Raw genomic sequence first — 69,162 nt, forward strand, 5'->3', positions numbered from 1 at the left:
GACTAGATGAGTGGCCTGAACTAACCTAGGTTCTAAAAGAAATAATAAAAGAACACCAAAAAATAAACCCAATTCTATTATTTGGCTTGAATAAAATAGAACTATGCCAATTTTGCGAAACTAGAAAAGAAAAGAAAATTCAATAATCAGTTTTTGGCTAATTTATGAACCATTAATTGAATTTTGATATATGGTCTAGCCATATTGTTCATCAACAGAAACAGAATAATATGGGTGATAGAAGAAGTACAATCATTAATCTAATAGGAAAAATGACAGCAAAATAGGATTTATTACCTCCGAGATTTCTTTAGAAACACTGGTTTCATGAGGCACGATTAGAAATCTCTTGAATTAGATGTCTCACATTGAAAATTGAAACTTAACGGCCTACAGGTTGATAAGCTGTAGAAAAAATTGAGCCTAAGTTTGTTGTTTCTTTGACATCAATTATTGTTAGGATGTTGATCTTTCTTGGCAAGCAAATTGTATTTTTCTTTGCTGGGTAAATGGTATTTTATTGAGTTCCAACTGTCAAAATTTATTTTATATATCAGTTTCCACCCTTATGATCACTTCTTTGGCATGCTGCTTGCATGTTTTGCATAGGGCATATATTCCTGATGAAACCAAACAATTGCATTTCCCCTTTTTCTTTTTTTGTGCTAAGTTCCTTATCTTTCTTTTGAAATCATAGTTTACAGAGTCCTTGTTTTTTTGTGGCTATGTGGTGCCAAATTCCAATGCCGTTGTTTCATTTGTCAGTGAGAAAATTCAATGGGTTCAATGTGAAGACTGCTTCAAATTGCGTAAATTGCCCGCCGATGCGCTTCTTCCTTCTAGGTGGACATGTTCTGATAATTCATGGGACCCAGAAAGGTATGTCTTACATCTTTTTTCTGCTTTTGTATCCTGAAGTGTGTATCTTTTCTGTTTTGAGTACATTTTCCCTCATTTAATCTGTTGTTATTGTTGTGTGCCTACTCAATTGATGCAAACATGCAGTTAAGAACCTGTGAGCCTTGTCAAAAAAATAAAAAAATTTTCATTTGTGCATTCATGATATTGGATTGGTGGTCTGACTGCACTTTTTCAGGATTATAATCTGTTGTTGTATTAACTTCAGGTTGGATATGATGTAATGAAGTCTGAACTCCTTGAAAGTTTCCAATGTGTATTGGGTTATTGAAAATTTACGAGAAAGATATAATTTTGATGTTTGAGTTTGTGTTATTTTATTTTACGGCTTGTATACTGTCCTGCATGAACCTAGGCACCCTTCCTTTAAGCAGTTTTTTTTTTTTTTTTGGTTCTCTCTCTCTCTCTCTCTCTCTTTTGGCAACGCATTTATTTTTGGTTTTTGGTTTCTTTACTTAATTGTGTCTACTTTGTTTGCTTTCAGTGTTGGTTAGAGTTTGTTAAACATTTTAATTAACTAAAGGGGAGAGAGAGGGAGGGAGAGAGGAGAAGAGGGGGGGGGGGGGGGGGGGGGGGGGTTTGACCATAAACACCAAATTAAAACCCATTTGAATTTTTTTTTTTAATAATTATTTAAGATGCCTAACAAATTCTAGCTGCTACCAACACACATTAACAAAGCAAATTACACGCAATTAGGTAGAAAAACCTACACATAATCTAATGACACCTAGTCAACCTATTCCCTACACCCCTCCCCAATCTGTGGACATACACAATTAAAAAGAGAAGTTAAAAAGGAGAAATTTGACTGCAGGAAAGATACTTATATAAGCTCTAGAAAATATGGATGAATCGTGAATTGAAGTATGTCATTGGTATTGATATTGTTAAAAATTGTTACCAGATCCTCGTGTTCAGCTGCTCAAGAACTAACAGCGGAAGAGCTTGAAGATCTTATACCCCAGTCTGTTTCAGGTATGAATTACTTGGAAAAATACTGGATTTGTCTTTTTATACCCCTCATCCAGCCTTGTATGACTCACAGGAGTCGGACTTGGTTAATTGTGACGCAAGGTACTGGAGTACCAAGTTAAGGTTCTTCAGTTTTGCTAGTTTTATAAGTTTTATTTTGAGTAATGGTGTCTGTATGTCATACTAAATTATCAATTTGCAATTGGTTCTCATTGTGATTGGACAGTTGCTTCTAAGAAAATGAAGGCTGCTAAACTTGACTCAGAAAATTTGGAAGCCATGGAGGGGCTTGATACCCTTGCTAATTTAGCTATCATGGGAGAGGGTGAGTCACTCCAATCATCATCCCAGGCGACCACAAAGCACCCCAGACATAGACCTGGTTGCTCATGTATTGTTTGCATCCAGCCCCCAAGTGGGAAGGGCCCCAAACACAAACAATCTTGCACCTGTAATGTCTGCTTGACGGTAAAACGCCGCTTCCGTACATTGATGATGCGGCGTGAGAAAAAACAATCAGAGAAGGAAGCAGAGACTACACGCAAAAAGCAGCAAGTATCACTACCTGATAAGTTTGATAATGAGTCCAATTTAACTAGCAACACAGGAAATAGTCCAAATCAGAAAAGAGAGTTCCATGATGGTTCTGATGATGAGCCAAGTAGGATGAAATCGTCTACTTCACCTTTTAAAGGTCAAATTGACCTGAATATCCAGCCAGAGCGGGAGGATGAACTGTCACCTGGTTCTGATTCTGGTGGCATAATTAAGTTTGTCCAAGATAATCCAGCGAGGTATCTCAGACAGCAGAGGTTATCAAGTTCTGGTGGCAGTGAAAACTCATCTGGCAATTTGTCTCAGCGAGATGGAGGTGATGCAATTGGAGACAAACTCAACAATGGCATCAACCTTGGCAGGAATCTTCACGATGCCAGTGACGACCATCCTTCAAGTATATCAATGAAGGCATCGGCATCGACCACTGCAACTGGATAATACAGTTAATTCTTTTTATCATATGCTAATATTGATCATCAACAACTTTGGGCCATCGAAGCTGGGTTGTAGATCTGTCCGCATTGGTATTACTCATCTTCTGGTCTGTACATAAAAAGGAAGAGGCTGTGAAGAGGGCAACATGGTTGACAAACAATAGTATGCTATGGTATGGTCCCACTCTAAAGTGATGTAATTTGTAGAGGTCGTATTAAGTAGGGAAATGTTGAATATGCAACTGAAAGTGAGTAGCAGGTTGAAGCTATTTTACTTTATTTTCAGGAGCTCACCTTGCTGCCTCCGTGTAGTTGACATTGAGGATGTAACAAATTTCTATTTTCTCGGCTCAGTAAAGTAGAAATTGCTTCAGATTTTCTTCTTGCGTTGCAAAAGTCGAATACTAATTTAGGTAATTGGTGGAATCCGAACTGCCTGTGTACAACAAAATCCAGATTGTTTTCTTATATATTTGAGACATAAGTATGACCCATTTTTGTTCAATCATGAGTTTATTTAGATGAAAGTTGGATTACTTTGTAGCATTGTTTGGTATAGGATACAGGAAAAACAGGGAGAGAAAGTAGAGGTGGATTGAATCCATTTTAGTATTGTATTTGCAATAAATAGATTGCGATATGCACAATTAACCTTTCTTAATATTAGAAGGTATTTTATAGTTAATATTATCGTAAGTCTGGTCCATGGCGGGTTCATGGTGAGGGGTTGAGGGCAAGCTTTTTGACTTGAAGCCATTCATAAGTAATATGACCACAAAATCCGGATGCCTCCACATGGAGAGGGACATAGGACCAAGTCAACGTAACATGATGACTGAATCTATATTTGAAAAATATAATATTAATAAATAAAAAAAAAAGATGCCACGTGTTAATTAAGGAGCAAGACGAGTTATAAGCAAATTTAAACGGATAATTTGGCTGGTCATAATCCCAAAGCAAGCCGTAGCCTCTCATACTTTTCCATCCCAACCAAAATTAAGGAAACTTCGTCTTTCGTCCATTTGTAGCTTACACTTCCTGCCTTTGTCACCTTCTGTCTCTTCCTCCTCCTCCCTCATTAGACAGAAGGTGATGAAGAGCATCTGCAATGTGAAGCCCCAAAGCCCCCAACACACCTTCAATACAAGAAGAAAAACCAAATACCTTCTCTAATTTTCTTAAATAACCATATATAACTGGCCAGCTTTGTGCATATATATATATATATATATACACACACACATGGTTTTCTTCATCTAATTTGATTTTGTTTGGATTTTGGAATTTCATTAGATTTAAATTTTTTTTTTAAGATAAACCCATTTTGCAGCCGAGGCAGTTAAAGATCTGTTGTATCTGTGTATTTATCTATCTGTATAGTATTACTATTTTTATTCAGCCAAGATGAACGATTTATTCTCCAGCTCGTTTAAGAAATATACGGACCTGAAACAGCAGGCCCAGATGGACGACATGGAAGCAGGGAAAGAGAGTGCTAATCTGGACAAATTCTTCGAAGATGTGGAGAATGTGAAGGATGAGATGAGAGCCGTGGAGAAGCTTTACAGGAGGTTACAGGAATCCAATGAAGAAAGCAAGATCGTCCACAATGCAAAAACAATGAAAGAGCTTCGTTCCAAGATGGATTCGGACGTCGAACAGGTCCTTAAAAGGGTAAAGATGATCAAAGGGAAGCTCGAAGCCTTAGAACGTTCCAATGCAGCTCAGAGAAACCTTCCTGGTTGTGGTCCTGGTTCATCTGCAGATCGAACCAGGACTTCGGTTGTAGGTGGTTTGGGGAAGAAACTGAGAGATATGATGAATGACTTTCAGGGCTTACGAGCAAGGATGAACACTGAGTACAAAGAAACAGTGGAGCGAAGGTATTTCACCATTACAGGAGAGAAAGCAAGCGAGGAGACCATTGAGAATTTGATATCGAGCGGGGAAAGTGAGAGTTTCTTGCAAAAGGCCATTCAGGAACAGGGTAGGGGACAAATATTGGATACCATTTCTGAGATTCAAGAAAGACATGACGCTGTGAAGGAGATAGAAAAGAACCTGATTGAGCTTCATCAGCTTTTCTTGGACATGGCGGCTTTGGTTGAAGCTCAGGGTCACCAGCTCAATGACATAGAGAGCCATGTGGCGCATGCTAGTTCTTTTGTGAGACGTGGAACTGATAACCTTCAGGAGGCAAGGGAGTACCAGAAGGGCTCCAGGAAATGGACGTGCATCGCCATAGTACTTGGTATAGTGCTTGTCGTTGTCCTCCTTTTTCCACTCTTAACGGCAGTTTTGCCTCATTTTTTGTAGGGAAAGAAGAGAAAACACTTTTGTTTATGGGGTTTCCACCAAAAAAGATACTGATCATAGTTAGAAACTTACACAGCAAATTATTCAAAAGGAAATTAATTAAGCAAGTTTTTCTTTCTCTCGCTTTTTCTCTCTGATGGGACAGAAAAAGTCATGATCTTGAGCACACTTCAAAAATGGAGGTTGTCTGCAATTTTTCCATTTGGCTAATCACATAAAAGCTTCATATATGGCAGTCCTTCAGAAAATTTTTGTTTTTGGAGCCTCCATGATTTTCTTGTGTGCAAGAGATCATAATAGCATACAAAAGTAAATTTGAACAGTATTTTGTATTAGCAATTTTGTTCTCAGTATTTTTGAGTGAAATTGCAACTGAATACTGCTTCTTCTTTCTTATTTTGTAACCTCTTTCAAAATATACAAAATTTAATTGAATGGTACTGTATTCTTCTGCTCATCTTTAGACCAAGTCTTTGGTTATTTTGTTTGCTTGTATTTTTTTTTTTTTTTCTCTTTTTGGGTAAACTGCCCGTACCATATTCATAGGTGAATCAGAAAGTTAAACTATCAGAACTAATATCGGTCTGCTTGCATAGGCCATTAAGACACTGCAGTCACTGCTTGCGCCCCTAAGGACCCCTAAAAACAATTTTATGTGCATATATTTTTAAGATAATTCTTTTTTATTAAATACAGAAGAATTATAAATAAAAAATTTCTGAGTTCCATATTAATTTCAATCAATTATCATGCCAACGATTGTGTAATTTTTTTATTTTTTATTTTGTTAATATCTCTAATCAAGGTTCACATGTCTAATTATGATACATTTGGTAGGTAGATTATTAGATGTAAAAATAAAATATTTATTAATAATGCTAGAGGCACAAAAAAAAAATAAAAATAAAAAAATTACCAAATGACGTGGTAAAATGATGTGACATTATATTATTGATTTGATCAATGCTATTTGTCACAACTGGTGAATGATTTATCAATGGAGCCTAAATGCCAAATGACAATTTAAATGGTACTATTAAACTTTTAGGGTTTTAAAATAAAAAAATAAAAAAATTAAATATTCTAATTAAAATTTGCCACATAGGATGGTGATTGCTACTAACGGTGATAAATAGCATATTATTACTAATGGTGATAAATAGCAGGACTCTATTGCTTTAGGTATTTAGTTATTTTTATCCCTTAAAATGTTCATTCATCCATATTTAGGTTATATATAATTGTCAATCAATAAAAAATGATACATCATCTTTTCTACTTCATTTGGTAAATTATTTAGTGAACTTTTTGGTGCTTGTAGCACTATTGGATATTTATTCGTAGAATTCTCTACTTCTAGATAGTACATTTTTTTTTATTAAAAAAGTAGATATTCTTCTAATTTTATAAATAAAATAAATATATTCTGTATTAAAAAGTATTATTTGTTACCATTGATAAATGATCATAGTAAATCCATACAAAATGATAATTTAAATGGTTAATATTAAAAGATTCGCTTTAGAATCTTGGTCTAAAAAATAATAGAATTGAATGCCTTAATTTAGATTTGCCACATAAATTGATAATCATTATTAGTAATGATAAATAACAAAACTCTATTATATATGAGAAATTTCATTAATGGTCATTTTTAAAGGGTAAAATTGGCAAATGATCTCCATTGAAAATGCATGCCTTTTCAAGTGAAACGAGATACCTATTCAAATTTCAGGTAGTTAATAATATTTTGATTCATAATAATAAATATCCAACATTCTATACGACATTCTTAGTCGTCAGTTAGCACCTCAATGGAAGAAATGCTAGAATATTGTCATTGCAATTCACCAAAACAAGGATGTCTCATTGCCATTTTGGCACTTTACACCAATTAGTTTTGTTATGATTTCTTTTCATTCAAATTCTAAATAGGAAAACATGCTAATCATGTTGGAGTGAGGCTGCAGGGTTGAGCATCATATAGCTAACTGTATATTTAATACATGATTACTTTTGTTGTGGGCTTAGGCCCAAGATTACTTAAGCCCAAAAACTTCTCTTTAACAAAATACTTTCATAAACTAATGGTATGTTTGGATAAAGATAAAGTTAGTGGGAATCTAATTCTCTTGGAAAAGTGATTACTTTATTTTGTTTAGATATTTATTGTGAGGAAAAATGTTAATTCTCTTGGAAAAGTGATTATTTTCTTTTATTTGGATATTTATTGTGAGATGGAAAAGTGTAGAGCCAGGAAATTAGATTCTCACAAATGTAGGAAAATATGTGGGAAAGTTAGAGACTCTGGAAGTTGAACCTGGAAGTTGGAGACTCTTCCAGAATGTTATTGCCAACTTATCAAACTCTTCTAGATCAGCTATGCCAGCTCATCTCTTTTGTTAGTGGTTTTGACAGGTCATCAATCCATGTGATGCTTATTCTAGCCAATCATATTATGCAAATAGTTTGTTGTTAGATACCTATATAAATAGCGGTTTCTTCTATGTGTTTCAGATATAAAAAAAATACTCTCATAAAACTTTCCTTTAGGTTCTTGAACTTTCTCTTTGTTTTTCTTTGAGCCCAAACAATCTTCTTCTTAATTTTCTTCTTGATTCTCTTGCTTGTTCTTGAGTTTTTCTTTCTCAAAATTTTGTCTCTGGGTAAAATAGGGAGTTTTTCACTACATCCAGATAGTACAAATAGAGCCATATTTCATCCAAACAAGGTACCTGAAAAAATTACATTTTGTAATAGGAAAAAACATTCTTTTCCATATTCCAGTGACTAACTTGATTGTCGAAAAGGTAACAACCAGTCAACCTCCACCCATGGTGAAATAATATTTTGCCATTTTTGTAGGGAATTCAAAGGTCAAATGCGGTAAATGAATGTTGGAAGCCTAGGAGAGACATTTGGAGTTGTTTTTAACTATTGTTCAACTACACCTAAACTCACAACTACATGATTAAAGCCCCAAGTCACACACCAATAGGTGATGAAACCATTTCTAAGCTTCACAATTAGACATAACATGTGATCACCAAGAGATGACGAATTGCATCCATGTCATAGGATAAAGAAATCTATCCAGTCCATGAGCAGCTGGACTGCATGTCAACTGATATAATTATAGATGCATGCCTTTCACACAAATTGTAGCGGCATGACCAATCCCATATGGTCAAAAATGCATAAAGGCCCAACCTCTCCTCCGTCACCACCGAGGCGTCCCGATAACCTTACTATGAATGATAAACAGGATGTCAACCCACACAGTAATGCATCTGAACATATCATTTTTGGTGACCCAACTCGACAGCATGTCCTTCCATCTTGGCCAATCACCAATAAAGATATTATGCTAGACCATACATCTCCTTTCACAACAGCACTCCTCCAAGCTCCACCACCGCCTAAATTCAAGCTCCCACAACTGAAGCCCTACGATGGTACAACGGACCCAATGGATCACCTTCTTAACTATTAAGAATGCATGACCATGCATGTTGAAGCATATTTGACATAATGCAAAGCTTTTTCACTCACTCTCATAGGACTTGCCATACATTGGCATAGAAGGCTACCCATCAGACAAATTTCTGAGAAAGAAAATTTAAGAACAAAGCAAGAAATGCAAGAAAATTAAGAAGAAAGTTATTTGGACTAAACAAAAAATCAGAGAGAAAATTTGAGGACTTGGAGGAATTTTTATGAGAGCATTTTTTTTTATATGAAACATGTAGAAAAAACTGATATTTATACCGGTATCTAATATCTAACAGCTTGCACGCTATGATTGTCTAGAATAAGCATCACATGGATTGATGACTTGTCATAACTACCAGAGATATTGGCAGCCAAGCACCCTAAACTTTATCGAGGTTGACACATTGCACCCTAAAACTTTTTTTTTTGGTATTTTGTACCCCAAACTTCCATTTTACTTGCATCGTTAGTTCTTCTGTTAAAAATACATAACGGAATGATCAGATGCCTCACACGTGCTCATCAACCAAGTGTAGATTAGGTAATTTCACAACTTTTAGGCTTTGTTTGGAACTCAGAAAATGTGGAGGAAAAAATTTGAGGGGAAAAAATGGGAGAAAAAAAGCTTCGATCCATTGCTAAAATAGAGTTTTGCTTTCCTAAAATATCAGTTAGAGAGAGGAGATAGATAGAGAGAGTATGCAAAAAAAGATAAAAGTAAAAAGAACAGAGACAGAGAAAGAGGAGAGAGAGAGAGAGACAGATAGAAAGACTTACAAAGAAAAAGAGAGTACGTAAAAAAAAAAAAGAGGATAGAGAAAGAGAAGAGAAAGAGATAGGCAGAGAGAGTACACCAAAAAAAAGAAAGACGAGAGAGAGAGAGAGAGAGAGAGAGATAGAGAGAATTACAGAGAAAGAGAGAGTACATAAAAAAAAAGAGGACAGAGAGAGAGAGAGAGGGAGAGAGAGAGAGAGAGAGAGAGAGAGAGAACTTCATTCCCTTATAGCTTTGAGATTGTTAGTGTTACTAAGAGTGGTGGTTTGGAAGAAGAAGAAGAAAAAGAAAAAGAAGGGGTTTTGGGTATAAAATAACACGTGGAGAGTGAAAAATGTGAGGAATGAAAGAGAACAAACATGCATATGGAAGGAAGAAGAAGAAGAAGAAGAAGGAGAAGGGATTTTAATAAAGAAATTGCTCGAATGAAACCCTAATTTCTAAATTGAGAACTGTGATATCACATGATCTATCCTCATTTAATGGGTACGTGCAAGGTACCTGATCTTCTGTTATGTATTTTTAACAGAAGAACTAATGGTGCAAGTAAAAAAAGAAGTTTGGGGTGCATAATGCTAGAAAAAAAAAGTTTAGGGTGCAATATGTGAACCCCGATAAAGTTTGAGGTACTTGGTTGCCAATATCTCTATTCACCAACAGAATAGATGAGTTGGCACCAACATTCTGGAAGAATCTCCACCCCTCCCCCCCAACACACACACACACACATAAACAAAAGTTCATTGGAATGAGAAACAATTTTTGTTTGATAAAAAAGGAGCTTAAGCTTTTGCAAAGTAATTTGGAACTTGAACTATCCTTAATTATGATTTAAGAAATGGAAAACGAGTTGATCCTAAAGGTTTGGTAAAGATATCTTCAGTTTTTTCTACTATAGGAACATACCCAATTTCAAGCAATCCTCTCAAAACTTTTTCTGTAATATAATGAACATCTATCTCTATCTGTTTAGTTCTAAAATGATAAACATGATTATAAGCAAGAGTTGTTGCTCCCAAATTGTTTGACCAAAGAATTGTTGTTTGTAAATTCAATTGTATTTCTTTAGATAACTTAGATAGCCAACTTAGCCAGTTGAAATATTAGCCAAAGCACAATATTTTGCTTGAGCTTCAAGATACTAGATTTGGACCAAGAAAGACACAGAAACCACTACATAATCTTTTGTCATCTGGACAACTTGCCTAATCACTATCTGTGAATTCGTGAAAAACAAGCCTTTGCTGATCAAGAATTTTTAGATGAAGACCATAATGAATAGTTCATTCAGATACAATAGCAACCTTTTACATGCTTCCCAGTGATGTATTTTGGAAAAATGAACAAACTGATGCAACTTATTCACAAAGAAAGTGATTTCAAGTCGTGTAATAGTAAGATATTGTAAAGCACCTACTTGACTTCTATATTCTTCAGGATTGGATCAGTAAGTATATCACCTTCATGACAAGAAATTTGTTTGCCAGCATTCATTGAAATGAGTAACTCTTGGTAGCATGCATCTTGGTTTTTCATAACAAGTCTTTGATATACTTTGTTTGAGACATATATATATATTTATATATATATATATATATTCCAAAAGCATTTCATTGGACTTCAATCCCTAAGAAATAGTGTAATTTACCAAGATCTTAAAAAAAAAAAATCTTTATTTAAGCTGCAAATTAGTTCTGCAATATAGTCAATGCTAGAACCTGTAATGATTATATCATCAACATAACCAACAACATAATATGCACATTGAAGTCTTCAAAATGAAAAGTGATGAGTCAACAACAGAACTAATGAAGACTATTTGAAGCAAAATAGTCTTTAGTTTATCAAACCAAGCTCGAAGAACTTGTTTTAGTCCATAAAGTGCCTTGTATAACCACCACACATGTGTAGGATAAAGAAGATTGATATAACCATATGGTTGTCCCATATAAACATCCTCAAGTAATCTCCATTCAAGAATGCATTGTTGAAATCAATTTACTTGACAAGCAATTACATGCAAAAGCTAAAGTAAGAATTACTCGTACTGTTGTAGGTTTTACCACTGGGCTAAATGTTTCAAAGAAATCAAAATCAGGCTTTTGATAAAACCCCTTTGCAACTAGACTAGATTTATGCTTTTGTGTAGATCCATCTGCATTGTATTTTACTCTAAATACCCACTTGTTCCAAACAACATTCATTTTAGGTGTTGCAATTCTTAGGCTCCAAGTTTTATTCCTTTATAAAGCTTCATACTCACTATCCATAACAGCTTTCCATACTCTACTAAAGCTATCTTGATGTTGAGTGAAGAAAGTTTTAGCTTTATAGATTCCACTTTTGGATTGTGTCTGCGTAGGATGAATATTTTGATGAGTTGGCAAATTATTATGTAATCTAATACAAGGCAAAGAAACAAATGGGTTTGGAGAGTCAAACTGACATTGGTGTAGTAAGAACTGAATTTTCAGCAATTGAAACCATTGAGGTTGAATTAGATTCAAGAGGTAATTTTTCACCAACTTCCATAGTAGGCACTTTGTTGACTTCTTCAACATGAATATCAATTTGAGATAAGATTATATTCTCAACTGAACTAAATTTATTATTTATCATTTTTGCTGCATGTAAGGAATTTTTAACAATTTCATCATTATATGTAGTATTATAAGGAGGAATAAATTTTGATTTTGATTGAACAATATAAAGAGGATCACTTGATCACTTTAAATTTTTAGTTGGAGTTAGTTTAGATGTAGCACCAATTTTAGCTAATGAAGAGAAGCCATGTTCAAAAGGAAACTCTTTTTCATTAAATTAAACACTTGTGGCAATTTACATTCTTCATTTGGCATCCAAACATTTATGTCCTTTATGCTCAAGGTTATATCCAATAAAAGTACATTTAGTTGTGTGAATTGAAGCTTTTAAGAATGATATGGCCTAAGATAAGCATAAAACCCACAGTCAAATACCTTGAGGAAAGAATAATACAGAATCTGACCATAAATATTTTGGAAGGGGTTTCAAAATTTAAGAACTACTGTTGGTGATCGATTGATAAGAAACATTGTTGAATGAAAGGCTTCTCACTGGAATTGCAAAGACATTTGAACTTGGGCAATCTACATAATCCAATTTCAACAATGTGATGATACTTCTCTCTCCTTCCATTTTGGGCATGTATATAAGGACAAGAATGTCTCATATTGATTCCATATTGCTTCAAATAGGGAAGAAAGCTTCTATATTCACCTCCCAAATTTGTTTGTATATATATATAAGTAGAGAACCTATGCTTCATGCAACCATTTTATGAAAAGTAATAGAAGCAATAAGAGCTTCAGCTTCGGTCTTTAGTGGATAGATCCAAGTAAAGCGTGTAAAATCCTCCACAAAATGAATGTACAACAATAACTATCTTTGGAACATGTTGGTACCGATCCCCAAAGATCAAAGAGAACCAACTCAAGGGGTTGTTTAGTTTTACTAACTGAAGGAGGAAAACTTTATAAATGCTATTTACCAAATTTGCAAGCTTCACAGAACAAAGGTCTATCTTTATTAATATTCTGACATTGTTTACACAGCTGTAAGACTTTTTGCAAAGTAGAAAATGATACATGACCAAGTCACTAATGTAATATATTCAAATAAGTTCCAATATTCTGCTTAGTGGTAGATGAATCAGTGACAACATTAGATACACCATCAGACTTAATATTGATAGAGAGAGTCTCAGAAGGCAATCCATGAATTGTATCAAATATAACACCAGATAGAACAAAAGCATTGTTTAAATTTTATGGTACATTATTAACGAAAACAAGATTTTGAGACAATTAAGACAATCAATTCCATTTATTGCAACTATACTTTAAGCAAAGTAAGGCAAATTCAAATGTTGATGGAATGAACTAGCTCCAAGTATTGAAACTCGTTGAATCAAATGTGGTAGATCCAGCTTGTATAATTCTCCTTCAAGTGTTTCTCGGAGAGTAGCTACTCCTAGTTTTTTGTCTTTAATCAAACAATAGTTAGATTGAAATTCAATGAAGACTAAATTATCTTGTGTAAATTTTGAAACACTAATTAGTTTCTTAGATATATGAGAAACTATAAGCACATTCTTTAGTATCAAATAGCAAGAAGCATAACAAGGTCTAATAGCATGTCCAACACCAATAATTGTTAATCCTTGACCATTGCCAATTAGTAATTGACTCCTACCATTATAATCATTGTGTTGTAGCAGACCACTATTATCATCAACAACATGATTTATGGCTGTACTATCTAGGTACTAGTTTGGATCTCCTATAGTAATAGGTTTTGAGATGTTAGCAGTAGTAGAATTCTGAGGTAAGGAAAGAATATCAGCAACAAAGATTTGATGTTAAAGGAACTAAGTTACCTGTAGACTAGAATCGACATTTGAGGCATTACTAAGTTGATTATATCCTTGAATATGAGGTGAGATACCACTAACATTAGTATCTACATGATTAAAAATTGGCATTCTAGAGACAGAATTATGCGGTACCAAATCTGAAAGAATCTGTGTCATCCATAAATAGAGAAAAACATATTGTTCTGTAGAAACCCAAAAGATGCTAGAAGATAAGTCACATCAGCAACACGTGCTGGAGTTTGATATTGATATCTAGAAATTGGATTTCACTGATCTTCCAAAAAAAATTCTTATGTTGTAATAATAAGTTGCTATTTTATGTCCTAGCATTTCACAGATCTGACATTGAGGTCTACATTTTCCTCTATACCCTCTTCCTCAAAAGAAATTTGATTTATAATCTTACCTATAACCAAAGTTTCTATTGTATCTAGATCTGCATTAGTAAGAAATATTAGGATTTATATAATTCTCACTTCTGCCATAATTTCTACAATCTTCATAACCTTTGCCATCAAACTGAACTTCTCTCAATCTCAACTTTCTCAAGTTTTTCATCAATTGATGACATATTAACAGTCATATTATTATAAGGAAAGAAAGTTGAATTCTCACTGTGAGAAGATAAATCTATAGAAGCTAATGCCTTATTAACAGAGTGAGCATTATTATTCATCATAGTATTAATATCATAGCCAACATTAACTCGTGGTTTTGCATATATGTAATTTGCTAAGACATCACCCAAATAAAAAATTGTAGTGGAATTTAATTGTTCAAGCTTAGATTCAAAAGCAAGAAAATTGTTTTGTACCTATTCAATTGTATATTGTTCTAGCCTAATTCCAAAAATTATTGATATAGATTCTTAATCAGAACCCAATGCTCCAAGAATATATGTCACAAGGTCATTTCTGAAGCATTATCTCCAGCAGCGACTAGATTATTCATCAAACCTATAATCTTCAACACAAAAGCATCAATAGAATGATTTCCTTTCTTAGTATTCTGCAGTAATTTCAATAGTATAAAATTCGACTCTGTGACTTGGTTGCATACAGATTCTCAATTGCGTGCTAGAGCTTGCAAGTTAAATCCTTATCAATAAAATGACTAGAAATTTCAGGTGAAATTGTTCCTTTCAACCATCCAACCAAGAATTGATCTTGAATATACCAATTCTCCTTGATTTGATAGAAATCTTTAAAATTTGAATCTATATTTTCAACATCAATTTCAAAATTAAGACTTCATTTTTCATCACTAATTGAGATTTTCAAAGGAGGAAAACTTTATGAACTTGATGAAATTATGTCTTTTTATAACTAATAACACTTGCAATCTCCATGTAGAGTAGTTACGGTTATCAAGCTTGATTTGATTGCTTGGAAAAGGAGACACCATTAGGATTGTATTTTGCTTTGCCATGAGCTTATGCTCTAATACCAAGATAAATTTCTAACAAAGAAAATTCAAGAAAAAAATAAGAAATGCAAGAAAATTAGAATAAAGTTATTTAGACTCTAAGAAAAACCAAAGAGAAAATTAGAAGACCTAGATGAATTTTTGTGAGAGCATTTTTATATATGAAACATGTAGAAGAAATTGATACATTTATAGGTATCTAACAACAAATAGCTTGCACATTATGATAGGCTATAATAAGCATCACACGGATTGATGACCCACCATAACCACTAACAAAAGAGATGAGCTAGCACAACTGATCTGGAGAGTTTGATAAGCGAACACCAACATTTTGGAAGAGTCTCCAACAACCCTAAATCCATTATATCTTTTAGCAAATTGTTTGAATTTTTTCTTAGCCAATATGTTAGTGTTCGTATCTCATGTAGATTAGAGATCCATTTGGTATCATCAAGCAGCACGAGACAAAGACGTTTAAGGAATACTTAAATCATTTCCATAAGGAAGCTATGCTTTCAACATTCATGTGTGGTTTATGAAAGGGTCGCTTGCTATACTTCCTTGAGAAAAACCTGTCATCTAATTTTATTGAACTTTTGAACCAAGTGAAATGCCTTGTTAATGCAAATGAACTCTTTCTTACCCAAAGGGTACTCAGCTAATCTTCTTTAAAAATTACGCATCTTACAAAGCATGAGCTTGCTTACCCATCTCCTTGCCCTTATTGAACCGATAAAGATAAGTTTACTCCACCAAGTAGATATGACCGGTACACCTCACTTAACATAACAATCAAGCAATTATTAATGCATGTGTAAGATCCAAACCTTTTTCAAATGGTTATTACCTTCATGATTTGACTTCTTTCACAAAGATAAAAAATATTGCTACTTTCACCACGATTATGGTCATATCACTATTAATAATTAAATCGACAAGTTAATACGACATGGGTAACTTTGTGGATTTGTTGCTATTTTAAGATAGCAAAAACTATAGCCTAATCCGGCTCCTTCCAGTCGTCCACCTTTTAAAGCCAAAACAAATCTTGAACATCATCAAAATCACCCACAAAAAGAGATTCACAGTGTCTTTGGTGGCTCATAATATGCTCTTTCCAACAACACAATGAAAAAACACCCCAAGCTCACTCATACACAAAAAATTTATTTAGTCATCCTATGTGAAATGCCAAAAGCCCATCAGTTCCTCATTCAATTGACAGAGGAGGAGGCTCAATGACTACATCATCGCCATAATAACATTTTAGTCATCTTTGCCATCATAGAAAACAACAAAGTCAAATGAATTTTGGTCGATACTAGTAATTCTATAGACATTTTATTGTTTGATATTTTTTCCAAGATAGAGTTTACACGTGACCACCAGGGAAAGAACCGAATCCCACTTACTAGTTTTGAGAGAGCACAATTATCACAAATGACAATATCAAATTGCTCGTAACCTTGGCTAAGCCACCTATCCAATCTACAATGCTCATTGATTTTTTGGTTGTCAATAGTCCATCTCTTTATAATATTGTCATGGGTCGCCTTTTGTTACACACCTTCCAGGCAAGTCTATCCACATATCACTAGTTGTTGAAATTCCCAACAGAAGTAGACATTGGAAAGCCATTAGGCAACCAACTTGAATCCCATCATTGTTTTAAGATGGCTAGTCAGCATCAACTATCAAAAAGGAAAATGCTTGTAATCCATTCATCTACGATTAATAAGGAGTTTTCCTTAGTCACAAAAAAAAAAAAAAGGAATATTCCCTTATTATAATGGATGATCATGACCCAATCAAAATTTTCAAGGTGGGCACAATGTTGTCCACAGACATTAAAGCTCAATTGATTACATTTCCAAAAGCAAATTTGGATGTGTTTGCATGGAGCCATAATGATATAAGTGGTGTTCCATCTGAAATCAGTAAACATCGATTAAATGTCAATCCAGATGCTCATCCTATCAAGTACAAATGAAAGGAATTTGATGCTAAAGATATTAGGCCATATTAGAGAACGTACAAAAAATATTGGATACTAGATTTTTCTGAGAGGTTTTGTACCCAAAATGGGATGCCAATGTTATGCCAATCAAGAAATCCAACGGAGAATGGGGAATTTGCATAGATTTCATAGACCTTAATGAAGCCTGCCTAAATGATTGTTTCCCTTCTCATACATCATTAACTTATTGATGTAATAGCATTCAATAAAGGTTTGACATTTCTGGATGCCTACACTGGATACAATCAAATTAAAATGTACTTGTCAAACTAAGAAAAAATAGCCTTTCATCATAAATAAAGGTATTTATTGCTGAAATGTCATGACATTATGTTTAAAAAATGTAAATATAACTTATTAGTGCCTAGTAAATAAAATATTCACCCCATTTTTAAGCAAAACAATCAAGGGCTATGTTGATGACATGCTGGTCAAAAGTTCCCATGCAATGATCATGTCACCCATCTATCCTAAAGCTTTTAAGATGTTGTAAATATATAAAGCTAAATCCTAAAAAAAGCATATTTGTCATGTCTTCAAAGAAATTTTTGAGGTTACCAAGTAAACAATCATGGCATTGAAGCAAACCTAGACAAGGTCATCGCTATGATGAACATGACACCATCACACAATATCAAATGACTCCAAAAGTTGAATGGATGACTCGTAACTCTTGAGTCATTTTGTGGCTTGATCAACTGATTGATGTTTTCCTTTTTTTCAGATGCTTCGACACAAACAATTCAATTGGACAAATGAATATAGTAGGTTTTCAAACAACTCAAATGATATTTAGAAGATGTACCATTACTCTCCAGCCCTAAAATGGAAGAAGAGATAGTCTTATACTTAGCAACTTTATTGCATGCAATTAATGTTGCATTGAATAGGGAAGATGAAAATGTCCAGTGCCCAGTTTATTATGTGAGCAAAGCATAGAAAATGCTAAGAATTTTAGAGATTCAAAGCCATAAATACGTTGAAATGCAAGCTAACCCAAATAGAGAAATCCCAAATTATGCAAAAATCCCAAAACAATAGGACATGCAAGATACAACTAACCCACTAAATGAAATTAAAAAAAAAAAAAAAACCACATCATCAAGCTATTAAAAAAATTTAAACAAGTAATTTTTCTAAACAAAACAAGGAAACAACAATCATCAAGCTATAAAAAAAAAAAAAAAAAAAACTACATACAAGCTTGCCTTAAACCTACTATCATTTAGGAAAAAATCTTACTTACAGACTTATAGTTTCAGCAAGCTTTGTTGAGTGTTGACAAAGGCTTTGCCTCTGCACTAAATCTCCTTAAGTGAGAAATCCATGTGAGAAAGAAATCAAATAGAAAAAAAAAAAATTAGGGGAAATTAGTTGTTAAGATAATATTCAATGTAGAAACTTCCATAGTCAAATTTGTATATATTAAATTACAAACTTCCAAGAATTTGAAATAGTTTGTATGGTTTTCAAATATTTTAATTTGAATTCCCAAATATCAAAAAAAGAAATTTTGAAAAAAATCTATTGCAAATAACTAATTAGATTTAGGGGAACCTAGACAGACTGTTTCAACTTTAATTTTTCAAAAATTTCAACAATTTATGAAAGTTCAAAAATAAACCAAAACCTGAGATGAGGAAATAGCATGAGAATCTGAGATATTAATCCACTTATGATGGTCGTAACTTGATGGTGCTCAAATGTTTAAACCTCAAAGTGAAATTTGAAATGCGAAAGAGATTTAAGGTTGATGTGTGTGTGTGTGAGAGAGAGAGAGAGAGAGAGAGAGAGAGAGAGAGTTAGGGCTGGAGAATGGAGAGTCTCATGAGATTCAATGAGTGAGAGAGTGAGATTCTGAGAGAGGGAGACAGTGGTTCTACGCGCTCTGTCATCGGAGCTATGGTGGAGATGTAAGACAGAGAAAGATCGATAGAAAGAGAGGTTAAGTGGGTTTGTCAATAGACTCGATGTTTGTTGAGGACTTAAGGAAAATGTGAAAAAGATAGATAGATAGAGAGAGAGAGAGAGAGAGAGAGAGAGAGAGAGAGAGAGAGAGAGAGGTTGAGGTGTTGAATGATTTAGGGCTTTTAATTTGGGGATAAAATAAATATGTTTTGGTATAATAAAAAAAATTGAAAAACATATCTAAAGGCATCATATTATAACAATATTTTAATTTTTTTTATCATTTTAGTGGTTCGATTCGGTCAGTTTAGAAATAAAAGATTGAACATAAAAAACTGAATCGAACGTCGACTTTTTCTCTCTTGGTGGATCGAACCGACAAACCAAACTGATCCAAACCACACAATCGCACATGGTTTAATCGGTTTTGCCAGTTTGGTTCGGTTTAGTAGGTAAGATGTGCACTTGGCATGACCTTTCCCAAGAACGCAATAAATAAACCTCTTGTTGTATGAAAAATCCTTCAAAAAACAAGCCATCAAACTATTCAATTGCTTTATTATTGACTTTGGCAACTCAAAATATACCATAGAGTAAGTAGGAATTGTATAACAATTTTTTTCAAAATCTCCTTACTAGCTTTAGAAAAAAAGTTTATCTTTCCAACTCTTTAATTTTCTCACTCTTTCTTTTAAAATCTTAAAGTGTTTCAACTTATTACAACCAATTTGTGATGGCAAACTCAAATATTTTTCTGGCACCCCAACCATCATAACATCCAAAGCTTGCTTGTTCATTTCTCAAATTGTATATGCGGTATTGGGACTAAAAGACACAACTATCTTTAATAAATTTGTTTTTTGTCCTGATTGGATAGAATATTCCAAAAATCCTAATACACCACTTTTGTAGCCTATGCAAAAAGGTACTATTATGTGCAAACAATAAATGTGAAACCTTAGGACCTCCTTTTAAAGCTTGAATACCCACGATTCCACCATTGTCCTCTTCCATCCAAAGCAAAGAAGATAAATCTTAGGAAAAATCCCATTGGACAATCCTTAGCGAAAGCTCAATAAAACCTCACCCAAACCAAATATAACCAAACACATGCAATTAAAAATAAGATTTAGATATAATAAGATAGATCCACAACACCATACAAGTTCCCTATTACAGTCAACAACTATAGCCCACTATACAATAGACTATTACCACATATATATATATATATATATATATATATTAGGATCACTATTGTGTCCATAATTGAGCATATTTTAAGAGTAATTATAAATTTAAGTTACACAACTTATACGAATGAGTCTAGATACATATAAAGATAAACAAATGAAAAATCAATAACGCTACTACTATGGAAATATTAAAACAAGTGATGCACAAAACAGATTATTTGTTAATTGTCTGAATTTAGGAGAATGAATTTAAAACAAATAAAATGTAAGATAAAAGAATCTCAGTTAGTAATATAGTATTTATTGTAAGAAAATAATATTTTATTTTTGTAAATCATTCTGTCAAGACCTCGCATTACCACTCTTTTGAAAGGTTTTCTTTTTAAACTTATTTCACAAAAGCCAATGAATTTTCCAAGCATAGCGAATTTCACAATTCATATGAAAATATGGATAATAATAATAATAATAAATGCCATAAATTCATATAATTAAATAAACAAGGTATATTTCTAATAAGTATCCCATATGCAAAAATAGTCATTTCCTAACCATAATCCAAATATATATATATATATATGTCATGAAGAATACCAAAACCCTACTATACAAATCTTAGAGTTGAAATAATCTTAGTTTGAGCCCACTTTCACGGTCACTCATTCTTCTACTTGGCACTCTTACTGTCTCTCTCAAACTCTCTTCGAGACTCCATTTCATTCAAATCAAATCCAAGACAACAACTCACTGGATGGCTTTACCGGTACAACCATAAGCACGAAAAAAATCTCTGCCCTGCACAACTCCCAAAGTTAATAGGAGGAGGCAAAGTATACAAACTAGCAATGGTCCGGGATAAGGAGTGGGAAAGGCCACCTTAGCCCCACTCCACCCTGCCATGCTCCATTGTCATTACTAGTTAAGGCAAGCTAATTTGTAGTAAAAATGTTTTAGGCTTCTATTATTATAAATTAATTTAACTAACCATATCCAATTCTTAACCCAAGTTTACTATATTTTGGATCCTGACCTTAAAGCATATCCGGAGATACGAATAATGAAAAACTAACAGTCTATGTAAGTAATATGATCACTTTTTAAAAATAAGAAAGAAAAAAAAAAACAAAAAAAAAGCTCTTCAATGTTAATGTGTGGAATTAATGTCAAACTAATGTGACAAAAAACATTGTCAAAATGAATATTTGTTTTTAAAAGTTTTGTCAAATATTTTGAAAAGCAAAAATAAAAAAAAAAATAAAACATATAATTCTTTTATGTTTGACCCAACAATATATGTATATATAATTATGGATGAAATGAATGTCAAACTAATATGGCATAAAAAGTATTAAGGGGAATGCTTAATCTAAAGGTCATGCTAGTATACCTTTAGTCCTCCTTCAAAAATAAAACAAAATAAAGGAAACAAAAACTAAACTTTTCATGCTATGTAATGCTAAAACATCAATCAAAAAATGAGTTGATATGGTAGATCCGGAGGTTTTTAGAGTTCCAATTGTGAGGAACATCATTTTCCTTTCATGTCTTGTAGTCTATAGGTGCTAGTTATAATGATCAATGTGACTCAGTAAAGGTCATTCCAGCTAGGTTCTAATTTGCCGACATTCAACTCTTGAGTGTTTTGAAAAACCTGTCTAAGCACAAGATCGCTAACCTGAAATTGTCTAGTCTTTACACCAGTATTATAATATCAAGCTACAAGTCACCAATATTGACATAGTTAGATGGTCAATGGTTCCCTTTCTTCCTCAACCTCATTCAAAGATTGCTTCATCAATTGCTCATTGAATTCTTCTAAAGTTCCATTAGTTCAAAAATCATAACTTCATTTCTATATACTAATGGAAAAGGCATGCAACTTGTCGTAGCTTTAACAGTTGTCCTATAAGATCAAAGCACTCCAGGAAACTCCTCAGCATATTTTGCCCTTTGCTGGTTCATGTTATTTCATTAGAGTATTTTAGGATGGTCTTATTAGTTGCCTAAGCTTTTCCATTCTTTTATGACTGTCTCGAAGTCAAATATTTGATATTAATTTCCCACTTGGAGCAAAAGTCATAAAATTTTGAACTGAAAAGTTGAGATCCATTATCAGAGATGGTAACCTTTGGAAGTCCAAATCATACAACTCTAATATTTTGGTCATTGAAATGATCTAATTACACTGAAAATACTAGGATTTGATAACTAAAATTAAGATTTTTCTACCTAAGGACAATTTTATGAAATTGAATATTTTATTGGATCCTAATAACATATAGAAACACATTACCAACATTAATTTTGTAAGACCAGTAAGCCATAAAGGATGCGAGATAAGAAGGGGTAAAATTAGTGAGCACTCAAGAGATGAATTGTAAAACTAGTAAGCTTTGAAAGATGCAAGACAAGAAAGGATAAGGTCAGTGAGCAATCTCACATCTTCCAAGTATGAAATGGTAATGGATCAAATAAAAACGTAGTTACTTTCTTAACAATCAAAGCCTTTTCAAAGCGTTGGCTTAAGTATTTGAAAAAACTCTTAAGTTAAGCATGCTCTAATTAGAACAATCCTAGGATGAGTGGCTCCATAGGAAATTTTAACAAAAATCCCTTACCTTTTAAAGTGCAATGGATAAATTGAAAATAATATCGGCGGAGTAAGAGAGTGATGAGATGCTAATGGTCAAGAAATTTACTCATAGATTATCCAAAACCAGTCTAATTTTATCTAATATTTAATTAATTAATTCAAAAATAGATAATTACTCAAACAGTAACCAAAACTAACAAATTGTACACCAAATCGAAGCATGTGGAATGGGTAATAAGTTGGTAAGATAACCTAGCCAATTACAGCTGACAGTGATCAAAAAAGGATTCGGCCAAATTTTCAAGCACTGGATTTTTCTAAACAGTGAGGAATTTCGATAAATTAAGGATGGAGATGGATTCGGAAGATCCAAAATATAGGGGAACTGGACCCACGGCTTAAAATGACTGAAATTCGACCAACGCCAAAAAATGAAAAACTACTAACATGCCAAAAGAAACCCTGACTTGGGTGTCTCCAACAACAGTTGGACATGATTCTTAATGTGCTTACCAGAAATTGGATGGGAAACCCTAAAGGGTGGAATGTGTACAGTAATTCGATGGAAACAGAGGTCTATTTCATCGAAAATTGATGGAGGATGGTGGTGGATTGTGGGTCTCCAGTAGGTCGAGTACAATGGAAAACCCTACTTTTGATAAAACCGAAAGAGGCAAAAAGCAAAGAATAACCAAATTGAAAGGATAATAATTTCAATGGTTGAAAGAAAAGAAATCTAAATAATAGGATAAGGATTTACAGCAACCAGTTATCTAAGGATAAAAAAAACTCATTAAATCTTTTTATTTTACTGCTTTTCTAAACCATTTTTAAGAGTCCCTTTTTCCTCCTTTCACTTTTGCTCCAACATTTTTCTCTTACTAAATCTCATAACCACCATTACCACAACATCAAGAACCACAGACTATTGTGGTGGGCCTAGCAGCTTCTTCTCACTCTCACCCCCTTAAGTACTTTCCTCCTTAAATGATCAATAGTTTAGGTGTTCACTTATGTTCTTGTTTTTCGTCATTCTAAGATTGATAAAGAACTTGGAAACTATGTATGTATGTTTTCAATTTATTGTAGATGTATCTATTCAATCTAATCAAAAGCAGAAGTTTTTAATTTTAGATTCATGTGAAACTAATATTTAAAAAAAAAATAATGAAAAGAAGTCAATGTTTTAAGCAGTGTATGAGTTTAATGTTAATGGTTTTGAGGATAAAATAGATAAGTTTTTATTAGTGTAAGTAGAAAAAGTAAAATTAAGTATGAGTATATGTAAAATGTAATGTAGTTAGTAAAAACTGTAGTGGTAACAGAATCACCTTATATATATATATATATATACAAACATATCGGTCCACTAAAGACAAAATTGGATATTGATTTGAAACTCTATTAAAATTAAGGCCGGCTGAAGGCATAGACCAGTAAGGCATATGCTTAGGGCCCCCATTTTATTGGGGCCCCCAAAAATATATTTTCTATATTATATATATATATATATTAAATAAAATATTATTATTAATTTATTTTGGAAATATAAGAAGTTGGTTATTGTTAGGATTCTAAATTATCTTTGATTGATCATTTATTGCTATAATTATCTATAATTATCTTTATCTTTGGAAAATAATACTAATAAAGTTTAATTGAAATTTTTTATATTCTATTTCTATGATTAATTAGATTATAATGGTGAAAATAAGAGAAAAATACATATTAAATATTTATTCCTGTTTCTGCAGAGTTTATGCGGTTTTTTCTCTTGCTAACTTCCTTTATTCTCTTCTCATTCACTCATCTTTCATAGTTGTTTAATCTTTGATACTCAACATACAGAATTGCAATTATAATCCAGAAGGCCCCAAAATTAAAGGTAAGCTTGTTTGTTTTTGTTTATTTTAATGAATTTACATTCATTCTCCTCATTAGGGGTGGGCAAAATCCAATCCAACCCGTTCAACCCGTCCAATCCAATCCATTTTTAACGGTTTGGATTGGATTTTTACATTAATTGGATTGGATTGGATTCAAAATATTATAAATTGTATGGATTGGATTGGTTATGGATTGAAAATATAAATCCAATCCAATCCAATCCAATCCAATCCAAATAATATATTATATAATTAAAAAATTATATATTTTTTATTTTTTTCATTTTTATATATTAATTTTAGAGTATTTTTTTTTCATTTTTATATATTAATTTTTAATTTTTTTTTTCCATTTTTATATATTAATTTCTAATATATATATATATATATATTTTTTTTTTTCTTTTACATCCCCATATCCCAAATCTCAAATCAAATTGTAAGTTGTAACCCTAAAATAAACATTTACCTTTGTTGCTGCCCACCACCAGTCCATCACCATCACCATAATATATATATATATTTTTTACATCCCCATCGTATATATATATATATATATATCTACATATATTGTATCCAATTGTTACTTATATATATATAAATGTTTAAATATAATTTATTGCTAATTTTATTGTTTTGATCTTTGTAGAGCTTACAAAATCAACTAAAATTAGTGAACCTGTCAACGTTGATTGATTTATGATTTACCAAAGTTTTAAGATTAAGAAAAAAAAAGGAATTATGCATTGATTCTTGAGTGAATGAATTTTGACGAATGTATTATTTTACATTATTTGTTCTAACAATTTTAATTTGATTTTATAGGAGTGAGATGATGACATTAATGTTTGCTATTTAATAAGTGCATGATGTGTATCATTTGCTATATTTTCTTCTTTATTTTCCATTGTAGATTATGTTGTATTATTCTAATTGTATTTTATGTTTGGATAATTATAATTTATTATTTATATTTTATATTTGAAAAATTTTTTATTTGTATTATATATTTATAAATCAGTAAGTTTCAAACCGATCAACCAATCCAAACCAAACCGATCATACATGGTTTGGTTTGGTTTGGATTTAATGTTTCAATGGTTTGGTTTGGATTGTAAATTAGAAAAACCGATATATATGGATTGGATTGTATTTCGGTCAAAAACCGAACCAACCCAATCCATGCCCACCCCTACTCCTCATATTATATATATATATATATTATTTTATATGAATTCATGATGCAGTTATTTACTAATCATTCTTATTGTTCTTATATATATATATAGCTCACGGTTTTATTCTGTATTTTGTGTTTTTATTTATTTTTTATATCTTTTATTCAACTAAATTTATTAGATTTGAATCCTTATATGGTGTTTTTAATTTGGGCCAATTATTCTCCTAGATGCTTATTCTAATAATTTTAAATAAAAGTTAATATTTGTTTGTTCTTTTATCATATTCATGTAGTAATAGTGTCAGACTTTAAAGTATCATCAAATTGAAAGTGCAAGGCATAAATCAGGTTTTATTGTTTCTTTAATTTTTAGCATTTTAATTTTGATAAAATATTAGGGATCAATATTTTCTATTATTTGAATATAAATATATCTGCTAAAAAATATGAGTCTGGATATGCAAAACGTATGAAAAAAAGAAAAATAGAAGAATTTATTCAATCTCAAAAAAGAGCACTTGATAGGTTTGTTGCTAATACTAAAAATCAAAACTCAGAAAAATCAATTGAAAATTTAAATGAAAAAACAATTGAATTTTTACTAGAAGATGATATTTTATTAGGACCAAAAGAAATCTGTCAAGAACTTTGTAATAATCATAAATCTAATTCACCAAATATTAATATTAACGAAGAAGATAATAATAATTTAGAAGAAGATGAATTAGTTCATCAAGAAGATAAAAATTTTAATGATATTGATGAAACTATTGTTAAAAATATATATGATCCAGCATAATGGAAAAACATAAATACAAATTTAATAGATTTATTAGTTGAAAAAGGTTCACTTAGAGAAACCAATTTATGTTTTCCACATGATGAAAATTCCAGACACTTTTCTATTGTTCATTGCATTCGAAAATTACCAAATGGAGAAAAAAATGATAGGAGATGGCTAGTATATTCAAAAGTATTAAATAAAGTATTTTGCTTTTGTTGTAAATTATTTAGTCAAAAATCAACTACAATTCAATTAGCAAACGAAGGATGTCAAGATTGGAAAAATCTTAGTGCCAAGCTTAAAAGTCATGAAAGTGAACATATTATAAATATAAATATTTGGTTTGATGTTGAAATGAGATTACTTAAAAATAAAACTATTGATCAAAATTTACAAGAAAAGATAAATAAGGAAAAAGAGCATTGGAGGAACGTATTAGTAAGAATTATTACTATAGTTAAAAATCTTGCAAAAAATAATTTGGCATTTCGTGGCACAAAGGAGAAGATTTATCAAGATAACAATGGAAATTTTTTAAGTTTAATTGAAATGATTGCAGAATCTGATCCTATAATGCAAGAACACCTTAAACGTATTCAAAATGGTGAAATTCATAATGATTACCTTGGCCATAACATACAAAATGAGTTAATAAATATATTAGGATTAGAAATAAAAAATATTATAGCTAAAAAATAAAAGAAGCAAAATACTTTTCAGTTATACTTGATTGTACCCCAGATATAAATCATCAAGAACAAATGTCTCTTATATTAAGATGTGTAGATATTTCAAAAAATCCAATCAAAATAGAAGAGTATTTTTTAGAATTTTTAAAAGTGGATGATACATCAGGGAAATGTCTTTTTGATATGCTTATTAGTGTAATGAAAAATTTTGAACTTGATATAAATGATATAAGAGTACAAGGATATGATAATAGGTCTAATATGAAAGGTAAACAACAAGGCGTACAAAAGAGATTGTTAGATATATATTCTAGAGCTTTTTATACACCATGTGGATGTCATAGTCTAGTGCTTTGTGATATGGCTAATTCTTGTCCTAGTACTATAACATTTTTTGGTGTGACACAACGTATATACTCATTATTTTCTTCTTCTACAAAAAGATGGAAAATTTTGCAAGACCATGTTTCTAATTTAACTCTTAAAACATTGTTACAAACACGTTGGGAAAGTCGTCTTGAAAGTGTTAAAGCAATAAAATATCAAGCTCCACAAATAAGAGATGCTTTATATCAACTAGCATAAGCTAGTGATGATCCTAAAACAAAAAGTGAATCGATTTCTTTAGCAACATACGATATTGAAATTTTTGAATTTTTATTAGGTATGATTATTTGGTATGATATATTGTTTGCAGTTAACACTGTTAGTAAATTTTTACAATATAAAGATATGAATATTGCCATTGCATTAGATTAGCTAAAAGGTCTTGTTTCATTTTTTAATGAATATAGAGAAAATGGATTCACATCTGCTATGATTTGTGCTAAAGAGATTGCTAATGAAATGAATGTAGAACCAAAATTTCGTGAAAAACGTGTACTGAAGAAAAAAAAAATTTGATAAGAATGAAACTAATGAGGTGAGACTTTCACCTGAAGAATCTTTTAAAATTAATTATTTCAATTATATAGTTGATCATGCCATTTCTTCACTTCAAATTAGGTTTGAACAGTTTAAGATATTTGAAGATAATTTTGGTTTTTTGTATGATATAGAAAAATTAAAATTGCTTGGTGAAGATTTTCTAAAAGAAAAATATTTGCATCTTGAAAATTTTTTAAAACATGATATGTTATCTGATATTGATGGTTTAGATTTATTTTCAGAACTAAAAATTTTAAAAGAAATAATAAATCCTAAATTAAAAACAGCACTTGAGATATTAAACTTTATAAAAAAAATTACATTATTTTCCTCGTGCATGGATAGCTTATAGAATACTATTGATAATACCTATTAGTATAGCTTCAGCAGAAAGAAGTTTTCAAAATTAAAATTAATAAATCTTATTTACGCTCAACAATATCTCAAGAAAGATTAAATAATTTGGCAATTTTATCAATTGAAAATAATTTATTATCAAAACTTGAATATAAAAATTTAATTAGTAACTTCATATTTCAAAAAACTAGAAAATTAAATTTTATATAAAAATATATTTTTTAAAAACTAATATTTAATTTTTTTTTTAAATATTAAGGCCCCAAATATTTTTCTCTATCTAGAGCCTCAAAATTGCTTAAGATGGCCTTGATTAAAATGCAAAATCGTATAAATTTTTTGTATTCATAATTTTTTATTAATAACTCAAAATTAGATGTCTCACTAATCTATGAGCACAGTCAACGAGCTCTACTTACTTGTGTACTGGTCAAAGCAAAATCTTTACCTTATAAAAAAGTCAAAACTAAGATTCCCAAACAATTTAATTGGTCAAACTTGTATAACAAAGGTATATATTATTATTATTATTATTATTATTATTATTTTATTCGGGTGTTACACAATCACCCTTCATATATAACAACAAAGCTTGGTGATGAAACACAGAGTTAACCAAATGCCGAAGAGATGCCTGCAGAAACAACATTCAACCTTCAACATTAACTAAAGCTTGAAAGCATACAAAGACCACTTGAATGTTCCTTCCAAAAAATACAAAGACCACCACTCAACCCTCCACAGCTTACACTATAACAATGACTCATTCTTAATTGTAATCTCAATTTTTCCAAAACATCAACCCTCAATTTAGATTCGATAAAAAATAAAATAAAATAAAATAGAAGAACAATGTGAGGATCTTCATCTTGGAACGTTTTACACAATGCTTGGAATGTTTGTGAGTCCCTAGCCCATAAACATTCTAAGATAAAACATTCATTGCTTGTGATGGGACTGTGCATCCACGGATGTAGTCATATTAGAAACAGAAGCCCCCCTAAATTTCTTCTCAACATGCATTTTCTAGATCACCAATATTTATATCAGAAATAAGATAACATTTACACAGCAATTTTGCACTTCTTAATTGTTGGAGGGAAATATTGTTAGAGCCCAACCTTTTTCCTTTGTAACTTTTGTTATCCCTATTACAATAAAACCTCTATAATTGAATATCTATGGGACTATGGAAATTTGTTCATTTAAAGAAATTAACTATTTATCAATAAATAAACACTTTCTGATTTACCGACAAATAAATATTTATTAATTGAAAAAGAATTTTATATTAGTTTCAAGAAATAATTTACTAATTATAATATATATATATATATATATATATATATATATATATATTAGTAAAGGAAAAGATCAATCAGATTTGATCAAATTTACAATCACAGAATCACAACCCAATCAACAAATAAAGAAAAAAGAATCAACTCAATAAACAAATAAAAGAAAAAAATTAATAAAGAATTTCACTTTACAGAGAAATTTATGAATAAGAGGAATAAAGCTATTAAGTAAAATTTTTTTATTATGTACGATAAATGTTTATATATATTATTTATTTTTTTACAAGTTTAATCAATTATTAATTTATTTTTGGTTGGATCATGTTCAAATTGTTCCTCATTTATTTATCATTTATTTCTTGGACGTGCTGTTTCATATGCTACATGTCATTTGCTTAAGCCACTGCATATGGTGGAGAAAATATATGATCCTTGGTGTGTCCGCATGTCTAACCTGTCTGCTTCATACTGTTTGAAGCTGGAAAAGCTTTTTGTTTCTCCATTGTGATGAGAATGCATGAAGTGCATATGTTTCTTTAAGCCATAGTATAGGGAAGGTTTCTTTCTTCCTTAAGTTAAAGCAATACTTCTTACTTTGTTCCTTACCAATATACTTTCATGCAATCTTGCTGACATGCATAAATGTGTGACTGGATCCAGACTTGTGGCTGTTGTACAATTTCAGAATTGATTACATGGATTTATGCATTTTTCTTAAGGTAGCAGATGCCAGCTGCCATTGGCATTTTGGTGGTTTATCATTTTTGAAGCATGTGAATTTTTCACCTCTCGCTTTTTATATACTGACTGGGCTGGAGCTGGTAGTGTGGTGACATCTTCAAAACCACTTTTGTTGCTCCATGTCTGTAATATTGTATATGTTTATATGTTCCTCTTCATGTTTACTAACATACCTGACATACCTTTTCAAATCAGGTATCTCACATCAATTGCGGGAACTGCCGAACAATGCTCATGTATCCATATGGAGCTCCATCAGTCAAATGTGTAGTGTGTCACTATGTTACTAATATTGGTGTAAGTATATATTTGAAGTTATTCAATCTTTGTTAAATCAATGTATGTTAATTCTTAGAGCGGTGTATTCAATTTAGAGTTTAATGAATTTAAAATGAATTATAGATTTTAAAGGATTTGATAGATTGTAATGGAATTTAATAGATTTCATAAATAGTTTATAAGAATCCAATAAAATTTTTGGGATTAAAACTGGATTTCATATTGACAATTTTTTTTCACAATTTCACTATTAAAATCCTTTTAAATTTATTAAAATCCATCATTTTTTAAAATTAATGATTTTTTAAATACCATTAGATTTAAAAAGAATTCTAAAAAATCTGAATTGAATATAGTTGGATTTTAATGGACTTTTATAAAATCTATTAAAATATTAATTGAATATCATTGCATTTGTATAGACTGTTTTAAAATCTAAATCAAATACCTTTAAACTTTTAAATACTTTTAAAATCTTTCAAACTCTAGATTTAATACACGAGTATTTGCCAAAAGTTGTTGCTTTGATTTCAATTGCCCTATTCTATATTGAACACCTTTTCTGTTCATTATGGAGCTCACATTTTGCAAGAGTCTGAAGTTAGAAAACCAAGTAGGTTCACATGTCTGAAGAGGTGGTTTAGATACATTCATGAATGGACATAAATCTCAGTTTTTTTTTTTTTTTTTTTTTGGTTTTTGTTTTTATTATTATTTTTTTTAATGAGGGAGTGGGCTGACTTGCATGCTAATAATTGATGAAGTGGGTAAAAATTTATGCCATTCTTTAATGTCTCGTTTTCTGTACAAATGAGGTTGCCATAATCATGTGATTCAGCATGCACCTGAGCTTCCAGATGAGATTTGTCTTGTAATTGGTTATAAACTCACAACACCCAATCCATGACATTTATGTCTGGAATCTTCATTGTTATGCTTGCTAACCCAGACTCTTGCTGAAACACCATAACCATCTTGTATAGACTTATTCAGTTATCCTAGGTAAATAAGGATCAATTAAACTATGGATCATAGTGAAAACAACTGCAATCACTGTAGGGACTAGGGCGTAATAAAAATAAAGCACCAAAGCTAGATTGGATCATCTATAAGTGGACTATAAGATTATTTAGCTGTCAATTCCCCTCCTGTGGTCTTGTAAACACAGTTGCGCGTCTTTAACTTTTGTCATAGATAACTTCTTACTATCTATGGCAAGTTCTCTCTCTCTCTCTCACACACACTCATTTTTGTATATTTTACAGATTGGCAATTCCGGGGTTCCAATTCCAATGCACAGACCTACTGGGACAGCTAATTCTGGAATAATGCCATCTAGTTCAGGGGTAAGTTCATAAAGTTTTCTTCTATATTCCTAAATGGTTTTGGTGGTACAGATCCATTAATAACTTTTTTCTTGTATTTTCTCCATCACATGCCTCATTATTGTGGTTGAGAACCCTATGACTGTTGATGAAAGTGGAAAATTGGTTAGTTAGTTTGCTTATCTCCTTCTAATATGTTTTTGTTAATTTTTTTTTTTCCCTATTTTCCCTTCTCAAAACAGTCCTAATTTCATGTGAGCATACTGGAAATTTCTAATAATATTTTAAATTTGACAGGTGAGCAATGTTGCTGTTGGTGTCACAACAGAAAAGAGATAACTCCAATCACAAATTGAGATTTATTGTTGTTACTAGTAATGTTTGGCAAGGAGCAATTACTAGGCTTGATATATAGATAGGGAAATTGGGTGTGTATATTTTGTGAGAAGTTGCCTTGTTTATCATTCATTATAGAAATGATTTCCAATTTGAGGTTTTAATGGAACTTTTGTTGGAATGTTGTAGTATCACACTGGAGTACATGTAATTGCAATGAATAATACTAGGGTTATCAAATTTATTCATCGAATTTTAGAAACATTGTAAAATGATGTGGCAATACAAAAAAGAGTTTTAACTTATTAACATAACCAAGTATATAAAAATGAGTTCAGAAATTATTTTTCATATTTCAACTAAAAGAATCATATTTACTGCTCATCATATTTTGCAGCATATACATATATTAAACATGCTTTTCAGGTTGATTTACGAAACAAGTTTGATTGCATACCTAAATTTCTTGAAAAATGATTGGTAATTGAGAAAGAAAGAAAAAATGCGAAAAGACTAAATTCTGATAACAGCTTATAAGAACAGAGACTATGAATTGAATGACTAAGTAGTAAAAAGTAAAAAATAAATAAAAAATGAGTGAGGTTGATAATTATGTGGTCTGCATATTACGAAAACTAAAGATAGATTGAGGTTTAATGATATATTAAAATTATTTTTAAAAAATCTAAAATTGTATAACTTATTACAAAGCAATAGATAATTCCCACCCAATAAAGAAATAAAATAATAACTTACAAAATTGATGGTTGGCAGTTAAATGCTGATTGGAATATTGAACAAAAGCAAACAATCACCCCAAAAAAAAAAAAAAAAAAAAAAAATCCAGAAAATAAGAACGAAAAGCTCTTCAAACATCTACAAAGTAAATCCAAATTTAAATCAAACCCATCCTTTCAAACAATCCGTCAAACACATAGTCTGCATGTCAAAATTAGCACAATGTTTCACAGCAAAAGTTCATTAGAAGCCAAAAAAAGAGTTCAATAACAAAGTTCTATTATAATCCAAAATTTCCACCACTAATACTACTACTAACTAATGAAAGCCTTCCGATTCTACCTCACTCATCACCGGTCTTCTCATCAGCAGTTGAAGATTTCCCAGCAGCAGAGTCATCAACGACATCGTCAGGGTCGCGAGCCGGGTCGGACTTGTCCAAGGCAGAACGGGCCTTATCGAGAAGCGGCTTGAAAGCCAACTCAATGGCCATCCAACCAAACGCCAAGGCTCCGAACACCACCATGGCTTGCTTGGTTGCCGAGGTTTTCCCCATCTTTCTTTCTCGCTTGCTTGACAAGTTTCTTCCTCTTTCTCTCTTTCTTTCTTCTTCTTTCTCTTCCTCTTCTTTTTCCTTTACCGCTAAGCCGAAAATGGGGTTTTGCGCAATTGACCCACCCGTGTGGAGTCGATTTACAGGGTTACGGAAGCACGTGCGACCACGTGAATACCGTGTAGGTACTGATTTGGATCTTTCAGTCTGATTTGTAATTATTCGTATATATGGCAATCTATAATTGGCTACGTGTACCAACTCAAAATTTTCCATTGTACATGAAAAATATTCTTTTCTTATATAGAATTTGGAATTAGAAATAAATAAATAAAATTAAAAATTAAAAATAAAAATCGTATAGCCGCTTTTGATACCTTGTTCTTTGTCTATCTTCCTTTGCTTCAAGATCAAAAACAAGAACAACCTCGAGATGGGCTGCCTCTCGATCTCATCTGCTCTCTCTTGACTACTAACAGGCATTCCAACCAAAACCCAATTATTAGTTTTTCTTGCAATTCAGTTGTGGTTGAGAACTCTGGATAATCTCTGGGCAACTCCTTCTTGTAGCTATTGGCTGTTCTTTCTTTCTGTCGTCGCTTTGCCCTCTCTCTGCAGTTGTATTCTTGTACCCTTTTAGAAGTTAAAGCTGATTTTGTTGTTACTTTAAGAATTCATTTTGTTTCTTTTTATCCTTCGAATGGTGTTGTTCTTTTTAGGCCTCTGGATTATTTGATCTTGTAAATAAATAAAATTGAGGCACACTTCAAAAATCTCCCTCCAAATCTTCTTCCAAAATTTATCACTTTATTTTTCTTTTTTTCCCCTGATTATCTTTAATTTCTGTCACAATTTTCATGCTTTTTTGGGTTTGAGGGTTTTTTTTGTTTAGCTGTCTCAGTATCACTTTTCACTAGTTGTCGCTCGCTCTGGTCTTTTCTGTTCTCTGAGCGTGTTTAGTTTCGTACTTGGAGACGGATTGTCTTGTCCATTCCCTTCTGTCTACTCAATAAACTGCCAAAACAAACCCATTGAGACTAATTTAAGAAATTTTTTTTTCAAAATTTTTAAAATTTTTTATCTTGTCCCTTGGATTTTGGCTTTCCTTCTTGCGCAATTCCATGGAAGCTCAGACTATGCTTTCTGGGTTTTGCCCAAACCCAGCAATCCCATCAGTTCAGAATGCCAAAAAACCTTTCTTCGCAAAGCCTCCTTCTTCTCACTCTTCTTTCGTACAATCGGACAATTGGGTCTCCCACAGAGCCGTCCTTTCTATTTCACAGAGAGCGACGAAGAGAATGGAGTGCACCAATAATGCAGTGGAAGCAGTGGATGTTGCTTCCAATGAAGATTTGACAAGTGGAATTAGACTAAAAAAGCTCGCCGTTTTCGTATCTGGTGGAGGATCGAACTTCCGGTCGATTCATGAGGCGTCTCTTCGTGGATCAATTCATGGGGACATCGTTGTTTTGGTCACAAATAAACAAGGTATTATGGTCATCTCTGTTTTCTCTTCTGAGGCACATATTTTTGGACACTTGGTTTCATTCCATGTATATTAGCTGCTCGGTTTTAATGTGATATTTAAGTTATACCGTGAATTTCAATTTTTTTTTTTTTCTTTTTTGCCCCTTTTTTGTAGGATAAGAAACTGTAATGTGTAAATGTTTGCCTCCAAATTGCTTACTTGTAGTCTTTCATTTGCAGGTTGTGGAGGTGCTCTGTACGCAAGAGAAAAGGGAATACCAGTTATTTCGTTTCCCAAAACCAAAGATGAACCTGATGGACTTTCTACGGCGTGTCTAGTAGCTACCCTTAGGTAGGCTTCTCATTCAAGCTGTCTATGGAGTCTTATCTTCTTTTTCTGCTGTCTATGGAGTCTTATCTTCTTTTTCTTTGTATATGGTGAATGTTGAATAATCCTTGTAGTTGAGCAATTGGATCCAGCTATTGTACATATTTGCTGATGGCTTCACCTTTGTTTGCAAACTTAAGCTTCATTTCCCTCTGTTGCTTGCACATATTGTTCAGCCTGTTGAACCTTGTTTTGCTATATAAGCACAACCGATTTGATTATATTTTTTATTAAATTTTATTTTTTGCAAGTTGAAGTGTTGTTGGTGGTTTGGAAACATGATTCAGTTTTTTGAAGTTTTATATCAGTGTTCCGAAGAACTTTGACTAATGTCCTTTCTGCAAAGTTGATTGTAGTTGATGGGATTCTCTATGGCAGCGCCAATTCCTAATGGTATATGGTGTTGCACCATTATAAATGTATCAGTCGGGTTGTTTTTCAGGCTGTCAAGTGCTAGTTTGAGGTTTGATTATTGATTGGTCACTTCATACAGAATGGTTGAAGGGTAGGACTGAATCCATATCAACCATCATAAGATCCCTGTCAATAGGAGAAATACTGTAAAATGTCTTTATCAATGTATAGTTTCATATGTTCTTAAGATGTGGCTATGAGATACCATCTTCTGTACCATATTCTAGGAATATTGCATGTTTCTTAGGAAGATTATTATCTCCTCCTGTTTGTATAGAAGGTCTTTTTTGTATTTTGCCCTTATATTACATAATCCATGGATATTTTTTTCGGTGTGCTTATGACTTGGATAATCTATCTGAAGTTTATTATGCACCATCATCTTTCTCATTAACTTTTGGTGTAATTTCAGGAGATTTGAGGTTGACTTTATCCTTCTTGCCGGATATTTGAAACTTATACCTGTAGAGTTAATCCGAGCTTATGCCAAATCCATTGTAAATATCCATCCATCACTTCTTCCAGCATTTGGAGGCAAAGGTTATTATGGTATGAAGGTACATAAAGCAGTCATTGCTTCTGGAGCTAGGTATGCTACTTCTTTCCAATCCTTTCTTAATCCAACTCTTGTAATTCTATAAAAATCTTTTTAGGGTTTGCACGTATAAGATAGACTCCTCATATTTTCTCTTGACTGGTTAGATTCTCAGGTCCTACAATACATTTTGTTGATGAGCACTACGACACGGGTCGAATTCTTGCTCAAAGTGTTGTTCCTGTACTTCCAAATGACACCGCAGAGAACCTGGCTGCTAGGGTTCTTGGAGAGGTAATTACATGTTATTATCATTACATGTTATTATCATTCTTTTTATATGTGAAACAGATTTTCTGGCCATTTCAACTTAGGGACATGAACCAAATTGTAGTCATTTGTGAGTTAGAAAAGCCTTAAAAATAACTTGTTTTTGTATGACGGAATTAAAAATTTCGTTATGACTGGATGATGAATTTGCAGTTTATCTCTGGTTCAGTCCTCTTATACCTTTTTGAAAAATATTCAGGAGCATCGTTTATATGTGGATGTGGTAGCAGCTATTTGTGAAGAGCGGATAATTTGGAGACAAGATGGTGTTCCTCTCATCCGGAGCAAAGAAAACCCCAATGAGTACAGCTAACAGAAATGGATACACTTTTTGCTTATTTAGGATGTCATTTGCATTTTTTTTTTTTCCGAAGAAATGGGGCTACTAGCATGACTTTTGGATCTGTGAATGGTCAGACTTGCCTATATTTAATTTCCTAGATTGTGTCACACATTTAGAAATTATATATGTTGTAGTTGCTAAATCATATCTTTTTTTATTCAATAACATTAATTTTAGCATAGATTTGCTCTATGGATTTAAGAGTAACAGTCCATGGAATAGCTTTCACTTATTGTCCATGCTTGCATGCTTCATCTGTAATTTCTTCTTTTCTTTTTGTTTCTTAATTTTATTAAAAGCATCAATCATGAAACTTTACTGGCATTTTTATTATTATTTTTTGGTTGGTTATCCTTCCTATTTTGAGGATGCACATAGCAGTGAAGTCATTTGGTGTTAGGCTTATGACCAAATCATTAAAATCAAATTGTTTTGTACTTTTACCTGTAAAGGATCAACAAAGAAATTTGTGGCCAGAGGTATTGTTCTTAGGAAGTAATTTGACGTCCAGCCTTCTGAGTTCCCATAATAAGCTAATAAAACTAGCTTGCTTGAAAATTTCCAAGAACTATCAGTTCCTTCAAAATTCCTATGAATTATCCACAGAGAAACGACTCAACAATGAATTATAGCTTCACCATAACCACAGGTCCACAAGCATCAAATTCTTATTTACTCAACATACTTCAATTCTTATGATCACTGGTTCATAAAGTTGCTTTCAAAAAATAATTGCTTCAAAAAATAAAACCGACTCGACATACTTCCATCTCTTATGATCATTTGTTCATAAAGTTGCTTTCAAAAAATTAACCGATTACAGTTTCCAATTCATCTTATGAGGTACTGTTCTGATAATGCTGCTTACAAAACAATGCGTGTAAAATTATGCAAACGTCACCTTGGATGAACATTAACACAAAAACTATTCTTTAATAAACAGGACATTGACAAAATTATATACTTTCGCTTCTTGCCAAGGAGCAGAATTGTGTATTGACTGAGCAACCATGAACTAGGAGGTTCATTTACCCACCAAAAGAGAGAATACAATTCTACCAAAAAATTAAAATAAAAGAGAGCATACAAACAACTACTAAGTCACGTTGTATAAAAAAATTTCTAAAATAGTGTCTGCTTCACTAGAAATAGGTCCATTTTTGCTCAGGAATAATAAGCTATTTTGCAAAATAAGGAACTCAAAGATCAGATTCTAGTGTTGAATTCCTCTAAAATCAAAAAAGCGAATAATAGAGTCACTTAAGAAGTACTTACATAGCATAGCAACAAAATGGCAACTTCCATGATAGATACAAAACATTGATATTAAAAAGAGAGATCCAGTCTATTCATTAAAGGTATAAAATGATAACCCATTCCATGTAATCACTGAGGTGCTACCTGGTAGCTGTAACTAACACAGAACACCATGTAATCGAATCATCCAAGCAAACGAGCATGCCCACTTATTTACAAACTTACCCAAGTCAATCAAGTACCAGCATTGGGCAAAGCTGCCATGAATAAATCATATGATGCTTCAAGATCATAGACAAGCTGCCGAGCTTCCAAGGCAGACAACTCATCCGCGGCACCCATCTTCAACAGCTTTCCAATCCATTCCCTCAATTTCACCTTCCCCAGAAAATCTGGAGGCAGAAAGGTCACCTTATTCAGTGATGCTGCAAGGGCAGAGAGAGCGGGATGCACCTGATCAACCGCAACCATATTGAGTTTCAACGTGTCCATTGCCGTGATGAAATGCTGTGTACACTCGGCCACGGCAGCTGCCGACGTGTTAGCAGAGGCAGCCGCAGCAGCCCGGTGCTCCACCGTGGCAGGTACCCCAGAGGTAATTAGGCGGTTTAAAGCTGCTGGGCAATCCATCTTGTAAGTATCAGCAAAGCGTTCTATGCTAGGTATGGTATCTTTGAGTGTGGAAGCTAAGGTTTTGAAGTGGGCAATGAGTTTTAGACATTCAGCCTCGTACTCCGACGAGGAGATAATGTCCCGAATGTAGGCCTTCTCAAGCTTCTCGGTGGCCTTTATAATGGCGTAGAGCTCAGCGAAGTTGTCATACATTTCTCTCTCGCGCTTGTCGTTCCAGAGCTTAACCTCCATCTGGGTATTATATTTAGATACCTCAAAAGAATCGCTGAAACAGGAGAGGTTTTGGGGTTGTGTTTTGTGTGGAGGATTGGAGAAGAGAACGGGTCACGCGCAGAGAAAGAACCTTCTTCACTGAAGCAAAATAAAAAATAAAATAAAAAAAATCAAGAACAGTTGGTCAGATTTCTTAATCATTTACCTACTAAACCCTATGAAATAAATACAGTTGAAAACGTCAAAGTTCCAAGGAAAGGAAGTTTGGTAGAACATTCAACAATTTACATTATTGACTTCACTGCTCTTCTGAAAAAAAAATAATAATAATAATAAAGGAAAAAAGAAAAAGAAAAAATTGATTTCATGGAAAAACCTAGTTTGTTTGTTTCCCAGTATTTTCCTTTGAAATCCAGGCATCCAAACAGATAAAGAAACAATATTTACAAGAAACAAGCAGAACAATGCAAACTGCTGAACTAACAAAACCTCCAAATCGAACTCAAAACCCCAATCTCTTAAGAAAAGCTAAGAATAAAAAGAGAGAAAGAAACCCCAAATCAAACCCAAAAACTCAAATAAAAAATAAAAATAAAAAAGGGGGGGGTGGAAATAGAAAAAGAATCGCAGTACCTAAATCTTGTATCCTACATAGATGTTCAGCAGCATCAGAAACACAGAGAGATTATATCTATTGGGATGGGACACGAAACTAATTTCTGAAAAGATCGCCGACACAAAATCCAAAAAAGAAAACAGAGAGAGAGAGAGAGAGAGAGAGAGAGAGAGAGACTTACGGAAAGCGAAACGCGTTGTTGGGAAGGGCGTAAAATTGAGGGTGTCGGAGAAGAAGAAAATCATATAGAGAGAGAGAGAGAGAGAGAGAGAGAGAGACTGGGACGTGGGTTGCGTGTGGATGGCGTATAATATTATTGCTGTTTACGGCATCTCCGTGTAGCAGTTGGGGAAGAGAGCACAAGCAAACGCGCCCCTTTCTTTTGTGTTCTGCTACAACACCCTCCTCTTCCCTCTTTCTCATCATCCATCATCCATCATCCATCATCCATCAGCCCATTGAAAACTACAATTGCTTCTTCCTGGGCCCATGGGCTCCATTTTTCAAACTTTCTACATTATTTTTCATAATAATAATAATAATACTAAAAAGTTCTAAACCATGGGAATTCCTATTTTAATCATGGATGCATTGGGTTTAGGTTTGATTTCATGAAATATGTGTAAAAAAGTGAACTTTTTTCTTCCTTTTTTTTTTTTTTTTTCTGTCTTTCACAACACGGTTACTTTGTTATCATCTATCATCTATTTTTCATTAAGACAATGATGATGAATCATATCAAATTCAAAAACAAAAAAGTTCAAATAATTATAAGTTGAGAAAGCTACACTTTGAGTTTGAAATATCCATACTTTTAATATTTAAAAGAAAAGGAAAAAAAAATCATGTATATTATATTTCATAATTCATATAACTTTTGAATAATTTTCAATTTTTTTGTGATTGAAAACTGATATATCACAATTTAATATTTGATGATTTCATGCCATACTGATTTTTGGTCAAAGTGTTATGTGTCAAATAATTGTATTTACTTTTGAAAAGATAATAATCCATAAACATGTTGACTTTTTTCTTTATGATAGGTGTGCAACAATTGTCATCTTAATTGTCTAGTTTAGTCTCTTTCCAAGGAAAAAAAATTGTAGTTTAATCCCCTCAAAACCAGACTATTAATATCCCAAGCAACTGCAGGCATGATAAAACAGCCAAGCCAATTCATGTGCTTGTAACTTCAACACGAGAACCATAAAAATTAAAGGAAAAATAAATAAATAAATAAAACATTTCCATACGATCTCAAAAGATACTCCAAATCTATGTAACTTGCAAGCATACGATGGATTTATTACTTTTTTTTTTTTGGGGGGGGGGGGGGGGGGGGGGGGGGGGACGAATATGGGTTTATAACTTGGTATGATATATAATTGTACTTTTGGGTAAATGAAACCAAATAAAAGCAATCTAAAACAATAAGAAAATTACTTCAAATTTAAACTTGTATTTCTAATTGCCTTTAAATAGGCTACATGAAAATCAGAGTACATTCCTAAACTTCAAAACTAAAACTTACAAGGAACAAAAAAAATAAAAATAAATAAATAAATAAAAATTTGGAAAAACAAATTGCTCATTGATGACCCAGAAGACATGCATGATGTATTACCGAAGAGATGTTTCATTGTTTCACCAAAAAGAGGAGATGTTTCCATCGAGTATGATGTTATCGGTCTTCTGTACAATCTTTAATCCATTAGTTCGAAACCCACTCTCTCACCTATTAGTATTAGCGCTGTTTTTTTTTTTTTTCCCCTTCTACTTCTTCTTTGTTTTTACTAAACTAGTTTAGTTTAAGCCATGGTTTAAAAAACCAATAAGTTTCAGAAAATTTCACAGATATTTTCGTTTTTCTATGGAATGAAAATGGAATTTAAGTTTTAAATGTAAACGGATATAATTTTTATAATATTAGTTGAAATTTTTTATATTTCACTATAATTTTTATGGAAATTTCCGTCAAAATATGTATCAATTCTTTAATAATTTGATTCAAAAATTTATAATTTTATGAAAATTTTGAAAATATCTTGAAATTTTTTTAGTTTTTTAAAAAAAATTCATAACTATTAACAATATTTAGTAAAATTTTTATGAAATTAACTTCATTGGTATTTTTTTTACTTTTTAATTGTCTTTTAAATATTTAGGGCATGTTTGGTAGGACATATTAGAGGTATTGGGATGGATTGTCTTATGTAATATGATGTTTGATGATAAATGACATGTGAAGGGATTGTATTATGTAATACCCTTCCATGTTTTCTAATACAGTTCACGGTGTATTACTAATATACTAGATTTCTTCTGTATTATCTAATACAACTTCAATTGCGATCTCCAACCTCCACAATGTCTCCTCCATTGCTCGCCTTATCATGCGCACACTGTGCCCCTCAACGTGCGCACCTACTCTTGCCGACCCATGTCCATCTCCACTCACTCAGCCCCTGCTCTCACTAAAGAAGACCTCAAAAAACTTGCTGCTGATAAAGCGGTTGAGTACGTCAAGAGCGATATGGTACTCGGCCTCGACATGTGTTCCACCGCAGCCTTCCTTGTTGCTAAGCTCGGCGAGTTGCTCAGCTCCGACCAGTTGACCAACATCGTCGGAATACCAACTTCAAAATGAACAGAGGAACAAGCCCGCCAACTGGGTATCCCTCTATCGGTCCTTGACGATCATCCCCATCTAGATTTGGCCATTGATTGCGCAGACAAGGTGGACCCAGATCTCAATTTGGTCAAAGGGGGTGGTGGGGTGCTTCTCAGAAAGAAAATGGTGGAAACGGTTTCGGATAAGTTTGTAGTTGTGGTGGACAATACCAAACTGGTTTCGGGTCTCAGTGGTAGTGGGTTGGCAATGCCGATGAAGGTTGTTCGGTTCTACGGGAAGTATAATTTGGTGAGGCTTCATGAGCTATTTAAGGAAGAAAGAGTTGAAGCCAAATTGAGATTGGATGGTGATAAGTCTTATGTGACTAATAATTCCAACTATATTGTGGACTTGTACTTCAAGACCCCAATCAAAGATGGATTGGGAGCAGGGAAGGAGATTTTGGCATTGGAAGGAGTTGTGGAACATGGGCTGTTCTTGGACATGGCTACTTCTGTTATAATTGCTGGAAAAAATGGGTCGACGTTAAGAATAAGTGATTTCTTTTTTGCACTTGTGAGAAATGGTGGTGAGAAATTTCCCTTGTGCCTTTTGTTCTTTTTCCATATCTATGAGGGATTTATGTGATTCTTGTTGTTCAATACTTTATTGGTAGTTTTGAATCGAATTTTTTGGTGTAACTTTTAGATGGGTGATATGGGGTACTTGTTACCAGTTTTGTATTTTGGTACTCTGCTAGTCTATAGTTGATTGGTGGGCAATTGAGCATAGGAATAATACTAAAGGTGTATCTGGAATTGTGAAATAATTGAAAATTACACGAGTTTCATTCTTATATTAGTTATATGAGCTTTTGGTATTGATGCAAAGTTCTTTTTTTTAAAATATTTTTGATCATATGCAAAGATCTTAGATGATGGGCTTTTGGTAAAGTTAATATTTTTTTCACTACGGTCGGCTAATCATCCCCTTTGAGGATGTAATTTTATGCATCAGTTTGGGATATTACAAGCCATATTCTTAGAATATGCCTTTAAATCTTAATTAATTGAAGTACGAAATTTTAGAAAGTCAATAACATCAAACTCAAGTCAGCTACTTGGTTATGAAATATCATCTGAATTACTCTGCCAATGCAATAATTTATAAAATAAAAAAAATAAAAAATAATACAGTATAATACACTATTGTACCAAACAATGTATTATTTTATACAATTCTACACCAGATACAGCATAGGTATAATATAATACATTTCAATACAATCCAATCCAATACAACTCATACCAATACAAGTCAATATTATATACCAATTGAACTCTTAGTAATATAAGCAAAATAGAATTGAATAATATTGATAAGTTCTATTTATTAAATATTGATAAAGCAAAAATATAAAGATTATGAATTATATTTTTTAACCTGGCAAATCTCATTATAGGAAGTATCTTTTATATAAATGTGGATAAATAGATTATAAAATATATACATATGAAATAATAATATTAGTTTGAAAAATAAAATATATTCCTACAATCATAAACTTTTCTTTTTTTTTTTTAAGAAGAAGAAAATAGTTTAAAATATATTCCTATTATTTATTAATTTTTTTGACAAAGGAGACAATTATTCAATATTCTTAGCAAGAGCTTTTAGTTCCCTTTTTTTTTTAAAAAAAAAAAGACAATATATCATTCAATCAAATATTCCCCATGAGTTTCTTATATCACGAAGAATTGTACTACATCATTATTAGTTTTGAAATTAAAAAATATTTTTCATGAGTGTGCCTTTGATCATAAAATATTCTATGGAGAAGACTCTTGTATCATTATTACTGCAAATTATGTAGTTTTAAAATTAAAAAATATTCTTTATGAATATGCTTTTGATCATAAAATATTCTACGGAGAAAACTCTTGCATCATTACTTTATTTAAAGAGCAAGTTTGATGCTTTGATCTTAATATTTTTTTCTCATATTTATTTTCAGTTCTTACAAAATTTCAAGTTCTTTAAACAACATCTTTGAGTATCCTTTTTGCAGGTTAGTTTATTTATCTTAAAAAAAAATATGAGGAGGTTTATATTTACTTTTAAACTTTAAGATTTAAAGTTTTAATTCACTTGTATTGTTGTTAATCGAATTCTTAATTGTAAGCTCTAATAAATCATATGTTAACATATGTATCTATCTATATATATATTGGTGAAAATATAATATGTATATATGTATTTATATGTAGTAATTATGAATGATTAGATTTACAAACCCAAACTTAATGTATACCTTAAACTTAACTTATGATGTGTAATTGAAAATGCCATTTTTTTCTTCTTGTTGGATAAAAAAGCGTAACTTAAAAATCTTACTCTGTCATTTTCTTTATATTGTCTTCCACTTATACAAAACTTCATGATATAATATGTTAAAACTTATTAAAAAAAAATTGATTAGAAAATAAATCTTATACATGTTTCTATGTAGTATACTTTTAAAAAAAACTATTTGAAAATAGATCTTATGCATGTTTCTATTTAAAATATTTTTATTAAATTTACTTAATATATTTTCTATATGAAATTTATATTTTTCTTACACAAGTTTCTAAAAGATAATCTCTAGAATATTAACCTCCAAAATAAATATATTCTTTATATGGTATTATTGCACATAATAATAAGTTATGAATGCAATTTTTTCTTATAATTATAATTTTACGTCTATGATAAGAGCATATATATTTGTTGGCTAACATATATATTGTAAAAGTATGCTGAATTTGCCTAAATATATTAGTTATTTCTTTATATAGTGTTTTACATTATAGTATTTTTCCTTTTCGTACCAAGTACATACATTAAAAGTGAATTATTTAATTTCAAAGATCTTGATTTTTTTTATTATTATACTAAATTATTTTTCATAATTAAAAGAAAATATTTTAATTCTTTTTTGTAACTCATTTATGTGATCAATAGATATCTTACTCAAAATTATAAATTTAATTAATAAAATTTTTGACATTTATATTTTTGCTCCCCTTTCTAATTGTAGATTTGCCCTTGTATGCATATACAAAAATTTAAATTTTTTCCCACTTTCATTCAAATTATATATCAAATCTCAAATTCAATGATGACTAAATTCTATACAAATATCTATACCCAATTCCTAAACAAATATTCAAATATCTATATATATATATATATACATAAATATTAAAATTGTTATTGTTATTGTTGTTGTCACTGTTACTTTTATTGTTGTTGTTATGATTATTATTATTATTATAAGATAATGGCCAGTGGAGGAAGCAAATGCAATCTTGCATGGGAACATGGTTTTCTAATTGAGGTAATAAAAATGGATCAATATGCAAATATTGTAATCACATGATGAAGAGTAGTGGAGTAATATGATTAAAGTACCACCTTAGTGGTATTGATCCTTCACACAACGTATATCTTTGTGATCAAGTACCTCCTCAAGTTAAAAAATTCATAACAGAAACAACAATGTAAGACCAAAAAAGCAAATAGAATGGAAGAGATTCATGCGGATTAAAGAGGACAACTGCATGGTGAAGCATGTGATATGGATGAAAAGGATGATGATGACATAACATATCCACCTAGGATGGATCCATACAAGAAAAGTGATTATCGAGAGGTAATTCATGCTTCCAAACAATCAGAATGGGAAAGAAGTCATCTCGACAAAGTTTCATATCAGGTCAAAGAAAGTGAATCTAGTAGTCATGTTAAACCTGCATTACAACGAACACAAAGTTTTAAAGAACCACAGTCAAAATTTACTATACAAATACAAATCCTCTCAAGAAAAGCAAAAAAGGTATAAAAAAAAATTTCTAGAGGAAAAATAAAAGAAGGTATGGAAAGAATGATGAGTAAATTTTTTATTTATGAAAACTTGCCAGCAAGAAAAGCGTTGTCTCATCATTTCAAGAAATTTGTGGTAGGATGCCAACAAGCAGGACTAGGTATAGAGCCTCCAACCCCTTATGAGATCAACACAAAATATTTAGATATGGAGTATGAAGAGATAAAAGATCATGTGAATAAAATGAAAGCCAAGTGGGAGACTTAAGGTTGTACAATCATGTGTGATGGATGGACAGGTCCCACCAAGATATCTATTATTAATTTCATGGTTTACTCGAAAGAAAGCATAATTTTTCTAAATCTGTTGATGCTTCAAATTAGATAAAGGATCATGAATACATATATGAACAATTGAAGAAAATAATTATAGAAGTATGGAAGAAAAATGTGGTACAAGTTGTAACAAATAATGGCTCTGCATTTGTTAAGGTTGGGAAGAATTTGATGCGATATTACAATTTGTATTGGACTCCATATGTAGCACATTGCATTGATCTCATGTTTGAAGATATGAAAAAAATGAGAATATGGCTAATGTGATCAAGCAAGCTAGAATAATCACAACTTACATCTACAATAATAATTGGTTGCTAGCAAAGATGCATGAAACTTGCAAAGGTGACATTATTTGTCCTGGAATTACACAATTTGTCACAAACTATCTTTCACTTGATAGCTTGGTTAAAAAGAAAGTGGGACTTAAGCAACCATTCATATGTATTGATTGGCCTAATCATCATTATAGTACTTCAAAAGAAGGTCAAACAGTAGAAAATATAGTACTTAGTCATACTATGTAAATTATTTAAGACTTTCTAGGATCAAGCACATAAGGTGTGTAAATTATTTGAGCCTTTATATAATTGTTTATATATTATTGACACCGAAATTTATCCAATAATGAGAGCAGTGTATGAGTTGATGCGTATTGTTAAAAAGGAACTTGACAAAATACATGGTGCAAAATGGATATTAAAGATTATCAACAATGGGTGGGATAAAACCTTAAGGCATCCATTGTATGCAGTAGGTATAAACTCATAATCAATTTATATAAAATATGTTAGACCTTCATTTATTAATATTTTTTTTATTAATGTAAAATACTTTATATCTTTAATTAAACTAAAAAATATATATATATTTTTCCTCTTACATAACTTACTATTTGAATCCTCAATGCCAATATAGACTTGGGGTTGCAGAATATCTTAATCTTAAAAAGGTTGTACATGATGTCTATACTCCATTGGATCCTAAATTAATCGCAATTGGCCAGGTTGGAAAAGAAATATAATGATGATAATTTATTAACATAATATATTTTAAGGGTTTATAACTTAATTCAATTTTATTTTACAGTTTACATACTTCAAGGATGCAAGGAAAGGATTTGCAAGATCAACAGCAATTGCCTTTAGAAAAGAAATGTCTCCTAGTAAGTTTGTAGTGTTTGAATATCGATTGATATAATAGTACAAATTTGTAATTATATAATAGGTATCTTGTAACAGTTGAATAGTAGGTCATGGATGGTGATAGTGCACCTACAATAAAAAAATTAACATTGAAAGTCTTGTCACAAATAGCATCATCCTTTGCTTATGAAAGAGATTGGAGCACTTTTGCACTAATACATACAAAACAAAGAAATAGACTAGCATATAGTAGAATTGAATCAGTCTATTGTTATCATAATGTGAAACTTAAGTTAAAGGATATGAAAGCTAAAGAAGAAAATCATCAAGACTTGGATCCAATATTAATATTTGAGACTATAATGGAAGATGATGATGAAGAGGGCAACCAAATGTACCAATGGATTAAAAATCTTCATTTACATAATCATGAAGGGAATTCTAATCCAAAAATTGCTCAACAAGCTAAAAAAAGGGAATCAATGTTCAAAAAATGATTACTGAAGAAGTAAATTCTAGTAATGGGATTCATTCCAGAAGTTTATGAGAAAGCCAACTAGAACTACTAGTGCTTCAGCTTCATCAGGTGGTATACATTCATAATTTAAGACTTGTAATAGCCACTCTTGCTCAAGTGGTGATAAAGATAAGTTTAATAAATTCTCTAAATCAGAAGTTAGAAGAGGTAGTGGCTAAAGGGAATCATCAAGTCGAGAAGTTGGATTATCCATTTACTAGTGAGCAGTATTACACATAAGCAACAAAAGATGAAGATAATGGGAATAGAGATGCAGGTCAAGGAATTGATGCTGTTGGAAAAAACTATATACGTAAAGAGAAATCCATAATGGAGATGTCCAACAAAAAAGAATATTTGATTTCTATGAATTTTAGATTAATAGGGGTTAGAAGTCATTTTCATAATCCTTATTTGATAGATATTTATGGAATGTCATCAAGTAGCAACTCCTGGGTACCAACTCAAATTCAACCATTAGAGAGTAGTAGTTATGCACATAGTCAATCAATAATATAAAATCCATATGGTTGGCATATTGACAATTATATGCAAAATTATTAAGGAGAATATATTTTTATAACTACTTCTCGTATTTCCATCTCAAAATCAAAATGAGGAAGAAACAAATAATTTTTAACTACCCAGAAGTTCTATATGATATTAAGATGACATTTATGAACTATAATGTAATTGTAATAATTATTTTATATATTTAGTTAATAAATAATTTTATCAAACATGTATTTTTAGGCATATTTTTATTAATAATAATGTATTTATAGTTATTAATATTTATTATAAATCAATTTATTGAGAGAAATATAACATCTATTCAATATTTTAGCAAGTTTTATAATCAATTTAATAATTGATAGATTAAATAATCTAATTCTAAAGTTTTAATAAAAAAATTTATGAATTTTTATCGATATTCGTTACTTTCCAATATTTTTATAAAAATTTCTATATTTTGAACTTTCAATATTTTCATCAATACCGAAATTTTAAATCTTGATTTAAGCTTAATATTAGGATATTTGTACATAAAGAAATAATTTTCATTCCTATACATCAAATTAATAGCAATTTAATATTTTATATTTTGATACACTTACATTTTGAATTTTTAAATTTAAAATGATGTAATTTAGATTTTCAATTTCAATTTGCTGCATTCTAATTTTATTACAATTTTTGGCAAATGGCTGTTAATATGAAGCTCAAATTAAAAGTATTAAAGTGTAAATATTTAAAATTAGAAAAACCTAAATTACAATAAATTAAAATTAGACTAAATTGGAGAAAAATTATGCAAAATTTCATTTTAATATTAGTAAAATAGGACCACATGTTAACCATATTAGTAAAAAATAAATAAATTGGATCCAAAAATGAAACAAATTAAAACTTAAAAGATCTATAATATAACTACTCTAAGCTAGATTGTGTTAAAGTGTATGTAGCCATTTACACATATTAGGGAAAATTTTATTTACCCCATAGTTTGATTAAAATTCATTGAGCCCATGCGGCATGTTTAAGGAGCCAAGACGACATACGATTTAATAATGCTCTTTCCTGTTAGTTTGAGCCTAATGAAGGATATTTGTATAGAAAGAAATAATGCCCTTTCCTTTATATTAGGATTAATTACAATTTGATATATTTTATGATTTGGGATAACTACATTTTGGGCTTTTAAATTTAAAATGCCGTAATTTAGATTTTAAATTTCAATGATTTAATTGCAATTTTTGACAATTGACAGTTAATGTAAAGTTTAAATTAGAATTACTAATATGTAATTTTTTAAAACTAGGAAACCTAAATTACAATAAATAAAATCAGACTAAATTGTAAAAGATTATAAAAAAAAAATTCATTTTAATATTAGTAAAATGGGGACAACGTTGTTAACCATCGTATAAAAACAATGAATTGGATCCAAAATGCAATAAATTAAAACTTGAAGATCTAAAATATAACTACTTTAAATTAGAATATGTTAAATTGTATGTAGCCATTTACGTTAGAATTTTTTTTAATCTGCTTTCCCATGGTTTTATAAAATTCTTTGAGACCCCTACTACTTGTTTAGGAAGCCAAGACGTCATGGGAGTAGACAATACTAGAGTAAATGTAGTTCAATCACATATTCAATACAATTTTTTAAATTTTTATAAATTGGAAGGGAAGATAAATAATCCAGCTCATATCTTATTGTTTTAGTCAGTTTGACTAATTAATCTCGTTATAAAGCATGTTGACTACATTGACCATCCTATTGATTTGTGATTGACCAGTGTTAACGGGTCAAAAATTCATGAGTTTCATTAAATTCCGAACTAATATTTCTTTTCCAATATTTTTTCTTTTCATTTTAAATACAAAATTCATATTATCCAATCTACTCCAATAATATTATAAAATCTTATCCAATCCAATTTCATATTTTTAATCCAGTTAAGTATGGCAATCCAAAAAAGCTTCTAAAGTTTTAAAAATAATTACTTAGCCCCTTTTATTTGCAAAATCATCATATCGCAACTCTTAACTTGAATTTTGACTTAATTGACTTATGCAATGTAAATTTTACCTTTATATTTTAAAAAAAAAAATTATTAAATTTTTATTGTATCACTTATTTTATAGTAACGTATATAAACAAAATATCATTTACTAAAGATTGCTTTATATGGTGTCAACAATGTAAATATAAAGACATATAACCAATATATATATATATATATATAAATGTAAAGACAAACTGCTTTATAATGTCCAAAATGTAAATATAAAGACAAATAACTTACATTTTTCAAATATATATTGCTAAATAACAACAATGATAAAATAAAGATTCGATCCTTATTTTGATAAAAGAAGCATAACACATTTATAAATCAACTAATAAAAAAATCAATTCAAAAAATAGTAAATGTTAATTATCCAAGCCTCAAGAGGTTAAGTGATAATTTTTCAAACCCTGAAAGTCCCAATATACTTTTACCAAATCTCAGGATGCATGGAATTCTTTCCTATATTTATATTAAGGCAAATTACAAAAATCCACTTTGAATTAGTTGACACTTAAAAAAAAGAACCCTTAATATTATTAAAAAAAAAACCACCTAAACTATTAAAAATGAAAGAAAATATTATATCATGAAAAACTGACCCTTATAAAAAAATATAAAGATTCTAAAATTTAAAACTACATAAATGCGCATAATGAATAAACTCATTTAATTAATATTAAAATTATTTTTAATATTTGAAGAAAATACTATTTTTATTTTTTTTAGTACAATATTATTTTAAGCAATTTTAAAAATATTAGTTTTAATATTTCTTGAACAAAAAAATTATTTTTAATACTTTTTGAAGAAAACTTTTATTTTAATATTTATATAATAAAAAATTCTGGATTAAATTATTTGGAAAATAATATATAATGGTATGCCAAAAATGTATTTTTGTCAAATTAAAATAATTTTTAGCATTTAACTGATTTTAAAGGGGCAATGTTTTTGAAGGGTTTATTTGTTATTTTAATAGTTGAAGAAAGTTATTTGTAAGTTGCAAATATATATATATATATATATATATATATATATTTTGAAATGTAAGTATCAAATAGTTAGGGGAGTTTTGTGTAACCTACCCTCTATATTGTTGTTGAGGATAGAGTATAGTAAGCTTTTTATATTTTGTCCTTTTCTTTATTAAAAATCCATTTTTATTTTGAAAATTTCACCAAAACCATTTATATTTCATTTTTCACTCTATTTTGGAAAATTTACTCAAGTATTAAAATCACTTAAAATCATGATATAATAAGACTATGTAAAAATAGTTCAGAAACCTCAAGCCATTTATTCTTTTTAGCTTTCATCCTTCACTTCAATTTGGAAAGAATATATATTTTTTGGCATCATAATTAAATTTATTTGATTAGTTAATAGTTCAAACGTATTTTTTTAAAAAAGAAATTTATAGTTCAAATTTCAAACTAGAACATGTTAAAATATAAAATTTTAAATTATGTTTAAAAATTAATAGTTTTACTATTTTTTAATTTGAAATTTGATATAATTTAATATAAATTAGGTGATTGGTAATTTGTATCAATATTTTTTCCAAAATAATAAAATATATTAAAGTGTAAAATTTTAAAAATAATTTTAATATTTTACATTTACATATTGTCTAGTTTGAAAATCAATACAATTTAAGACCATTATTAAATTTTGTAGTAAAAAAATAAGACTTAAATTGCAATAAATTCAAAGAGTGAACATTTAAATTGTTGAAAAATTAATTATTTAAATTGTAAAATTTTAAAAAATTTTAGAATTTAAAAATTTTGATCAAATATTTAAATTGTTTTGTTTTTTTGGAATTTAAGTACTCCCTGCGTAAATCGAACCCTTGTTAAGAAAAAGGAGGACCTCCAGTTACCAGGGAGAAAATTTTGATTCTCACCCAAACCAACAAAAAAAGAATAAATTAAGATATAATATCTTAATCCGTTAATTTTTAATTAATAAAAATAATCCAAATAAAAAAATTAAATCCTTTCCCTTTTATTTTTCCAATCCAAACATAATGTAAAATTTATTTGTGCAATTAGATTATATATAAACTAAAATTTTATTGTGAACCATAACACCAAAAAGAAATTTGTTTTGATCGAGTCATATTTTATTTGCATAAGTAATCAGTTTTACAATATTCCTTAAAAAAAGCTAATCAATCAGTTTTATTATTATTCTTTTCGATAAATTAGTAATGGGGTTTTAGCACTAGAACCATGTATTATCACTAATGACTAGTGGGTGTTAAAATTTTCTTTGTAGAAAATTATACGACAATATGTTAGTTAAGAAGAAAATTAAACCCTTTAGTTCATCCATTAAAATATTAGATAAAAGAAAATGTATCATATATTTATTTTTAATAAACAATTCTTAACAAAAAAAAAAAAAATTTATTTCAATAAACAAAACTTGATATGAACAAAATTTTTTTTCTTTTGGAACGAGAAAAATCCCTTTTTATATTATTGATATGAACAAATTGGTAAAGCCCTAATCCTTGGGTTTGGGGGTTTCGTAGTCCATTTTATTCTCAGAGGAGGTTTTTTGTGTTTTTGTTTTTTGTGTAGTGAATCAATATCGGCGAATTGCTTTGAGGTCGGCGAGAATCAGTAGCAGTGTAATGTCCATGTCGATTTCGACGGATTTCTATCCATCCCAAGATGACCTTCTATACGAAGAAGAGCTTCTTCGAAACCCATTCAGCTTGAAGCTATGGTGGAGATATCTCATTGCTCGTTCCGCAGCCCCATTCAAGAAGCGCTTTATTATCTACGAGCGAGCCCTCAAGGCTCTCCCTGGCAGCTACAAGCTATGGCACGCTTATCTCCGCGAACGCCTCGAACTGGTTCGAAACCTACCCATCACTCACTCCCAGTACGAAACCCTCAACAACACCTTCGAGCGCTCTCTCGTCACCATGCACAAGATGCCCAGAATCTGGATCATGTACCTCCAGACTCTCACGGACCAGAAGTTGCTCACTCGGACTCGCCGGACCTTCGACAGGGCTCTCTGCGCTCTTCCCGTGACCCAGCACGACCGTATTTGGGAGCCCTACCTCTTCTTCGTCAGCCAAAAGGGTGTTCCCATTGAGACCTCGCTTCGCGTTTATCGGAGGTATTTGAAATACGACCCTTCCCATATTGAAGATTTTATTGAATTCTTGGTTAATTCTAGTCTTTGGCAAGAGGCTGCTGAGAGGTTAGCTTCTGTGTTGAATGACGACCAGTTTTATTCGATTAAGGGGAAGACTAGGCATAGATTGTGGTTGGAGTTGTGTGATTTGCTTACCAAGCATGCTACAGAGGTTTCGGGGTTGAATGTGGACGCCATAATTAGAGGTGGGATTAGGAAGTTTACTGATGAAGTTGGGCGGCTATGGACCTCCCTTGCGGAGTATTACATTAGGAGGAATTTACATGAGAAGGCTAGGGATATCTTTGACGAGGGTATGACTAGTGTTGTGACTGTGAGAGATTTTAGTGTGATTTTTGATTCATATGCTCAGTTTGAGGAGAGTATGCTTGCTCATAGGATGGAGACTATGGATTTGAGTGATGATGAGGAGGAAGAGCAAGATGGTGGAGAACAGAATGGGGTTGAGGAGGAGGAGGAGGATGAAGATATTCGCTTGGATGTTAATCTCTCTGTGGCCGAGTTTGAGAAGAAGCTGTTAAAAGGCTTTTGGTTACACGATGATAAGGATATTGATTTGAGGTTGGCCAGACTAGACCATCTCATGGACAGAAGACCGGAATTAGCTAACAGTGTTCTTTTAAGGCAAAATCCACATAATGTTGAACAGTGGCATCGAAGGGTAAAGCTCTTTGAGGGTAATCCCACAAAGCAGATTCTTACTTACACTGAGGCAGTGAGGACAATTGATCCCATGAAAGCAGTTGGGAAACCTCATACATTGTGGATTGCTTTTGCAAAGTTGTATGAGAACCACAACGATATTGCTAATGCAAGAGTAATCTTTGATAAAGCAGTACAAGTGAACTACAAGACAGTGGATAACCTGGCTAGTGTTTGGTGTGAGTGGGCTGAAATGGAATTGAGGCATAAAAATTTTAATGGAGCACTGCAACTGATGAGTCGGGCAACAGCAGAGCCATCTGTTGAGGTCAAAAGAAGAGGTAACCTTCATTTTCCTTGTTTATCTGTTACTAGTCTATTTTTGTTTTGTTGGAATATTCTTTGTGCGGTATGAAATTTAAAAAATCTCAAACGTATTACTATTTGATTTTGCACTAGTTGAACTTTATAATTGTCTAATAGAAAGTCAAAACCTTGAGGAGGCTAAACCTAAGATGTTAATTATTTGGAATCTATTTAACTGTCACATAAAGTAATGATTTTGTTCCTACTAATCCTGGAAACAATTTTTTTCTTTTTTCTTTTCTTTTCTTTTTTTTTTTTTTTTGGTAGGCTCCTGCAAATAAAATTTGATCTGATGCAAGTTACCTTGTTTACGCTGAAGTTTGATTTTACCTTTTCCACTTGTGGACTGTTATTGTGTATACTTTTATAATATTGTTTAGAACAGTTTCAATGATTTTGTATATTGCCTATCATGAAATAACTAGTCTTCTTTATGAAGCATATTGCTGCTTGGTATTTGCATTTTGAATGTTTTATGGGGTAATTATAAACTTGGGATGCTTATACATTAGGCTCAAGTATATATTAGAGAACTGTTCTTAATGATCTAGATAAACTCTGCTTAAAAATTAAAACAGTTAAGAAAACGAGAATAAGATCATTGGGGGATGATGGCGCTGTTAAGGTGAGGGAGGGACGAGTGGGCAGTAAGCAGTAACAAACTAGACCGACTAATTTTGTCCAATCCCGCCTTTAATCCAGGGTGCTAAAATCCCCTTAATGTTTTATGGAATTTTGCAACTTTATCTGACCTTTAATCCTCTGGTTTATTCTTCTTGCAGTGGCTGCTGATGGGAATGAACCGGTTCAGATGAAGCTCCATAAATCCTTGAGACTTTGGACATTTTATGTGGACTTGGAGGAAAGTCTTGGTAGTTTGGAGTCTACTCGAGCAGTTTATGAGAGGATATTGGATTTAAGAATAGCCACACCACAAATTATAATCAATTATGCACTGCTTCTTGAAGTATGAGAATTCCTCCTATGACACTGCTTTTTTATTTTATTTGAATTCTTACTTTTTAAACTATTTCAGTGGATTGAAAATTTTAACATTTTTATTTTGTCAGGAAAATAAGTACTTTGAAGATGCATTCAAGGTATATGAACGAGGTGTCAAGATATTCAAGTACCCTCATGTCAAAGATATATGGGTGTCATATCTCTCTAAATTTGTTAAAAGATATGGGAAGACAAAACTGGAACGAGCAAGAGAGCTATTTGAGCATGCTGTTGAAACGGTATGTGCTCTTCCTTTTAGCATTTAGTCCAGGAATGAAGACTGTGTTGTTGTAAGCGTTATTTATTTGTATTGAAACTGCCATTTCATCTGTTGAACTGGCTTGGGTATGGTTCTATATTTCTATCATTTTGCTTTAGCCCATGATTTTTGTCTTATCTGATTAAATAGCATATGCATGATGAATGAAGTTTGACCTGTTGCTTCTTTATGAGGTCATTGTTAAAGAGCAATGGAAACATGAAAAGTTGTTAAAGGCTTAGTACAAGCATGCGTTAAGTTTGTAGTTTTCTTTAACAGCGCATGGGCCTGCAACATTTTCATTATTTTTGTTATTTTGTATCTATATGCACTTTGTTATGGTCTTTTTGCAGTTTAATGATATGTATTTAGATGAATGAGGTTCTTTAAATGTTAAATGAGGTTGCATTGAGATTTATAAGGTCGTTGTGATATTCATGATATAAGGTTATTTTTGCTGCACCATTGATTTTAATTAAGATTGATAAGAGACAAGGGCATTGGCTTGAATGGCTTCTAGTGCAACAAACATTGAAAAAAGTAGCAGTGACTGATCTGATCGATAAAATATTGGAGATACAGCTTTACATTGCTCTTGAGCTTGTGTTGAGCTAGGTCATGTTAGGAGATTTTATCTTCTATATTTAAATTCTGCAGTGAATACGAATACTATGGAAGTGCTTATGTCAAGATGAAATGTTAAATTTTGTGCCCCCTCGGCTAAGCTTTGCTTGATGTTTTTTGTCTTAAGTGTAGAAGGTATAGATTTTAACCTGATGGTTACGGTTTTAAAGATAATTTCTTATGTGTTACTTACTTTCTGCTGTAAATAATTAGATCCTTTTTAGTTTATACTTTGTTTTGCTAGCAAGAATTGTGTTCTTGTTAACCCATAACCCCTCTCTCTCTCTCTCTCTCTCTCTCTCTCTCTCTCTCTCTCTCTCTCTCTCTCTCTGTGTAGCTTTGTTTATGGATATTCATATTTGTTGGTGTCTGTATGTATGTGTGTATTTATAGCAGATGTCATTTTAGTTTTCAAGTACTTTTCTTAACTGTTCATGACACTGAACATTATTTTTCATTGTCTATCAGGCTCCTGCTGATGCAGTGAAACCTTTATATCTTCAATATGCCAAGTTGGAGGAAGATTATGGTTTGGCAAAGCGTGCTATGAAGGTGTATCATGAAGCAACCAAGGCTGTACCAAATAATGAGAAATTGAGCATGTATGAAATCTACATTGCACGTGCAGCTGAGATATTTGGCGTTCCCAAAACAAGGGAGATATATGAACAAGCAATAGAATCGGGTCTTCCTGACAAAGATGTGAAGACAATGTGCTTGAAGTATGCTGAGCTCGAGAAGAGCTTGGGTGAGATTGATCGTGCTCGTGGAATATATGTATTTGCATCTCAGTTTTCCGATCCACGATCAGACCCAGACTTTTGGAATAAATGGCATGAATTTGAAGTGCAGCATGGAAATGAAGACACCTTCAGAGAAATGCTTCGTATTAAAAGAAGTGTTCAAGCAAGCTATAGCCAGGTAATTTTGTTTTTACTTAGAAGAAGCTTATGATTTTGTCAACAACCTTGATACCAGTTTCTTGTATATGCCATTCAGTTTTCTGGGGTTGCCGATTCAACCCTTCCTAACATTGATTTGATTTTCTGTTGCAGACCCACTTTATTCTTCCGGAGTATCTGATGCAAAAGGATCAGAGGCTAGATCTTGATGAGGCAAAAGACAAATTGAAACAGGCTGGTCTTCCTGAAGATGAGATGGCTGCTCTTGAGAGGCAGTTAATCCCTGCAGCCAATGATACTACTACTGCTAAAGATAGCAGCAGAAAAGTAGGGTTTGTAAGCGCGGGTGTCCAACCAGAGGCTGATGGGGGGATAACCACCACAAATCGTGAAGATATTGAGTTGCCAGAAGGAAGTGACTCAGAAGATGATGAAAGAGTTGAAATTGCACAAAAAGATGTTCCAGATGCTGTTTTTGGAGATCTGGCTCAGAAAAGGAAAGATGCTGAAGCTCCCACAGACAAGGATGGCGAGAGTCGTCTTGGGGCGCTTGAGAGACTAAAGAGGCAAAAGAGAGCTTGATTTGACTCTTTTTTTTTTGTATTACCTCCAACTTCTAATCCCTGACCACATTCCATAGGATTGGCGTGGTCTATAAGATTGTTAAATGTTGAAAGGATGGTTTTGAGACCAAAATTTATAATTACCTCTCAAACCAAACAGTTTTGGCTGTTTCGCAACATATGCCTTCTCAAATAGGTCCATAATATCAAGCTTCACATCATTCTGGGGTTTAACTGGGAAGGATTGGGAAACTGATGGTGAGTCTGTAAATTCCATATTTGTATTCGGTTTTGCTTTCCTGTGGTTTTAATGGATTATGATTCTCTGCTGTTAAGTTTACTTTCAGCTGTTCACGTTGAATGATAATGCCGGGGCAAAAAAGATTGCAAATTCTTGCTGTGAAAATTATTCTACAGGAAAACGTTGACCGAGCAACAATTGCTGTAGTGATAAATCTGAAAAACACATGTTACAAACCAGTCCATGACTTGTTGACAGCGGAATTGTGGATCCATTTTCTCCAAAGAGAGCAAATTGAAAAGTTCAATAACGTAATCTACTTCAGACGGTGACAAGACAGGGGTAGCTGTCGTTGCCTGACTTTTGCTAATTTCGGTTTCTGCACAAGTTCATGTGGTTTTCGACAGGAGTAACCTGTCCACTAACACCATTGGTTTATTTCCATCCGAAGAATAGATGCATCACAAAGGAATAAAGCACAAGAAATTATTATTGGGCATCATTACCAATTTCTACCAATCTACCCGCACAATTTCAGCTATTTGGTATATCAAAATTAGTTTCTAATAAGTTTCATATTTTTCCCATGTACACTATGTTAGTTTCTCATTATTTGTCCAAAATTCTTTGTACCAAGTGTTCTTATATACTTGGTAAATGACGTTTTCTTCATCAAGGAAAGAGAACTTTTGAAATATTCTCTCCATTATGTAATTTTATCATCGTATCAGAGGCATAACAGATTGAAGTTTATAATGAAACACAAGGATTAAAGAATGATCCTTCTATCGTCTACCATTCAGACAATGCCACAGCTGTCTTGATTTCTCCATTTCTTTCAGGAGACATCTATGGGCCATGGTCTCGTGCAATGACTATGACAATGTGTGCAAAGAATAAACTCGGTTTCATTGACGGATTGATAACAGAACCAATGGAAATCAGTGAACAATATCAACGGAGATGGTGCAATGATTTAGTTGGTTTATGGATTCTTAAATCCAAAGAAAGTGAGATTCATGGAAGTATTCTTTATGTTGTAACAATCACAAAGATTTAGCGTGGTCAATAGATTCACGCAAATTAATGTGCCAAAAATCTATCAATTGAAACAGTAGATTTCCAAAGCTACACAAAGTTGATCACTCTGTTTCCTGTTATTTTACGAAGATGACTTTGGCATGTGAACTTAGATCCTTCTCTGTTTTGCTACCATGCACATGTGGTCATGAGAAAGCCCGTGATGCCAGTCTCCAACAAGACTGGGCTAGGGAATTTCTCCAAGGTATAAGTGATATTCTGAACTTCAAAGTTAAATTTTGTTGATGGAGCCCTTTCTAAATGTCGCTAAATTACACTCTTTAATGAGACAAGAAGAAAAACAGCAGGAAATACTTTCTTCGTCTTCCTCCCTTGCAACACCAGTAGCCACTCCTCTTACCATTAATCCGACCAGCAACCATATCATCAAAACACATCCCAAAAATAATGGCAAGGAAACTTGCACAAACCAATCTACTAATCTAAAAAGCCATGGAGAAAATAATTATCTTAACGGAAAGCCAGTGATGCATTGCAACCATTGTGGTCTGGACAATCACACTAACAAATTTTTGCTTCTGTTGAGAGTTGATACTTTTGCTGTTTTCATTTGATTTAATTTTATGGTTATTTAGATTTTTTTTTTTCATGTTAAGTTATGAAATTATCTTGCTTCTTTGTAACCGTGTGTTTTGGTTAAGATATGATGTATTAGGTAGCCAAGATATATCTTAGCATTTACAAGTGAAAATTATACCATGTAGTTCATTAAAGTGAAAGCTTTTTTGCAAGCTTTTGATCTATGAGAAGCCACATAATTTGGCAGAGATCCAAAAGCTTTGAGAGCGAATCTACTAAGGCACAAATGAAGCAGCACAACAAGGAACTTGCTAACAAAACATAAGGCCTTTTTTATAATTCATTCTTCTATGTCAGAAGTTATATTTACAAAGATTATAGCTTGCACAACAATTAAGGAAGCCTAAGATAAGCTTAAGAAGGAGTTCAAGCAAGTGCAAGAACAAGGTAGATCCTGGTTTTGAACCTTAGAAGAGAGTTTGAAACTTTGAAAATGAAAGATACAAAGCTTTTGAAGGAGTTTACTGATAGACTTCTCAAGTTTGTGAATCAAATAAGGGCTCATGGAGAAGAGTTACCTAATAAAAGAGTGAAACAAAATATGAGAAGGAAAAATGTTCTTTTCTCATTGATAAAACACAGCAATATATAGTAATTTACAAGAGAAAAAAATAGGAAATTAAATCAACCTAAGATCTGGAAAAATACAACCAACTTCCTATGATTAAGGGATAACCGAATCTCTTCAAATAAGGAATTTCTAAAACAAACCTAATCTTTTTATAGCCTTTGTACAGCTTCACTCCCCCTCAAGCTGAGGAATAGATGTCTTCCATTCCTAGCTTGAATACAAAATCATGAAAACTTGAACTCTTAAGTCCTTTTGTTAGAACATTAGCTAATTGTCAACCTAAAGGAACATAGGGCATACATCCAATCCTTCTTTCAATTTTTCTTTGATAAATTGCCTATCAATTTCAATATGCTTTGTCCTATCTATTGTATAGGACAATGAGAATATTGATAGCTGACTTGTTACCACAATTCATAGGGCCTTCTTATTTGATTTTCAAGTCATATAGGATGATCTTTAGTCAGAGTAGTTCACATAACCCTCATGCAATAGCCTTGAATTCTGACTCTATAGATGACCTTGCCACGACATTTTGTTTCTTGCTTCTCCATGTTACTAGATTAGCTCCAAGAAAAGTGCAATACTCTGTAGTTGATCTTTTGTCTACTAGAGAGCCTGCATAGTCAGCATCGATATAAGCTTTTAGTGTTAGACTGTTGTTTTCTTTTAACAAAATCCCTTTCCCTGTGCAGCCTTTTAAGTAATGTAGTACCTCATATGCTACTTGAAGATTCTCTAGGATCATGCATGAATTGATTGATCACGCTTACAGAGTATGATTTATCTGATCGAGTGTGAGCAAGGTATATAAGTTACCAACCAACCTCTGGTACATTTTTTTATCCACAACTGGCTCTTCTTTAGCTTCTCCCAATTTATGATTTGGATCCATTGGTGTAGAAACTAGCTCACACCCAATCTTCTCGGTTTCGATCAACAAGTCGGTGACATACTTTTGTTGAGATATGAAGATTCTTTGTGTAGAATAAGCTACTTCAATAACAAGGAAATATTTTAGTTTCCCAATTCATTTATCTCAAACTCTTTTTTCAATCTTTGCTTTAATTTGTGTTTTTCTTTTTCATCATTTCCAGGCACTATTATGTCATCCACATAGACGAGAAGTCCACTTACTCCCCTTGTAGACAAATGCTTAATGAACAAAGTATGATCACCTTAACTTTGCTTATATCCTATGTCCTTCATAACTCTCATAAATCTTCCAAACCATGCTCTAGGAGATTGGTATGTCTCCTTCAAACCTTGGTGGAATGTTCATAAAGATTTCTTTATTGAGATCGCCATGAAGAAATACATTCTTAACATCATACTGAAGGAGTTTCCAATTATGGTGACTAGCCAATGATAATAAAATTCTTACTATATTCATTTTTGCAACTGGTGCAAAAGTCTCCTGATAATCAATCCTATATATCTAAGTGTACCTTTTAGCCGCCAATCTTGCCTTATATCTTTCAAGGGAACCATTAGCTTTGTATTTCATTGTGAAAATCCATTTGCAATCAATAATGTTTTTCCCTTTTTGTTTATCAACAATCTCCCATGTTCTATTCTTTTCTAATGCACTCATTTCTTCTCTCATAGCGTCCCTCCGTTCCCATTTTGATAATGCCTCAAAAACAGTATTAGGAATGGTAATGGTATTTAAACTTATAATGAACCTTTTGTGGGATGGTGATAGGTGCTTAAGGGAAACATAGTGAGATAGTTGGTAGATTGGTTGTTTAGTGCATTCTCTGGTACCTTTTCGGACAACAATAGGGAGATCCAAGTCACCTATGGAATCAATGGGTGTTTCATTATTTTATGCGAGTAGAGGTAGGTCAAATCTTACCATGATCTCATTTCCAAATTCTGAGTTGGGTCATTAGACGTATATCAGTTTTCGAACAGCCTTTCTCCTTAAATACACTTGAGGAAACTTGGAGTACCATGAGTGATGCTGGCTGGGATAAAAGGAGACTCGAGTTCAGTGATACGATTGGGTGACTCGGATGTGATTTGTTTGGGTTTGACATGGGTTTGAGAAAGGTCAAGATTTTTAATTGGTCTAAAGGACTCATAAGTGCTTGCTTCCATCATCGATATCTTCCCCTGAAGAAAGGATTTGTGAGAAAAATTGTGTTTTTTCAACAAAAGTAACATCTGCTGAAATGTAAAATTTTATGGATGAGGGATTGTAACACTTGTACCATTTTTGAGTGGATGAGTAACCAAGAAATACACATGTGATGGCTCAAGGGTTTAGTTTGCTCTATGTTGATTGTGGATATGAACATAGGCAGTGCACCCAAACACTCTAGGGGTGAGTCCTTTAGAGGTTCAAAAATAGGGATAAAATATGTTAAGTATCTTTATAAGACTTTTGTCATCCAACACCATTGTAGGGAGCCTATTTATCATGTATGCAGTAGTAAGAATAGCCTCTCTCCAGTAGAATTAAGGAACATTTTCTTGAAAGAGTAAAGCTCGGGTAATGTTTAGCAAATGCCCATTTTTCCTTTCAACTATCCTATTTTGTTGGGGTGTGTTGAATCATGGATAATACCTTGTGGGTTAACATAATGTGATAGAGTCTGGTTAAAGTAATCTCGAGCATTGTTTGTCTTAAACCTTTTTATTTTTGCCCCAAATTAATTTTGAATCATTTAGTGGAAGGTAGGTATAATAGTGCTAACATTAGATTTTTGTTTAAGAAGGAAGAGCCATGTAACCCGAGTACAGTCATCAATTAAGGTTATGAACCAATGAGCCCCAGATACATTAGGTACAGGAGAAAGCACCCATAAATTACTATGAATTAAATAAAATGGATGAGAACTTCTTTTATTGCTAATAGGAAAAGGTACACGAGTTTGTTTTGCTAATTCACAAATAACACAATGAAACTCATTAATATGTAATCTTAGAACAAATGAAGAAACATGATTTTTAAAAATTTGAATGATGGATGACCTAAACGCAAGGAATACAGCCAAATGCTATCTTTATTTTCAAAACTTAGAAAAGATAAAGACAAAGACAATTACTCATTTCTTTTTTAGGTGTTTTGAGATGATTGAGGTCACTCCTTTTCTTAGCAAGTTCAATCCTCCTCCTCGTCCCCTAATCCTAGAAAACACAGTAAGAAGGAGAAAACACAGTGTAACATTTAAAGTCATTAGTGAGCTTTTGAATAGACACAAGGCTGGCTGATAATTTTGCAACATGAAGGACATGTTTAAGGACAAAGTTAAGTGTGATATCTATATCTCGGAACTTTGAGATGATAGAGGTCGCTCCTTTCCTTAGCAAGTCCAATCCTCCCCCTCGTCCCTTGATCCTAGAAAACACAGTAAGAAGGAGAAAACACAGTGTAATATTTAAGGTCGTTAGTGAGCTTTTGAATAGACACAAGGCTGGCTGATAATTTTACAACATGAAAGACATGTTTAAGGACAAAGTTAAATGTGATATCTATATCTTGGAACCCTGCAATGGTAGGCAAAGAGCCATAGGCCACTACAATTTTTCTATTACTTGGTCATGAGGTATAGTTATGCAAGAATTGAGGAGTTGGGATCAGATGGTCTGTGGCACCTTAGTCAATGATCCAAGAATTATCACGACACTTATTTGAGACATTGATGCAAAAAGAAAATGATTGTTTACTTGAAAAAGCAAAAAAGCAGGCTACAAAAGGCTTCTTAAAAGACTCTAATAAATTTCGCAGCCTTTCAATTTCTTCACTGTTAAATCCTTTTGGTTTGGGATTTTTCTCAATTTTGGGCTGCTCCACCATGTGTGCTTGATGTCTCTGTTGCCTTTCATTGTTCCCCCACTCTCAGCTTGGAGGTTTTCTAATTAACTTCTAACATTTCTCCCTTGTATATCTCAATTTCTTGCAATAGGTGCACCCGAGATTGTCTTTATTCTCCTTCCATTGTTTTTTTATTCCTGAGTTTTTAGACAGATCATTCTTTCCTTTCTCCTTATGGTTTGCTACCATCGCTGATCCATCTGTGGCGTGTGGTTCAAGCATAATACTCCTCCATCTTTCTTCGGCTCTAATTAATGAAATAGTTTCTTCTAGAAATAGTGTATGATCTTCCAAGAATTTAGATTGTAGCATGATCAAATTCAGGATTCAATCCTGTCAAAAAAATCATAAACTCGATCTTTTTCAATGAAGTTCTTCAAAATGGCATCATCCTCATGACGTTTCATTTCAAAAACTAGGTAATGATTAAGTTTTGCCATAGATTTTGTAATATGTTTGCATATTCTGTGATAGATTTGTCTTCTTGCTTTGTGGTTGTAGTCTTGACATAGATCTTGTACACTTGGGCAACATCATAAGCCTTTGAATATGTGTGGCGGATGAAATCCCATATATTCTTTGTAGTGGCCAGAAACATGCATGTGTCCCTGATTATGGGATCCATATAGTCCCATAGCTTGGACATCATCATAGAGTCTTCTTCGTCCTATACTCCAAATTTTGGTTTATCCTTTGCAAGTCTTGTTCCAAAAAGATGGTTAAGTTTTCCCTTGCCTTTGAGATACATTCGGACAAATTGAGACCATTTAAGGTAGTTTTTCCCATTGAGTCTATAGGAGGCCCAAATGTTTTGTAATTCTCCAATCTTCTAAACAGAACTAGATTCTTCTGATAGGTTGGGTTGCTGGTGATTTCGGAAGTTGACATGGTGATTTTTCAAATGAGTTTCATAGCAATTAAGGCACTGATAAGGTCTTAGGAAGTCAATTAAGATAGATTATTAGCTAAAATATACTAGAGAAGAACCCCAAAAAAAAGAAGAAACTAAGACTTTCAGCAATAAAGGCTGCTTAAAAAAATCCCAAAAGAGTCGTAGCTTTGATACTATGAAGCAAAATATGAGATGGAAAAAAGTTCTTTTCTCATTGATAAAATAAAGCAATATATATTAATTTACAAGAGAAAAAAATAGGAAACAAAATCAATCTAGGATTTGGAAAAATACAACCAAATTCCTATGATTAAGGGATCATCAAATCCCTTCAAATAAAGAATTTCTAAAACAAACATAATCTATTCACAATCTAATCTTTTTACACCATTTTTACAACTCGACAAAGAGTGGTGGAGAAGGCACTGGATAATTTGCCAGAGAAGTTTAAAGCTAAGATTTCTTTTTTGGAATAATCTGGAGATCTAAGTCAGATTTCATTATTTGAACTTATTAAATGCTCTTAAGCCATAGAGTAGAGGAAATCTATAAGGTAGGAGGAGAATGTGGAGATGCTATATTCACTAAATAGAAAGAGAAAGTAACTGCAATAGCTATAAAGAAGCATAGTGGTGAAAAAAAGGAGAAAGACAAAGGCATTGTCAGCTTAAGTAGAGATAGTGAAAAAAAAAAAGAAAAAAAAAAGAGAGAGATTTGGACCTTGCTATCATTGTAAAAAGGAAGGTCAAACATAAAATTTTGCTAGTTTAAACCAAATGTGCAATGTAAATCATGTAGTCAATTTGGACATGTTGAGAAAGTATGCAAAAGGAGAGGTGAATAAGTGCAGCAAGCAAATCCAGCTCAAGTTACTAAGGAAACACGAGAAACAGAGGATGCATTGTTGGTAGCTACTTGTTTTGAAACTAGCAATGGTAAAGAAGTATGGCTTGTAGACCGTGGTTGTACAAATCACATGACTTATGATGAAAATCTCTTCAAACACCTTGATAGGAGCTTTGTTTCGAAAGTGGAGATTGGGAATGGAGTCTTTGTTATGTTTTTGACAAAGGAGAAGTTGCAGTAGACATACCAGTAGGTACTAAAGTTATTTCAGATGTTCTTTATGTACCTGAAATTAATGAGAACTTCTTGAGTGTGGGATACATGTTAGAAAAAATTCTTTAGGTTTTTCTAACCAATCTTACAAAATATATAATTCATAAGGGGTTGAAGCTTTAACTATTGCTATGAAAGATAAAATGTTTGTTATTCATTTGGAAAGGAGTGAACATAAAGCTTTTAACACTAAGGTTGATGATGTATCACAGCTATGGCATAAAAGGCTTAGTCATTACAACTATATTTTCTTGAAACTTGTGCTCATACAGAACATAATTCAAACATATTTACTATGAATATAGTTGAAAATGTGTGTGAAACATGTAAGTTTGGCAAACAAGAGATATTACCATTTCCTTCTAACAGTGCATGGAATGCTAGTAAGAAATTACAACTATTTCATATCAATATGTGTGATCCCATGAGTGAGACTTCTCCCAATTGCAGCAAATATTTTCTCATCTTCATTAATGATATTTTGAAAATTTGTTCGGTGTATTTCTTGAAGCAAAAATCAAGAGAATTAAGCTAAAAAAAAAAAATACAGATGATAAGATTTGATAATGGAACTGAGTATACGACTAAAAAATTTGAAAGTTTATGCAAGGAGGCTGGTGTTATTCATCAATTCATAATCCTTACACTCATTAGTAGAATGATGTTATTGAGAGGAAAAATAGAACCATTATGGAGATGGCAAGATGTTTGTTGTTTGAGAATAACATACAAAAAAAGTTTTAGGTTGAAATAGTGAATAAGTTGTATTTGCTGAATAAGTTGTTAACTAAGGTAGTTGATTCAAAAACTCCTTATAAAGTGTGGTTAGGAGTTAAACCAACTGTGGAGTGTTTAAGAATCTCAGCATATGTTACATGTTTGTTCCAAAAACTAAAAGATATAAATTTAGATAAAAAGGCTAATGTTGGCATTCTTGATGGTTATAACAATATAATAAAAGGTTATAGGGTATGTCATTTGCAATTTAAAAAGCTTGTGCTACGTAGAAATGTGGTGATAGAAGAATTTGAAATTTGGAATTTGTCGAAGGAAAAGGTTTAGTCAGATAAAAATGAGGTTGGGGTCCCTCAAGATGAAATTGAAGAGGAGCTATTTTTAGATTATGAAATTAAATGCTGTTGGAATAAAAGGTACAAGATCTTTGACAAAGTGTATGACAAATGTAACTTGGCTTTGAGTGATCCTACCATAGTTAAGGAAACAAATCAATTCAAAGAATGGAGAAATGCTATGCAAGCTAAAATGAACATGATTGAGAGTAAAATAACTTGGGAATTTATTAGCAAGCCTGAACATAAAAATGCAATTTGGGTAAGATAGATTTTTAGGACAAAGTACAATGTTGATGGTTTTGTAAACAAACATAAGGAAAGATTGGTTGTTAAAGATTGTGTTCAGCAATCAAGAATCGATTTCAGAGATACTTTTGCATTAGTTGCAAGAATGGAGACAATTAGGCTTCTACTAGCAATTTTGGCTCAAAACGTTTGGAAAGTGTTTCATTTAGATGTCAAATCTATATTTGTAAATGGAATATTGTAAAAGAAGGTTTTTGTCAAACAACCAGAATGTTTTATTGTTCCTGGTAATAAAGACTACGTTTATAGGTTACACAAGCCTTTTTATAGCTTTAAACAAGCACCTAGAGTCAGGTATAGTAGAGTGGATGCTTACTTGGTGCAACAAGGATTCAAAAGGAGTGAAATGAATGTACTTTGTATGTCAGAAGTAATGGCAGCTTACTAGTGATGTCTCAATATGATGATGATTTGCAGATGAAAGGAAGTGATATCCATCAAATTTAAAAATTCAAACTTATGATGGAAAAAAATTTTGAATGTTTGATTTGGTTTGATGAAGTATTTTTTTGGTATTGGGGTATGGCAAATATAGTCATGGTATT

The 69,162-nt window shown here is 32.1% G+C and overlaps 6 protein-coding genes and 1 pseudogene across 12 annotated transcripts in view; 5 read left to right on the forward strand and 2 right to left on the reverse strand.

The window, feature by feature from the left end:
• LOC107422963 (B3 domain-containing protein Os07g0563300) overlaps positions 1-3,258 on the forward strand; it is a 14,827-nt gene extending 11,569 nt beyond the window's left edge. For 2 of the 5 annotated variants that reach the window (XM_016032470.3, XM_048465330.2), the window contains 3 exons: positions 766-879; positions 1,826-1,896; positions 2,120-3,258. In XM_016032470.3, coding sequence (XP_015887956.2) covers positions 766-879; positions 1,826-1,896; positions 2,120-2,889 — 955 coding nt within the window. In that variant the 3' untranslated portion in view covers positions 2,890-3,258. Of the gene's footprint in view, positions 1-765; positions 880-1,825; positions 1,897-1,966; positions 2,011-2,119 lie in introns of all 5 variants that reach the window. The other 3 variants (XR_007238386.2, XM_048465332.2, XM_048465334.2) reach the window with 3 other exon arrangements.
• A 140-nt stretch (positions 3,259-3,398) lies between these two features.
• Positions 3,399-5,322, forward strand: LOC107422953 (syntaxin-124). Its single transcript, XM_016032460.4, has one exon. It carries the CDS (start codon positions 4,293-4,295, stop codon positions 5,202-5,204), a length of 912 nt encoding a protein of 303 aa, XP_015887946.1. The 5' UTR covers positions 3,399-4,292; the 3' UTR covers positions 5,205-5,322.
• Positions 5,323-33,697: 28,375 nt separating this feature from the next.
• Positions 33,698-34,411, reverse strand: LOC107423084 (uncharacterized). Its single transcript, XM_016032605.4, has one exon. It carries the CDS (start codon positions 34,397-34,399, stop codon positions 33,914-33,916), a length of 486 nt encoding a protein of 161 aa, XP_015888091.3. The 5' UTR covers positions 34,400-34,411; the 3' UTR covers positions 33,698-33,913.
• An 833-nt stretch (positions 34,412-35,244) lies between these two features.
• LOC107423053 (phosphoribosylglycinamide formyltransferase, chloroplastic) lies at positions 35,245-37,933 on the forward strand. The gene is made up of 5 exons (XM_016032574.4): positions 35,245-35,611; positions 35,831-35,942; positions 36,805-36,981; positions 37,095-37,221; positions 37,457-37,933. Exons 1-5 carry the CDS (start codon positions 35,245-35,247, stop codon positions 37,568-37,570), a joined length of 897 nt encoding a protein of 298 aa, XP_015888060.1. The 3' UTR covers positions 37,571-37,933.
• Positions 37,934-38,795: 862 nt separating this feature from the next.
• Positions 38,796-40,708, reverse strand: LOC107423062 (vacuolar protein sorting-associated protein 28 homolog 2). Of its 3 annotated transcripts, none has more exons than XM_048474678.2 (2): positions 40,501-40,708; positions 38,796-39,841 (listed from the first exon to the last, which is right to left on the reverse strand). In XM_048474678.2, the coding sequence occupies exon 2, from the start codon at positions 39,719-39,721 to the stop codon at positions 39,092-39,094; it is 630 nt and encodes a 209-aa protein (XP_048330635.1). In that variant the 5' UTR covers positions 39,722-39,841; positions 40,501-40,708; the 3' UTR covers positions 38,796-39,091. The 3 variants fall into 3 exon arrangements, with proteins under 3 accessions (XP_048330635.1, XP_015888069.1, XP_015888082.1); XM_016032583.4 differs by lacking the exon at positions 40,501-40,708 and adding an exon at positions 40,337-40,492; XM_016032596.4 differs by lacking the exon at positions 40,501-40,708 and adding an exon at positions 40,080-40,297.
• Positions 40,709-41,930: 1,222 nt separating this feature from the next.
• LOC107422921 (probable ribose-5-phosphate isomerase 3, chloroplastic) lies at positions 41,931-43,581 on the forward strand (annotated as a pseudogene).
• Positions 43,582-53,721: 10,140 nt separating this feature from the next.
• Positions 53,722-59,252, forward strand: LOC107423123 (uncharacterized). The gene is made up of 5 exons (XM_016032641.4): positions 53,722-55,537; positions 56,345-56,529; positions 56,633-56,803; positions 57,916-58,368; positions 58,503-59,252. Exons 1-5 carry the CDS (start codon positions 54,019-54,021, stop codon positions 58,929-58,931), a joined length of 2,757 nt encoding a protein of 918 aa, XP_015888127.3. The 5' UTR covers positions 53,722-54,018; the 3' UTR covers positions 58,932-59,252.
• The last annotated feature ends 9,910 nt before the right edge of the window (positions 59,253-69,162 follow it).

This window comes from Ziziphus jujuba, chromosome 1 (assembly GCF_031755915.1).
Source record: "Ziziphus jujuba cultivar Dongzao chromosome 1, ASM3175591v1".
In the NCBI taxonomy this organism is placed as follows: Eukaryota; Viridiplantae; Streptophyta; class Magnoliopsida; order Rosales; family Rhamnaceae; genus Ziziphus; species Ziziphus jujuba.

Excerpts from the sequence above, each read along its gene's own strand:
- LOC107423123 (XM_016032641.4), top strand. The coding sequence starts at position 54,019 with ATGTCCATGTCGATTTCGACGGATTTCTATCCATCCCAAGATGACCTT. Across the intron at positions 55,538-56,344 it reads TGTTGAGGTCAAAAGAAGAG|TGGCTGCTGATGGGAATGAA; the intron begins GTAACCTTCATT and ends TTCTTCTTGCAG. Across the intron at positions 56,530-56,632 it reads ATTATGCACTGCTTCTTGAA|GAAAATAAGTACTTTGAAGA; the intron begins GTATGAGAATTC and ends TTATTTTGTCAG.
- LOC107423053 (XM_016032574.4), top strand. The coding sequence starts at position 35,245 with ATGGAAGCTCAGACTATGCTTTCTGGGTTTTGCCCAAACCCAGCAATC. Across the intron at positions 35,612-35,830 it reads TTTGGTCACAAATAAACAAG|GTTGTGGAGGTGCTCTGTAC; the intron begins GTATTATGGTCA and ends TTTCATTTGCAG. Across the intron at positions 36,982-37,094 it reads GTCATTGCTTCTGGAGCTAG|ATTCTCAGGTCCTACAATAC; the intron begins GTATGCTACTTC and ends TTGACTGGTTAG.
- LOC107423062 (XM_048474678.2), bottom strand. The coding sequence starts at position 39,721 with ATGGAGGTTAAGCTCTGGAACGACAAGCGCGAGAGAGAAATGTATGAC.
- LOC107423084 (XM_016032605.4), bottom strand. The coding sequence starts at position 34,399 with ATGGAAAATTTTGAGTTGGTACACGTAGCCAATTATAGATTGCCATAT.
- LOC107422953 (XM_016032460.4), top strand. The coding sequence starts at position 4,293 with ATGAACGATTTATTCTCCAGCTCGTTTAAGAAATATACGGACCTGAAA.